We start from the raw sequence: 72,089 nt of genomic DNA, 5'->3' as shown, positions 1-72,089 counted from the left end.
CAACCATTTATCAACAAGATCTATGGCGCTTTCATGCACGCCACGTCAGGAGTCGCACGTTCCAAGCAGGCTACCTAGTGCTCCGAGTGGATCAGCAAAGACCTCACAAGTTGGCTCATGCCTGGGAAGGACCTTTCATCATCTCCAAGGTGCTGAACAATGGAGCATACAGACTCTACAACATCAATAGGGAGACAGACGAGCCGCGAGCATGGAACGGAGATCTCCTGAAGCGCTTCTACACGTGACCGTCGACTGAAGCAGTGTAAAGAACAAGTTTTGATGAAATAATATAAAGCAGATTGAGCTTTTGCAGATTCAGAATTCTTCCGCGGTCGCACACTCCGGTCTCAAAAAAAAACTTTGTTGCGATCCAGAATCGCCTAAGTACTAAATTTCTCCGAGTGTGCACTAAACGTCGCACTCGGGGACTTAGCTGTGATCAAGAATCACCTAAGGAATAACTCTCTCCGAGTGTGCACTAAACGTCGCACTCGGGGACTTAGGTGTGATCAAGAATCGCCTAAGTACTAAATTTCTCCGAGTGTGCACTAAACGTCGCACTCGGGGACTTAGCTGTGATCAAGAATCACCTAAGGAATAACTTTCTCCGAGTGTGCACTAAACGTCGCACTCGGGAACTTAGCTGTGATCAAGAATCACCTAAGGAATAACTTTCTCCGAGTGTGCACTAAATGTCGCACTCGGGGACTTAGTTATGATCAAGAATCGCCTAAGTACTAAATTTCTCCGAGTGTGCACTAAACGTCGCACTTGGGGACTTAGCTGTGATCAAGAATCACCTAAGGAATAACTTTCTCCGAGTGTGCACTAAACGTCGCACTCGGGGACTTAGCTGTGATCAAGAATCACCTAAGGAATAAATTTCTCCAAGCGTGCACTAAACGTCGCACTCGGAGACTTAGCTGTGATCAAGAATCACCTAAGGAATAACTTTCTCCGAGTGTGCACTAAACGTCGCACTCGGAGACTTAGCTGTGATTAAGAATCACCTAAGTATTAACTTCCTCCGAGTGTGCACTAAACGTCACACTCGGAGACTTAGCTGCGATCAAGAATCACCTAAGTATTCACTTTCTTCGAGTGTGCACTTCACGCCACACTCAGGGACTTAGATGCGATCAAGCATCGCCTAAGTATCAACTTTCTCCGAGCGTACACTCGGAGATTTAGCTGCGATACAGAATCGCCTAAATACATGACTAACACTTACATGCTACGCATGTTTGCCATTGGCTTCACCAAGAAACGCCAAACAGAAAACTCGAAGCAACATTGCAACACAAGAGCAAACGATTTGCTTCATATTCACAAGTTCCAACAAAGATAGTTCACTCGGTGCGGATCAAGCTTACCCGCACCGATCCAAGAATGTGACGGCCAACAACAGTGGCCAAAGTTCCTTACAGATCAACACTCGGCATACCAAGGATAAAAGTCTTCTTACGCATCATCTGGATTAGCGCCAGGACTGGAGGGCTCTACGAACGTGTCCAGATCAATACTGCCGACGATGCGGGTAGCACTCTCAAGGAAAGTTTCCATGAAGTCTTCGAATCGAAGTTTCTTCGTGTTGGCGAACTTCAATGTCCTCAGCTTCTCCTCACGCACCTCCTTGCAATGAACTCGGACCAGGGACAGAGCAACATCTGCACCACAACGAGCTACAGATTTCTTCCATGACTGCACTCGGTTCGGAATCTCCTTCAGTCGAGTCATCAAGTTTTCCATCTCCTGCCGCGACTCATCTTCTGGCCAAAGCTCCTTGTCGATTCGGCCGACGACTTCTCTCAGTCGACCGATGAAAGGGCCAACTTTGCCCACAAGGATGTGCGCTCAGAGCAGATCTTGATTAGCGTCCTCGCCGAGTGGAACGTTCTTGCGAATCGACCGCTCCACGTCAGCTGCTTCAACTTCAGCATCAATGCAAAAATCTGCAACAGAAGGACACGCAAACAATAAGCGCCGAGTGTGACGCACATACCACAAGCACTCGGAAAAAGCAGGACTTACCAGCCAGACGTGTCATCATCTGTCGAGCCCAGTCGCTGACGTATTTCTCCTGAGCTATGCATCGTTTGTTCAGCACGTCCATCTGTCCCATCAGAGCAGTCCTCTGTTTCCCCATCTTCTCCACTTCCTCACTCAGCACTTTGTTCGCTTCACGAGCCTGCTCCAATGACTTCTCTCGTCCCGCCAGAGCATCCTTCATGCCAGCCATTGCAAGCAGCGCCGCATCAACCTCACCAGGTAACTGATTCCTCTCCGCCCTGAGAGTCTCATAGGTTGTCCCCATTTCACAAGTTTTCTGCCAGCCAACACCAAGGGACAATCAGAAAATTCAACAATAAAAGTCTAAGTTCTTCAGACCCCTGCCGACGCAAGCAGTCGACAGCGGTCTCGGGGACTACGCCCAGTGGGTTCACTAAGAGTGACCCCACTGGCATGCAACTCAAGCAGGCCCGCCCTATTGAGATACATGTTACCACCTACGCCTACGAGGCTAATATTACCCAACCTGAGTACAAATTACTCTCGGGGACTCTTACAGTAAGTGCACTCCGAGTGCCACAACTGTTCGCAGTCGGACATATTATTTACAGAACTAACCAAAACAAAGACAATATGTATAAAGACAACTGCCGGTGCAAGCATTCGACAGAAGTCTCGGGGACTACACCCACTGGGTTCACTCAGAGTGAACCCATTGCAAACATCATATGCTATGCGAGAACACCTTGTGGGTTACAAGAGAAAAGTAAAGACTTACTAGCCCACTTACTCGGATATCATCCCGCAGCTCCAAGCTCCGCTGGTACAAAGATGCGACGGAGTCGTATGCCTTCTTGGCTTCTCCCGCCATCAGCTCCGCCTGCACCATGGCTCCCTTGGCCGCTCCAACCTGCTCCTCCGGGAGACGCTGGATGTTGAACTCGACATTCGACGAGCCTGGCATCGTTGCAAGTTCCTGGGGCATCCCAAGGCCCGCTCCAGTCGGCTCTTCAGCCACCAGCGTCGGTTCAGTCGGCGGCATCGCCTCAGTCGGCAACACGTCTGCAGCGAGAGCAGTGACAGGCAGAGCAGCCTCAAGAACAGGCTCCGCAGCTTGTTCAGCTCTCCCCTGTTCACCCTCGTCCACGCAAATCGCCCCTGATAGACCGAACGGCGCGGGATCTCAGAAAAAGAAAGAGGCAAGGCCTAAGATAGAATTCACGACACGATAAAGTAAAATTCTCGGGGTCACTACAACGCACCTGGCTGGGACGAGACGACGTTGTCCGTGTCCATGGGGTCATCCTCCTGGCGTGCCGGAGAGGTGGCAGAGGTAGCAACTCTGTCGAGTGAAATCCATTCGACCAATAAACAAGAGTACACTCGGATATCAGAAGAAATTAAAAGATCGATGCACTTACGTGGAGGTGACGGGGACAGCAACCCTCATCCATGGCAAAGCCTTCCGAGGCTTAGTCCCACTCGGTTTGGCCGCCTTGGAAGACTGACCCGCAGGCTCAGCAGCAACATCCGTGGCCCTCTGGGTGCTCCGAGCACTCGGGACCACGGGGGCAGTGGGCGGAGCACTCGAGGATGCCGGAGGGACCGAGGGAACAGCAGGCTCGTGTCGGCGCTTGGTCCGATGCTCCAACTACGGAGGCGGCGAGTCCTGCTCTTCGTCTTCCTCCTCTTCCTCGCTAGTCTCTTCCTCCGATTCCCCGCTGTCGGAGACATACTCAGCGCTCTCCTCGCTGCCTTCCTGGCTGCCTTCCTCCTCCTCCTCGGTCGGGTTCCCGTTCGAGACGGGAGAAAACCAGTTGGTCCACTTCTGCATAAAATTCAGTCGGCGACATCAGACGTCACACAGAGATTCAAGCAAACGATAAGATTAAGACAGTTACACGCACTCGACAAATGTTACTCACCTAATTCGGAGGAGGATTATCCGCGCAGAAAGGCTTCACTCGCCGGGATCCTTTGGGATTCTCGCAGGGGCCTGTGATCTGGAGCACCCACGAGGTCACCTTCTCCTCAGTCACGCCCACAACGATGGTCCGAGTGGAATCCTCGGGGCCCGTATAATGCCACATGGCATGGTCGCGAGCCTGCAGGGGTTGGATACGCCGACCGAGGAAGACCTCCAACAAGTCTATGCCGGTGACCCCCCCCCTTTTGACGACATCTACGAGTGCCCCGACCAGAGGCTGGATGTCGTTCTTCTCCGCCTTCGTGAGCGCGAGCTGCTTAGGCGGAGCGGGCCGATCTAAGCTAAAGGGAGGCAGCCCTGTCGCGGCATTCGGACAGGCAATATCCTGGCAGTAGAACCACGTCGACTGCCAGTTCCTGACCGACTCACTTAGCTGAAGGGCAGGATAACTACTCCGACTCTTTTTCTGGAAACCTAAGCCCCCGCAGAGCTGGAGAAGATGTGTCTTATCATCCAACTGGCTGAGTCGTTTGATGGTTTGGGATCTAGCAGAGAATATGTGCTTGAACAGCCCCCAATGGGGAGGACAGCCAATGAAACACTCACACGGAACTATAAAAGCAGAGAGATGAGCAATAGCGTTCAGGGGAAATTGGTGAGGCTGTGCCCCGAAGTGATTCATAATGCCCTTGAAGAAAGGATGCGGGGGCAAGGAGAAACCTCGATGGACGTGGCTGAGCAACAGGACGCGCTCCCCCTCCCGGGGCGCCGGCTCGACCTCGTTCTCCGCCGGCAGCCTCCGAGACTTGTGCACGATCATCCCGTGCTCCACCAGCTGTAGCAGATCCCCCTCCGTCACCGTGGAGGGGAGGAATTCGCCTTGAATCCACCCCGCCGGCAGAGGCCGCTGCCACCGCTGAGCAGGAGCCGCCGCCTTCCCCTTCTTCTTCCTCGCCTCCATCTTGCTGGTCTGACCCTTGGTCATGGCGGAAGCTGCAAATCCGCGGGAGGAAGGAGGAGGAAGGAGTGTAGAGGCGCTGGAGGTGGCGAGAAGGATGGAGCAAGCGAAGGCAAGACATTCGGCGAGCGTAAGGAAAAACCCTCGCCGCCGAGATTTAAGTAAGGTTCCGACTGGGACGCTGGCAGGTGGCCCCGAAACCTTATCCCCCGACCAACCGCGGCGATATTAGTGGAGAGGTTGAAGGCGCGAGAATTGAGGCATCAGGCGCTACTCGAGCGCGATGGCGTCATCCCCGTTGAAAACGCGGAAACCGAAATTTGACGATCCCGGAAAATTCGCCGCTGTCAATTGACCGGTCACGTCAGAAGATACCGTAGAAGCACTCGGTTTCCGACAGTCTGTTTCACGAGTACTTCCACTCGGACTGCTGATCTAAAAAGATAAAATGGAACGAGGCAAGCAACGGCAAAGTCTTGTCCGTTCCAGTCAGATCCAAACTTCAAGCGTCACTTCGTCGTTCCAACCTCAATCCATTCGGGGACTATATGATGGGGTTATAGTCCTAGGGTAGGGTCATAAGCCGGCCTTATAGGTCCTACCCAAGGACTACCCTTCATAAGGGACAAGGCCCTTAGTCAGTTCCGACCGAAGTAAGGAATTCCCATCATCCAGTCGGTAACAGACCTCCGACCTTCCAGTTAAAGGCGAGCATTCGGAGTGTATCGAACGGACCGACTGGATTCCACTCTATACATCGTAACCCCCCAGGAGAGAAACGGTCGTACGTTTCCTCACGCTTTTATTAGCATTTAGGCCGTACGTTACCTGTAACGTAGGCATTTATTCGCCATTATTCCACCCCTGTGCACCAACCGTTGTGAAGGACAACGCACTCTATATAAGCCACCCTTCCCCACTGGTGCAAGGGTTAGCAACTCATTGTATTCTATATTCCACTCGACAACAAGCTCCCAGAGCACTGAGACATAGGGCTATTACCTCCACCGTAGAGGGGCCTCAACTCATACAACATCGCCGTAGCTAAGGCTCTGCCCATCCTTTCATACCCTACACATCTAGTGTCAGTCTTATACCCACGACAGGTACCGTCCATGCCAACATCAATCCAGGGGGAGTTTTGTTTGCAATTATCTTTTCGATTTGAGCATGGAACTGGGCATTCCAATTACCGGACCCTTTCTCGTGAATGATAGTGAATAAACACATATCGAGGATAACATGCCTAGCATGGAATATATTGATAGCCCCCTGTCACCACATGAGCGGTTCGGGCATGCAAAACAGATTATTTCTTGAAGATTTAGAGAGTGGCACATGCAAATTTACTTGGAACGGCAGGTAGATACCGCATATAGGTAGGTATGATGGACTCATATGGAACAACTTTGGGTTTATGGAAGTGGATTCACAAGCAGTATTCCCGCTTAGTACAAGTGAAGGCTAGCAAAAGACTCGGAAGCGACCAACTAGAAAGCGACAACAGTCATCAAAATGCATTGAGATTAACTAACATTGAGTGCAAGCATGAGTAGGACATAAATCACCATGAACATGAATATCATAGAGGCTATGTTGATTTTGTTTCAACTACATGTGTGAACATGCGCCAAGTCAAGCCACTTGAATCATTCAAAGGAGGATACCATCCTATCATACTACATCATAGTCATCTCAAAATTCATGTAGGCAACCAAGACAAACCATTATATCTAAGTTGTCATTACAAACATGTTTCTCTCACAACAAAGTTGAACTAGCAATAGTGAGCTAGTCATATTTACAAAAACAAAATAGATCGAGTTCATACCAGCGTTTCCAGGCTCAGTCACCTCATCATATATTGTCATTATTGCCTTTCACTTGCATGACCGAATGATGTGAACAATAATAAGAGTGCTCGTGCATTGGACTAAAGCTAGAATCCGCAGGCAAACACAAAGGAGAAGACAAAGTAATATGGCTCTATGACAGCTAAACAGGTATGCATGCGAGAGCCGCTAAACATTGTAACCATGGTCTTCTACCTTGACCCAAAGAAAAAGAAAACTATCTACACGGGAAAGCTCCCAACAAGCAAAAGAAGAACAAGAAAATCTTTTTGGGTTTTCTCAAACTAGACAGACACACGAAAAGAAAACGAGAAAAAGAAAATAAACTATCATGGATGATACAGTGGCAAAGTGTGAACACCAACGAAAAAAGTGAAAGCATAAGCAAGAATGTAAAGTCGGTGAGAAACACGTACTCCCCCAAGCTTAGGCTTTTGGCCTAAGTTGGTCTACTCCCAAGGATGGTTTGGGCGATACCAAAAATCATAATGAGGGTTGTACGGGAGCGCTGCAACCACTGCCTGAATAGCTGCCTCACGGAGACGAGCTGTCGGGACCCCGATCCTAAGCCATAGGAATCCAGCCTGTAACACATCGCATCCCTTTGCGGTCTCACGCACGGTTAACTCCACGGCTGCAGCCTTACCTTAGCCGGGACCGTTTGCGTATTTTGACTCACGTATGAAATAGTGTTGCTAACATTCCAATGTCAAAGAACCCGGATCGACATGTCTAGTCATAAACCAAAGTGGCAGTACCGCACAAGGACACGCATACATGACCCAACAAAGCAGATGTCGGTCATCAGCGATCGTAGATGAGTCGTAGCAAGCTACCAGGGCTCCATTACGTCGCGTGACATTTCCCCAAGGGGACAGACACAGCAGCTAAGAAGGACACATGCCGGTCAACCAATGTGTCCGGAGCAGTAGCGAACTACCAAGGCTCGTTGGATCACAAAGGGGCATTTCCTTGTAAGGAGTGCTACTAAAGTTCACGACTAGGTAATCGAACCCCATACATATCAAGCACGACACACGTACGCATGGCATACCGATATGTATAGATACATCGATGGCATCACAACATAACCATAAACATACAAGCTTTATTTAAGAGGCTCGGAAGAGCCACACACATAATATTACACATTAAGGGTCTCACGACCCATAATAGCAGTCATTCAATTACAAGCCAGCGGAAGAGTTTAAACTGTCTGAGTACAGACAGGGCAACTAGAAGGCACATGGCCTGACTATACTACAGATCCAACGTAGGGCCAGATCGTAGCTGGGACACCAGCTACTCGTCGTCGTCGATGTCTACGAAGAACCCTCCATTAGGGTCGTTAGCAACCTCTGCAACATTTATTAAGCAAACATGAGTACGAAGATACTCAGCAAGACTTTAGGATAACTAACAACTCATGCAAGGTATCAAAAGGTATTATGGGGTTTCATGCGGAAAGCCAGCGTCTGACTCGTGGCTAGACAACTTGCATTTTTAAATAATTTTGACAACTTGATTTCTCGCACACGAGTCCACTAACACCACAACAATACACTATCGTGGAATCATTCCGTCTCCATACGGAAATGCCATCCACGACACTCACGCTTATCTTGGCAATTTTATGAGTAGCCATTGAAGTTATCTATGAACAACATATGTCTCCAAGTAGTCCATATCCGCGGACGCGGCTATTCGAATAGATCATAACCCTGCAGGGGTGTACTTCGTCACACACGCTCTTGCCACTTATCGCCATGTGCACGTCATGCACCTCGGCAACCTTCAAGCGGAAGCCCAGCGAGGGAGTCGTCCACGACCGTTAACCACGCTAGTACCTAGTCCAGGTTTATCGCCTATCTGAGAGTAATCCGTACGGAAGTCCGGCAGAGGTTTCCGCCACGGCCTCAAACAATGTGTGCAGGGTTCCCAAGCCCACCATCCGGGTGCCACTTGGTACACCGTGCCACTGCCTACCGCATCACGGCCCACCTCTCAGGTCAGCACCATGCACGGCCTCCAGCATTACTATAAACACCAGAAACTACTTGCAACTCTTGGACCGAGTACTAAGCGATTAATAAGTCGAGAGGGTCAATTAAGTATCCCAATGTGTGGTAATATCTAGTCTTGGATTACATACACGGAACTCAGTTCCTAAGGACGGTTCCAATGAAACAACCCGCCATGTACTCCTACACAGCCTTTCACCGATACCTTTACCAAATCAGGCTCAACACACAACCTTTTGCTTACCGAACACATTCTCACAATTCTGTTCATCTCCCAGATGACAGACCATACACAACTCTAAGCATAGCATGCATAGCAGGATAAGGCACATCAAGGCTCAAGCAACTACCAGGTATGCTAGGTTGCAAGGTTCGGCTATTTACTGTGACAAGGTTAGGTCATGCAAAGGAAGTGGGTTCAACTAATCGTGGCAAAAGTAGTTGTAGCATTTGATCCTAATGCAATAAATAAGTGCACGAGCAAGAACATGGGATTTATCGGGATGATCAAAAATGGTTGCTTGCCTTGTTGCTCAGAGGAGGGACAATATCCGTCAGACGGATATTCGATGGAATCCGAGGGTGCGGAGCCTACCGAAATGAATGGCAACAATCAATAACAATCATATGCAAACAAGATGATGCATGAGCATGGCATGAGAATGCAAGGTGACAAACTATTAAAATCAACATGTGTTAGGTTTGAAGTTGATTTGAATCACCTTCAAATATCAATTCCAACGAGGTATTCTCGAATACCGATTTAATTGATTCCACCTGATGCTCAGATCAACTTGATGTTAACATGCATGAGATGTCATGTTAGGGTACTGATTTGTAATTAGGACAGTGTGTGATCATGACATTCATGATGAAATTTGAATATTTTCCAAATTCCTTTTATAAAGTATTTATAAGAATTGGCTTGTTCATTAATCTACATGTTTGGGTTCTGTAACTTTTTCAAACATGCATGAAAATAGCATATTCAGATTCCTTGAATTTTTCTGATACTTTTTCATATTTAAATTATTTTCATTGGAGTTACAGATTAATTTCTATGAATTTTTGAAGTTTTAAACATTTCTGGAATAATTTTTATACTGGAAAATACTTTTATTGCATCAGCATGACATCACCAGGTCCATCTGGCCGTTGAAAGTCAAACCTGACCAGTGGGACCCACTGGTCAGTCTCTCTGGTCAATTTTAAATTAAGTTTAAACTTAATTAACTGATTAACCTTACTGGACCCACATACCAGTGACTGATTAACTTATTTGATTTATTTTTATTAACTTTAAACTTGTCAGAGGCTGGCCCCACCAGTCAGTGGCTCAGGCCAGCCGAGATCCACCGGCGGCGAGGTCGTCCTCGCCGGCGGGGAGCCTCCGGCGAGCATCACAACCTCGGGGGGTTCGGAAATGGCGCACAGAGGGCCAATCGCACGGCTGAGACCATGGAAGGAATGGCCACTCGATGGCGCGCACGATGGGACAAGCCCCAGGGGCTGGGGTGGCCGGAATCAACGCCGGCGACGAGCTTGGCGGCGACCAAGTTCGGTCATCGTCGAGGCCATCGAATACGGGGTCAAAACGCTCGGGGTTGGGCACCTATCGCATCTACACAACGTCCTGAGGCTGTTGGTAGCCTCAGACGGACCAACACTTCACCGGAGGGTTACTGGCGACGAGCTGCAGCGGCGGTCCTCGTCGGGCTCCGGTGTAACTAGGGCTAGAAGAGGGGATCGACGTGGAAAACTTAGGGGAAATGACCGCATGCTCACGGGGAGTGCAGAGCAGGGCTTAGACGGCTCGGGGAAGGCCTGGGGGCGACGAATCGAGCAGAGCTCGCCGACGGCCGAAGGTTGAAAACGACGGTGTCGTGGGTGTTGCAGGGCTCGGGGTAGCTTCGGCTTCTGCAGGGAGGACCAGACCGACGAGGCGGAGCTAACGGCGTGCTCAGTAGGAGGATCCTATGGCTAGGGGCACGGGCAGCTCGAGCTTTGCTCGGCTCCAATGGCGGCAGAAGGGGGAGGAGAGATCCGAGAGGAGGGGGGTCTGGCGCTGGGAATGGATAGGGTCGGCCTCGGGGAGCTTATCCCCGGCCTTGCCAGCGCGAGACGCTGGCCACGCAGGCGCACAGGTGCGTGGCCGCGCTGGAGAACGCGGCGGCCACCTCCTGCTGCCTACTGGCGGGAGGAAGACGACAGGGCTTAGATGGGCTGGGCCAGGCTATAGGCGACACGTAACCTCTTTTCTATTTCCTTCTGTTTTATTTCTATTTTAATTTCTGACATTGATTTGCTATTTATTTCAGTTCCCAAACAAACTATAAGAACTATGTTAAGCACCCTAGAATATTAGTTGGAATATTTCCAACTATTTCCAAAGTTTTCAACATTTTTGAAAATTTAAAGTTTCTGATTTCAAATTTAAAATTTGAAACCAGTAGCTTTTTGCACTTATTTAAAATGCTTAAAGTGTCAAGAAAAATGTTTTCTTCATTGCTCATTTACTTTCATGATTTATCAGAAAGTTTGAACTTTTCTTGAGGCCATTTTGGATTCATTGATTTTGACTAGTTTGAGATTTCCTTTATTTAAATAATGGCTAGGGTTTTGAGTTTTTCCTTTGCCACTTTCTTGTTCTTGTTGACAAATTCTTAGATGCAATGCAAGAAGACATGAGCACAAGACTAACTTGCTTAAGGGGTCAGGGATGTGACAACTCACCCCCACTCAAAAGAATCTCATCCCGAGATTTAGAAGTCGTCGGGAATAACGCAGGATATTCAAGTCGGAGACGATCCTCTCTTTCCCAAGTTGCCTCCTTTTCAGAATGATTTGACCATTGAACTTTAAGAAACCTGAGGTTTCGACGTCGAGTGGTACGCTCAGCTTGATCAAGAATATGCACGGGGTATTCTCGGTATGAAAGGTTATCTTGGAGATCAAGCGTTTCGTGGTCCACTTCACGGATAGGATCCGAAAAGCAACGCCTGAGTTGCGAGACGTGGAAAACATCATGAACCTTGGAAAGATGCAGAGGAAGTTCCAACTGGTAGGCAACTTCTCCTTGTTTGGCAAGAATGCGAAAAGGACCAATGTAACGAGGAGCCAATTTGCCCTTGATACCGAAACGATGGGTACCCTTCAAAGGTGTAACCCGAAGGTAAGCCTTCTCGTCAACTTCAAAGGTCATAGCCTTATGATGACGATCATATTGGCTCTTTTGACGAGACTGGGCTGTTTTCAACTTTTCACGAATGATGTGAACCTGCTCTTCTACATCCTGGATCATATCCGGGCCAAAGAGTTGCCTCTCTCCGGTTTCTGACCAATTAAGAGATGTCTGACATCTTCGTCCATAGAGAACTTCAAAAGGAGCTTTGCCCAAGCTTGATTGATAACTATTGTTATAAGCGAATTCGGCGAATGGAAGGCACTTCTCCCAATTCATACCGAACAAAATAACACAAGCTCGGAGCATATCTTCTAGGATTTGATTCACTCTTTCTACTTGACCACTTGATTGGGGATGGAAAGCAGTGCTAAAAGATAAGTGAGTCCCCATGGCATTCTGAAAACTTTCCCAGAAGCGAGAAGTAAAGATACTCCCACGGTCTGAGTTAATCTCCAGGGGAACACCATGAAGAGACACTATTCGGGAGATATATAACTCTGCTAGCTGGCTAGCTGTTATACTCTCACGAACAGGAAGAAAATGAGCCACTTTGGAAAGACGGTCAATGACCACAAAGATAGCATTATTTCCTTTCTTGGTCTTGGGAAATCTGGTAATAAAATCCATGCTAACTTTATCCCATTTCCATTCAGGAATAGCTAGAGGTTGAAGGGTGCCAGCAGGCCTTTGATGTTCTGCCTTAACTCGACAACAAACGTCGCAGTTTGCAACGAACTCAGCAATTTCTCTCTTCATCCTAGTCCACCAGAACCTCTGGCGTAGGTCGTGATACATCTTAGTACTACCGGGATGAATGGTGAGAGGAGAATCATGAGCCTCCTTAAGGATCAATTGCCGCAGACGTTTGCTCTTGGGAACCACTAAACGGTTCTGAAAGAACACAACACCTTTCTCATTGATGGAGAATTCCCTAGCGTTACCGCTAGCAATATTCTCCTTGATCCGGGATATACCTTTATCATAGGCCTGCACGGCTATGATTTGATCCCTAAGAGTAGGCTTCGCCACCAGGGTAGAAAGGAATCCTTGAGGAACAATATGAAGATTCAGCTTCCAAAAGTCCTCATAGAGATGTGGTTGACCTTGTTGTAGCATTAAATTGTTACAATAAGATTTACGACTCAGTGCATCGGCCATAACATTGGCCTTTCCCGGGATGTATGTTATCCCTAAGTCGTAATCCGAGATCAGCTCAACCCACCGTCTTTGCCTGAGATTCAAATCCGGTTAGGTGAAGATATATTTCAGACTTTGGTGGTCAGTGAATATTTCGCAACGATTACCCAAAAGGTAATGTCGCCAGGTTTTTAGAGCATGGACCACAGCTGCAAGCTCAAGGTCATGTGTGGGATAATTATCCTCATGTGGACGCAACTGACGAGATGCGTATGCGATCACATGACGATCTTGCATGAGAATGCAACCTAATCCTTGTCGCGAGGCGTCGCAATAGATAACAAAGTCCTTAGAAAAATCTGGTGGTAGCAACACAGGTGCGGAAGTCAGGCGTCTTTTCAGTTCCTGAAAACTATGCTCACACTGTGGTGTCCACTCGAACTTTTTATCCTTCTTGAGGAGTTCAGTTAGAGGCTTTGCAACCTCAGAGAAATTCTCGACAAAGCGGCGACAATAGCTCGCTAGACCAAGAAAACTCCTAACTTGCTTAACCGATTCAGGTTGAGTCCAATCAAGGACAGCTTGAACTCTCTCGGGATTGACAACAATACCCTTACGAGAGATTACGTGTCCTAGATAGGTCACTTCTGGTAACCAGAATTCACATTTTGAAAACTTGGCATAAAGGCGATGCTCTCGAAGTTTCATCAATACCAGCCTTAGATGCTCGGCATGTTCTTGTTCATTCTTTGAGTAGATGAGGATATCATCGAGGTATACCACGACGAATTTATCCAAATACTCCATGAAGATTGAGTTCATCAGTCGAGAGAAGGTGGTTGGGGTATTGGTTAAACCGAAGGACATGACGGTGTACTCGTATTGGCCATAACGAGTAACAAAAGCCGTTTTTGGAATGTCCCCGTTCTTGATCTTGATTTGATGGTATCCCAACCTCAAATCCATTTTGGAGAAGACTGAGGATCCAGCGAGCTGATCATATAGATCGTTGATCCTGGGGAGCGGATACTTGTTCTTTATGGTGACCAGATTAACTGGTCGATAATCTACAACCATCCGATCCGTTCCGTCTTTCTTCTTGACGAAGAGGACGGGACAAGCCCAAGGATAGGATCTAGGACGAATGAAACCTTTGTTCAAGGCCTCATCTAGTTGCTTCTTAAGTTCGGCTAGCTCCAGGGTAGTCTGGAAATACCCTAACAGTGCAGATGTACTGGCTCTGGTTGAAGTCTCGGTACTGTTCCTCCACTGTGTACTCGGGGTACCAGCGGTAACCGCACACCGACATCACCCTGACCAGCATGGCCGTATAACCCGGTACATCAATGCATCTGGTCAGACGTACCACCTGACGAGAAGGACGGCCAGGCATCTGTAATTAGAGAGTAATGCAAAAGCATTAGAGCTCTGAATGAAAAATTGGGCAGCATAATGGCTGTAAATGCTCAAAAACAAATTTTGAGACAACCCAAAATGGAATAGCGTAACCACTCAACTGTCAAGTTCCACTCTCTGATCATCAAACTTACTTCTTTTTCCCAGGAATGACGGAAACCCAATATCTCTTGACCCGTAGTCCTATAATCTACCGATCAGAAACACGAGCCTAGAAGAAGATGAGTAACCTAGTCCTTAATTCCCGCAGAAAAGACGAGGATGACCAGAATAGAATAACTTGAGAAGAGAACAAGAGTCTTACGTTCCCTCCCACAAACAATTCCCTTATATATAACTAAAGCAATTCTAGACTCAACTTCGACCAGTCTGGCTTAGTAATCCTACAGTCAGTCAGGCTCTGATACCAACGCTGTCGGGACCCCGATCCTAAGCCATAATAATCCAGCCTGTAACACATCGCATCCCTTTGCGGTCTCACGCACGGTTAACTTCACGGCTGCAGCCTTACCTTAGCCGGGACCGTTTGCGTCTTTTGACTCACGTATGCAATAGTATTGCTAACATTCCAATGTCAAAGAACCCGGATCGACATGTCTAGTTATAAACCAAAGTGGCAGTACCGCACAAGGACAGGCATACATGACCCAACAAAGCAGATGTCGGTCATCAGCGATCGTAGACGAGTCGTAGCAGGCTACCAGGACTCCATTACGTCGCATGACATTTCCCCAAGGGGACAGACACAGCAGCTAAGAAGGACACATGCCGGTCAACCAATGTGTCCGGAGCAGTAGCGAACTACCAAGGCTCGTTGGATCACAAAGGGGCATTTCCTTGTAAGGAGTGCTACTAAAGTTCACGACTAGGTAATCGAACCCCATACATATCAAGCACGACACACGTACGCATGGCATACCGATATGTATAGATACATCGATGGCATCACAACATAACCATAAACATACAAGCTTTATTTAAGAGGCTCGGAAGAGCCACACACATAATATTACACATTAAGGGTCTCACGACCCATAATAGCAGTCATTCAATTACAAGCCAGCGGAAGAGTTTAAACTGTCTGAGTACAGACAGGGCAACTAGAAGGCACATGGCCTGACTATACTACAGATCCAACGTAGGGCCAGATCGTAGCTGGGACACCAGCTACTCGTCGTCGTCGATGTCTACGAAGAACCCTCCATTAGGGTCGTTAGCAACCTCTGCAACATTTATTAAGCAAACATGAGTACGAAGGTACTCAGCAAGACTTTAGGATAACTAACTACTCATGCAAGGTATCAAAAGGTATTGTGGGGTTTCATGCGGAAAGCCAGCGTCTGACTCGTGGCTAGACAACTTGCATTTTTAAATAATTTTGACAACTTGATTTCTCGCACACGAGTCCACTAACACCACAACAATACACTCTCGTGGAATCATTCCATCTCCATACGGAAATGCCATCCACGACACTCACGCTTATCTTGGCAATTTTATGAGTAGCCATTGAAGTTATCTATGAACAACATATGTCTCCAAGTAGTCCATATCCGCGGACGCGGCTATTCGAATAGATCATAACCCTGCAGGGGTGTACTTCGTCACACACGCTCTCGCCACTTATCGCCATGTGCACGTCATGCACCTCGGCAACCTTCAAGCGAAAGCCCAGCGAGGGAGTCGGCCACGACCGTTAACCACGCTAGTACCTAGTCCAGGTTTATCGCCTATCTGAGAGTAATCCGTACGGAAGTCCGGCCGAGGTTTCCGCCACGGCCTCAAACGATGTGCGCAGGGTTCCCAAGCCCACCATCCGGGTGCCACTTGGTACACCGTGCCACTGCCTACCGCATCACGGCCCACCTCTCAGGTCAGCACCATGCACGGCCTCCAGCATTACTATAAACACCAGAAACTACTTGCAACTCCTGGACCGAGTACTAAGCGATTAATAAGTCGAGAGGGTCAATTAAGTATCCCAACGTGCGGTAGTATCTAGTCTTGGATTACATACACGGAACTCAGTTCCTAAGGACGGTTCCAATGAAACAACCCGCCATGTACTCCTACACAGCCTTTCACCGGTACCTTTACCAAATCAGGTTCAACACACAACCTTTTGCTTACCGAACACATTCTCACAATTCTGTTCATCTCCCAGATGACAGACCATACACAACTCTAAGCATAGCATGCATAGCAGGATAAGGCACATCAAGGCTCAAGCAACTACAGGTATGCTAGGTTGCAAGGTTCGGCTATTTACTGTGACAAGGTTAGGTCATGCAAAGGAAGTGGGTTCAACTAATCGTGGCAAAAGCAGTTGAAGCATTTGATCCTAATGCAATAAATAAGTGCAGGAGCAAGAACATGGGATTTATCGGGATGATCAAAAATGGTTGCTTGCCTTGTTGCTCAGAGGAGGGACAATATCCGTCAGACGGATATTCGGTGGAATCCGAGGGTACGGAGCCTACCGAAATGAATGGCAACAATCATATGCAAACAAGATGATGCATGAGCATGGCATGAGAATGCAAGGTGACAAACTATTAAAATCAACATGTGTTAGGTTTGAAGTTGATTTGAATCACCTTCAAATATCAATTCAAACGAGGTATTCTCGAATACCGATTTAATTGATTCGACCTGATGCTCAGATCAACTTGATGTTAACATGCATGAGATGTCATGTTAGGGTACCGATTTGTAATTAGGACAGTGTGTGATCATGACATTCATGATGAAATTTGAATATTGTCCAAATTCATTTTATAAAGTATTTATAAGAATTGGCTTATTCATTAATCTACATGTTTGGGTTCTGTAGCTTTTTCAAACATGAACGAAAATAGCATATTCAGATTCCTTGAATTTTTCTGATACTTTTTCATATATAAATTATTTTCATTGGAGTTACAGATTAATTTCTATGAATTTTTGAAGTTTTAAACATTTCTGGAATTATTTTTATACTGGAAAATACTTTCATTGCATCAGCATGACATCAGCAGGTCCATCTGGCCGTTCAAAGTCAAACCTGACCAGTGGGACCCACTGGTCAGTCTCTCTGGTCAATTTTAGATTAAGTTTAAACTTAATTAACTGATTAACCTTACTGGACCCACATGTCAGTGACTGATTAACTTATTTGATTTATTTTTATTAACTTTAAACTTGCCAGAGGCTGGCCCCACTAGTCAATGGCTCAGGCCAGCCGAGATCCACCGGCGGCGAGGTCGTCCTCGCCGGCGGGGAGCCTCCGGCGAGCATCACAACCTCGGGGGGGCTCGGAAATGGCGCACAGAGGGCCAATCGCACGGCTGAGACCATGGAAGGAACGGCCACTCGATGGCGCGCACGATGGGACAAGCCCCAGGGGCTGGGGTGGCCGGAATCAACGCCGGCGACGAGCTTGGCGGCGACCAAGTTCGGTCATCGTCGAGGCCATCGGATACGGGGTCAAAACGCTCGGGGTTGGGCACCTATCGCATCTACACAACGTCCTGAGGCTGTTGGTAGCCTCAGACGGACCAACACTTCACCAGAGGGTTACCCACGACGAGCTGCGGCGGCGGTCCTCGTCGGGCTCCGGTGAAACTAGGGCTAGAAGAGGGGATCGACGGGGAAAACTTAGGGGAAATGACCGCATGCTCACGGGGAGTGCAGAGCAGGGCTTAGACGGCTCGGGGAAGGCCTGGGGGCGACGAATCGAGCAGAGCTCGCCGGCGGCCGAAGGTTGAAGACGACGGTGCCGTGAGCGTTGCAGGGCTCGGGGTAGCTTCGGCTTCTGCAGGGAGGACCAGACCGACGAGGCAGAGCTAACGGCGTGCTCAGCAGGAGGATCCTATGGCTGGGGGCACGGGCAGCTCGAGCTTTGCTCGGCTCCAATGGCGGCAGAAGGGGGAGGAGAGATCTGAGAGGAGGGGGAGGATCTGGCGCTGGGAATGGATAGGGTCGGCCTCGGGGAGCTTATCCCCGGCCTTGCCAGCGCGAGACGGTGGCCAGGCAGGCGCACAGGTGCGTGGCCGCGCTGGAGAACGTGGCGACCACCTCCTGCTGCCTACTGGCGGGAGGAAGACGACGGGGCTTAGATGGGCTGGGCCAGGCTATAGGCGACAGGTAACCTCTTTTCCATTTCCTTCTGTTTTAATTTCTGACATTGATTTGCTATTTATTTCAGTTCCCAAACAAACTGTAAGAACTATGTTAAGCACCCTAGAATATTAGTTGGAATATTTCCAACTATTTCCAAAGTTTTCAACATTTTTGAAAATTTAAAGTTTCTGATTTCAAATTTAAAATTTGAAACCAGTAGCTTTTTGCACTTATTTAAAATGCTTAAAGTGTCAAGAAAATGTTTTCTTCATTGCTCATTTACTTTCATGATTTATCAGAAAGTTTGAACTTTTCTTGAGGCCATTTTGGATTCATTGATTTTGACTAGTTTGAGATTTCCTTTATTTAAAGTAATGGCTAGGGTTTTGAGTTTTTCCTTTGCCACTTTCTTGTTCTTGTTGACAAATTCTTAGATGCAATGCAAGAAGACATGAGCACAAGACTAACTTGCTTAAGGGGTCAGGGATGTGACACGAGCAGCCTTTGCCTCCCTCTCATACTCCTCTGCCTCTCCTCTCGTTATGTAATATCTCCATTTTACCTGAAAGTCAAAGAAGGTAGGAGCAGGAATGGTAATATGGAAAACACGATGCCGGTTAAATATCAAATGGTATAGGAGGGATTCATCATCCCTCTCAAGGAACTGATAGCGTGTCAAAGCGGTGTGATCAAGGAAAACTGTATGAAGCGGGAGATCTCCTTCGCGGATGGGTACTCCAAGAAAATTTGCTATGCGAGTGGCATAGATCCCACCAAAGAAATCCCCTTCATTAGCATTATTATTCAGCCTCCTTGCTATAATAGCTCCCAAGTTGAAACTTTTATCACCCGTTACTGCGCTCTTAAGAATACTAAGGTCAGGTGCGCAGAGGTGAGAATGCTCAATCTTGCCATTAATGCATCTGCCTACGAAGAGGGAAAAATAATGCAAGGCAGGAAAATGAATGCTCCCCATGGTAGCCTCTGTAATATCTCTAGTTTATCCGGCAGTTATACCAGAGAAAAAATCTCTAACGGAAGATTTAGGAGGATCATTGAGACTACCCCAAATAGGTATCTTGCAAATTCTATTGAAATCCTTTAAATCCATGGTATACGATTTGTCATAGAGATCAAACAGTACAGATGTATCACGGCCAACTAAAAATTTGAATCTACGAACAAAAGAGGCACTGAGAGCAACCTACTGTTCACATTTATCGGAGATGAATTCTTCGAGTCCAACGTTGTGAACAAGTGTATCAAACTCGTCTTTGAAACCTGCCTCAATCATGAATTCATCAAAAGGTCATTCACATGGTTGTACATGTGTGTTCCTCGGTTGGTAAGGATCGGGTTCCCGAATGGCAAGACGGGGACCTCTCTTGCTTGAGGAACCACCATGATAGTTTCTCCTGAACATCTTCCTTTTCTGAAATTTTCAGTGACCCAAAGGAAAAGTGAACAAGGCTCAACTAAACTCGTATCAACTACTCCCACAAGTTCCTAGAAGCCATATTACGCATCAAAACTACTTGGGACCAGCTAAAATTAGCATGCAAAGCTCAAGAACATGGTCACCAAGGCAGCAAAAATACGCGAAGTATAAGGCACTAGAGCAAACACTAATTGGACCAATGGAGGAGTCACTTACCAAGGAGAAATTTCCCCAAAACAGTTCGGAGAATGGCGCTTTGAGCAAGGAGATCGAAAATCCCAGCAAGAAGAGCAAGAACACGGGTTTGAGCTGCGAAACAATTTTTTCTGGAGGTAGGAGAAGCATATGGGAGCTACAATGAGTGGATGGGGTGCACATGGGCCCCACAAGCCAGGTAGGCGCGGCCAGGGGGGTTCCCGCGCCTCCAGGGCTTGTGGCCCACTAGTGCAGCCCCCAGACTAGCTCTTCGTCCCGGTATTTTTCAAAAATTCCAGAAAAAATCATACTTGATTTTTAGGACGTTCGGAGAACTTTTATTTTTGGGGTACTTTTCCATGGGACGCTAAAACAAAAAATAGGGAAAACTAAACTAAATCTATCATTTTTATTCTAAGGAATCGAAGGTGAAAGCTTGGAACAGAGGTTTGTGACTCCTCGATTCATCCATCTCATGGTCATCGAAAGAAATCCGTCAATGAGGTTGATCAAGTCTCCTTGACAAACTTTTTCGAATCGCAAAAGAGAACGGAGAATTTTCGAATAGTCACTAGGTCACCTCAATGGGGATGTCTATCTCCCCAACAAGCAAATCATACTTCATCTTAACAGGAGGAATAGGGCATTCAAAGCTCCCAATAAGAATCGATGAAGTTTTTTCAATAGCATTGATGCAATGTACTCGATATTGTTTCTTCAGAAAGTGCACCGTATGCTCATTACCGTTGACATGGAAAGTGACATTGCCTTTGTTGCAATCTATAACAGCCCCTGTAGTGTTTAAAAAGGGTCTTCCAAGGATGACCGCCATGGCATCGTCCTCGGGAATATCCAGAATAACAAAGTCCGTTAAGATAGTAACGTTAGCAACCACAACAGGCACATCCTCACAAATGCCGATAGGTAAAGCAGTTGATTTGTCGGCCATTTACAGAGAGATTTCAGTGGGTGTCAACTTATCCAGTTCAAGTCTACGATAAAGAGAAAGAGGCATACCACTAACACCGGCCCCAAGGTCGCATAAAGCAGTTCTAACGTAGTTGCCTTTAATGGAGCAAGGTATAGTGGGCACTCCGGGATCACCTAGTTTCTTAGGAGTTCCACCCTTGAAGGTATAGTTAGCAAGCATGGTGGAAATCTCAACCTCAGGTATCCTCCTCTTATTAGTCACAATATTCTTCATGTACTTAGCATACGGAGACATTTTGAGCATATCTGTCAAACGCATTTGCAGAAAGACAGGTCTAATCATTTCAACAAATCGTTCAAAATCCTCATCATCCTTTTTCTTGGATGGTTTGGGAGGAAAGGGCATGGGTTTCTGAACCCATGGTTCCCTTTCTTTACCATGCTTCCTAGCAGCAAAATCGTTCTTATCGTATCTTCTATTCTTTGGCTGTGGGTTATCAAGATCAACAGGTTCAATCTCCACATCCTTATCATTGCTAGGTTGAGTATCATCATCAACATCACTATTGATATTATCATTAGGCTCATGTTCATAACCAGATTGTGTTTCGGCATCAGAAGAGAGACATCGTTTGGACTCTCAGGTGTAGCAGCAACAGGGTTGCTAGCGTGCAAATTCCTATCATCATTCTTCTTTTTCCTAGGATGACTAGGTGCATCAGTGCTAACTCCTTGAGAATCTTGTTCAATTCTCTTCGGATGACCCTCAGGATACAAAGGTTCCTCAGTCATTCTACCACCTCTAGTGACGACTCTGACGGAATTGTCATTCAACTCATTGAGCAAGTCATTTTGAGCTTTAAGTACTTGTTCTACCTGAGTAGTAACCATAGAGGCATGTTTACTCAAGAGCTTAAGATCATTGACGTTTCTGTCCACACAAGCACTTAAATGACTAAGCATACGAGCATTCTGTTCCAATTGTCTGCTAACATAATCATCGAAACTCTGTTGTTTGGCAACAAAGTTATCAAATTCATCCAGGCATAAGCTAACAGGTTTATCAAAAGGAATATCACTCTCATCAAACCTACGCAGAGAATTTACTTCTACTACCTGTATCGGGTTATCAAGACCATGGATCTCTTCGATAGGTGGTAGATTTTTGACATCTTCAGATTTAATGCCTTTCTCTCGCATAGATTTCTTAGCTTCTTGCATATCTTCGGGACTGAGGAATAGAATACCTCTTTTCTTCGGAGTTGGCTTAGGAGGTGGTCCGGGAATAGTCCAAGCATTCTCATTGCACAAGATATTATTCAATAGAATCTCAGCTTGTTCTACGGTTTGCTCCCTAAAAACACAACCAGCACAACTATCTAGGTGGTCGTTGGAAGCATCGGTAAGTCCATTGTAGAAGATATCAAGTATTTCATTCTTCTCGAGAGGGTGATAAGGCAAAGCATACAACAGCTGGATGAGCCTCCCCCAAGCTTGTGGGAGACTCTCTTCTTCAGCTTGAGCAAAGTTGTATATTTCCTGCAAGGCGGCTTACTTCTTATGGGCAGGGAAATATTTTTCAGAGAAGTAGTAGACCATATCCTGGGTGCTACGCACACAACCAGGAGCAAGAGAAGTGAACTAGGTCTTAGCATCATCCTTTAGCGAGAAAGGAAACAGCTTGAGGATATAGTAGTGGTGGATCTTTTCCTCACTAGTGAATAGGGTGGCTATATCGTGCAGTTTGGTAAGATGGGCTACAACCGTTTCAGACTCATAACCGTGAAAAGGATCAGATTCGACCAGAGTGATTAACTCAGGGTTGACAGAGAATTCATAATCCTTATCGGTCACAAAGATAGGCAAAGTGGCAAACTTCGGGTTGTATTTCATCCTAGCGTTCAGAGATTTTTCTTGCCACTTGCGCAGTAAGTTCTCAACATCATAGCTATCCTTACACGCAAGAAAATCCTCAGCTATCTCTCCCTCCATAACATAACGCTCAGGCATATCAGGCAATTCAGCCATAATAGCAGGTTCTACTTCAATAGTATCAGCAGTTTCAGAAGTATCATCACATCTAGCAGCAATGCTAGCAATTTGTGCATCAAGGAATGCACCTAGTGGCAAGACAGTATCAAGCATAGCATCATCAGGCAAAGCAGTATCAAGCATAGCATCATCATAAGCATCATGGGCAGCAGAAGTAGCATCATCAAGCAGAGGCGACATATCAAGATTTCTAGCACGAGGTGATGTCGCAAACTTACTCATAACTGAAGGTGAATCAAGTGCAGAGCTAGATGGCAGTTCCTTACCTGTCCTCGTAGTTTAGGGCAAGACTTTAGTTCTTGGATCTATCGGATTCCTCATAGTGACCAGCAGACGTAAATCCCAAGTGACTCAGAGAATATAGCCGTTCCTCCCCGACAACGGCGCTAGAAAATAGTCTTGATAACCCACAAGTATAGGGGATCGCAACAGTTTTCGAGGGTAGAGTATTCAACCCAAATTTATTGATTCGACTCAAGGGGAAGCCAAAGAATATTCTCAAGTATTAGCAGTTGAGTTGTCAATTCAACCACACCTGAAAGATTTAGTATCTATAGCAAAGTAATAGTAGCAAAGTAGGGTGATAGCAGCAGTAGCAACAGTAACCAGTAGCAGCTGAGTAACAGCAGTAGCAGCAGAGTAACAGCAGCAGCAGCAAAGTAACGTAGCAAGGACAAGTAGTAAAAGACTCGTAGGCATTGGATCGGTGATGGATGATTATGCCGGATGTGATTCATCACGCAACAGTTATAACACGGAGAGATATGTAACTAGCTCCAGTTCGTCAATCTAATGTAGGCATGTATTCCGTATGTAGTCATACATGCTTAGGGAAAAGAACTTGCATGACATCTATTGTCCATCCCTCCCATGGCAGCGGGGTCCTAATGGAAACTACAGGATATTAAGGTTCTCCTTTTAATAAAGAACCGGACCAACGCATTAACACTTGGTGAATACATGAACTCCTCATACTATGGTCATCTCTGGGAGTGGTTCCGGCTATTGTCACTCCGGGGTTGCCAGGTCATAACACATAGTAGGTGACTACAACTTGCAAGATAGGATCTAAAAACACATATATTGGCGACAACATAATAGGTTCAGATCTAAAATCATGGCACTCAGGCCCTAGTGACATGCATTAAGCATGGCAAAGTAGTAGCAACATCAATCTCAGAACATAGTGGATACTAGGGATCAATCCCTGTCAAAACTAACTCGATTACATGATAGATCTCATCCAACCCATCACCGTCCAGTAAGCCTACGATGAAATTACTCACGAACGGTGAAGAGCATCATGGAATTGGCGATGAAGGAAGGTTGATGATGACGATGGCGACGATCTCCCCTCTTCGGAGCCTAGAACGGACTCCAGATCTGCCCTCCAGATGAAGAACAGGAGGTGGCGGCGCCTCCGTATCGTAAAACGCGATGAACTCTTCTCCTTGATTTTTTTCCGGGCGAGACGGACTAAATAGAGCTGGATTTGGAGGCGGTGGAGCGTCATGGGCTCCACAAGCCTCCTAGGCGCGGCCTTGGGGGGCCGCGCCTGGTGGGCTTGTGGGCTCACGGCTCCACTTCCTCCGTTGATTCTTGCGCCGGTGTTTTTCATAAATTCCAGAAAAATTCTCCGTAAATTTTCAGGTCATTCCGAGAACTTATATTTTTGCGCAAAAACAACACCATGGCAATTCTGCTGAAAACAGCGTTAGTCCGGGTTAGTTCCATTCAAATTATGCAAATTAGAGTCCAAAACAAGGGCAAAAGAGTTCGGAAAAGTAGATACGACGGAGACGTATCAGGGGTCAACTAACCTTGGGTTTTGTCGTAGAAGACTTCAAGTAGGTGAAGTAGTGGTGAATGCTCAATGTTGATGAAGATCATCTTGAGTTGGGAGCAATCCTTGTTGTTTTCATACTCTTCTCACCTAGATGGGTTAGTCCCAAAGCACGAGGAACATATGCAAGAATATCTATGGACATGGAGTGAAATTCAAATGGGATGATGTCCAAAGGTGCATTACTTACCTTGTTCCTTGCTTACCTTTGAGGGAATGTGTGACTCCTTGAACTAATGCATATGGTTGAGGTTGATTGCAAATAGTTTTTGCCAAAATGAATAAGAGTGAATTTCATTGGCGGAGTCACGCCTCAAGAACTTCCCTAGTTCTTACTCTTGGGAATCCACATCAAATTGAAGGGAATCCTTGGAGTTGTGGTAGCACTTGTGGAGGTAGAGCTAGTAGTGTCCTTGGGAACTCACTTGACCTTGGCTTGGGGTTCTTCTTCAAATAGATCAATGTCATCTCGGAGCTTTCCCTTGCCTTTGTGGTCCTGTGGTAGAAAGCCATCTTGTGAGCTTGTTCCTTTGGAAGGAATCACACTTCTCCTCTTGGGGAACAAACTTAGGAGTGGGATATGGACCTTCTTCCCAAACATCTTCGTTGACATTGAAGTAGCCAACTCCTTGTTTCTTCTGATGTCCTCCTTGCTTGCGCACAATTTCCTCGAATTGTTTACTTCCGGCAAGGCTCTTAAAGACACCTTTCTCTATAATCCCTTTCAATAGACCATTTTCTTGCCCACGTGTAACTTGGCTAAGAGAATCGTTAGTGGAATCAATAGAACTACCAGTAACAACATTATTGAATTTAGCTTTATTATAGTTGTTACTAGATGAAGAAACATTCTTGCCTTTGTTACTAGTGTTCCTATGTTTAACTTGTGGAACAAAGTTGGACAAGAGTAATCGTTTGGCTAGATAAGAAGAACTCTTATTTCGAAGATCATCATCGATCGCTTTTAAGAACTCATGCACTTGCTCCAAATTGAGCTTCTCGAAGCGTAGCTTCTCATGGGTTCTTGCAATCTCTCTATGATCTTCTAGAGTAGTCTAATGAGCTAACTTAAGAGTTTTTAATTCTCGAGCTAGTTGTTCAATTTCTTTCTTATCATCATAATTCGATTTCTCTTGACTATCATGATAAATGGCAAGTTCATTTTCAGTGCAATCACTAGTTTTATCAAGAAGCAAGTCATCTTATCCTAATAAGTCATCGTCATCACTATTAAAATCAAGATACTCGGGATGTGATACCTTGCGGCCTTTAGCCATGAAGCAGTTTCCAACTTCCTCATTTGGTGAATCAAATAAGTTGTAGGAGTTGCTGGAAACAAGTGCAATCCCGGCAACACCTTCATCTTGACTGCAGTCGGAGTGGGAGTGATAGCTTGTCTTGGAGTGGTGATCAGACTCGGAGCCCGACACCCATTCACCAACATGAGCTTGATGTCTTCTTCTTGAATTGCTCTTGGTGTATTTGTCCTTCTTCTCCGATTCCTTGCCTCTCCGTGAGTGTCTTCGTTCATAGTGATCTTCTATACTCCTTCTCTCTCTCCGAGGTGGCTCATCTCTTGAGCTTCGTATTTGAGGTGACTCTTCTCTTCTTTTGTAGGGAGCCGAGCACTCATTTGAGTAGTGTCCGGGCTTCCCACAATTTTAGCAGTTTCGGTCATGATTGGACGAACGCTTCTCTTCATGTCTCGAGCTTGAGCTTTTTTCTTTGCCTCTACTCTTATAGAACTTGTTGAATTTTCTGACCATGAGGCTTATCTCTTCATCAGTGACAAGATTGTCCTTTTAAGTAGAGGGAGCATCACATGAAGCCTTATAAGCACAGCTTGACTTGTTGTGCAGCTCATCTTTGTCCTAGAGTGACATCTCATGAGCAAAAATCCTACCAATGACTTCAGTTCGCTTGAGATCTTTGTAATTTGGCATCATTTGGATCAATGTGCACACTCTGTCATACTTACCACCGAGAGCTCTAAGTATCTTCTTGATGATGAATTTGTCGGTCATCTCTCCGCTTCCTAAGCCGGCAATCTCATTGGTGATGAGAGCTAGCCTAGATTACATTTCAGCGACACCTTCACCATCCTTCATCTTGAACTTGTCAAGCTGACATTGAAGCACATCCAACTTAGATTCTCTGACAGAATTAGTACCTTTGTGCATATCAACCAAAGTATCCCAAATCTCTTTTGCATTCTCAAGACGACTGACTTTGTTGAATTCTTCGGGGCAAAGGCAGTTGAAGATGATATCGCACGCTTGAGCATCAAGTTGAAACATCTTCAGTTCATCAGCTGTAGCATCACGATCCGGCTCATGCCCTTCTCCAAAGAAGTTACCTTGCACACCAACACAAAATACAGCCAAAAACATGAGGATTAAAGCCAAGAATATGCATTTTCATTTTATGCTTCCAACTAGCAAAATTAGTGCCATCAAAGTATGGACCTCTACGACAATTTCCCTCACTAGATGCCATAGTCTACTAGGTTGTTAAACCAATGACATGGAGACCAAAGCTCTCATACAAATTGTAGGATCGAAAGTATGTATAGAGGGGGGTGATTAGACTACTTGACAAGATAAAAAATTAGCATTTTCCCAATTCTACTTGAGAAACGGCTACGACAGTTATAGTAGGTCAAGCACACCCTACACATGCAGGTCTAATAGTATAACAGCGGAAAATAAAACATGCAAGTGTAAAGTAGAGGAATAAGATAGGGAGATCAAACGCATGAGGTTGACACGACGTTTTTTGTCATGGTCTGATAGTTGGCGCTATCGTACATCCATGTTAGTGGAGACTTCAACCCACAGAGGGTAACGGCTGCGAGAGTCCACAGAGGGTCCACAAAGAAGCGGCCTTGTCTATTCCACCATGGCTTCCATCCACGGAGGACTAGCCTTACTCACGGTAGATCTTCATGAAGTAGGCGATCTCCTTGCCCTTACAAACATCTTGGTTCAACTCCACAACATGAAGTAGGAGGCTCCCAAGCGACACCTAACCAATCTAGGAGGCACCACCCTCCAAAAGGTAATAGATGTGGTAGATCAATGAACTCCTTGCTCTTGTGCTTCTAAAGATAGTCTCCTCAACACAAATCACTCTCTCATAGAATATGCATGGGTAGGAGAGGTTGATTTGATGGGAAGCAGTTTGGGGAGGCTAGAGATCAAGTTTCAAATGATAGGATTGGAATATCTTTCTCTCAACACATGAGTAGGTGGTTCTCTCTTAGAAAATGGATCTGGCATTGAAGTGCGTGTTCTGAGTGCTTCTCTCGCGAATGAGAGGTGGGTGAAGGGGTGTATACAGGCAGCAGCCAAAATCCAACCGTTACACACAAAAGGGCAAACTCAGTGACACCGAAGTTGACAACTCGGTGGTAGCGATTAGCACAAAGGTGTGAACTTTTGAATCTCGGTGAGACCGATATATGAAACTCAGTGGCACCAAAAAGGTGACTAACGGTCAGATGGTCAAATTCGGTGGCACCGATAGTCAAACTCATAAATTCCGATTTTGTGTATCTTGGCAACAGAATTTTGGTCACACTAAACTCGGTAGCACCACCTTGGTTTTGGTTGCACCGATTTGGTGGGAATGGCTAGGGTTTCTCTCTGGGGTCAAACTCGGTGGGTCCGGTATGGAAATGTTGATGACACCGAATTTGTGAGTGTGGAACTTGACAGACTGGATATGTGGGAAAAAATGACTGAGTGTTTTGGTGGCTAACTTTGAGCAATCAGTTCATTTTACTACCTCATCCCCTTTTAATAGTATTGGCCTTCCTATGGACTCAAAAGTGATTTCTCACAAATATAAAATGAAGAGTCTTCTAGCTTGAAGCCTGAGCCAATATTGTTCTTCTCTTACATCCAGGGGCATATCCACATAAACCTTAAGCCATAGCATCTTTTGAACTTTTTCTAAAATATACTTGGGAAACATATTACTCCAATGATGCATATGTTGTGATCAATTATCAAAACCACCCTAGGGAGCAATTGTGATTTCAACACGGCAGTGAGAGGCCCTATGTTTTCTCCATCATATATGTTTTAAATCATATTATCTCTTACACTATAAGATACTAATTGTTGATATGAATCTACTCATGTATGTTTTAAATCCTTCAAAAATTCCCGCAACAACGCGCGGGTATTATCTAGTACTAGTAGTAGCATTACCCTGAGTTAAAATATCAAGAAAGCTCGTCGCTAGATGATATGCACTTTTCACCATAGGCATTTTGTTTTTTCTTCGAAAACGATGCAAAGAAGTCTTGCATGTTTCATGGAGAGATCTACATTTTTACTATTGCTCGAACATCCATGTCCAAAATGTTTCCATTTAATTATTGCAGAAAACATGCAACCCAATTATGCTAGTAGTTTTGCTTCGGCGTGACGGGTCATTGATCGTGACCAAGCATCCTGCCGAGTCCTAATGAGAGAACCACATCCAATCTCACAGATTATACCTCTTAAATTTCAGGATTTGAGGTCGCCTGTACTTAATTTTTTAAGCAAGATTCAAATTTGCAATCAAAACATCTCTTTATCGAGTGTCCAAATCACGAATTGTTTGCACCGTTGTGTTTGTCACGTCAGCATCATCAAAGTCAGACCTCACATTAATAAGTTTCCATGTTTTTTCATTCAAAATGCAACTTGTAACGGGCGGCAACGCACTGGTCTCGACATTGCCTCGCTCTGGCAACATGGGGGTGAAAACCCCAGCATCGCCACAGTTTCTCCTCCTCCCCCTTGAGTGTGGTCGCCGCCAGAGGGTGCCCACCGGCAAAGCCCGGTCCAACCCTAAGGAAGGCGGCGTTGGGGCTCTTTCCCCTTCTAGTGAGGGGCATCGTGTAGGGCTGCTTGGCGCGTCGAGGAGATCTCAAGTCCAGCGGTGTGCGCGTCTCGGATCCGCCCATGTGCGCCCATGGGGGCGAGATGGAGCTGCTGGCAGGAACAGGCGACGGAACATACGAAGGACACACGTGCTACGAAGAAATATGAGATTCTCAAAACAGGGAAGGCTACGGATACACATGGGGCTAGGCTAACAAGTATCTTCGTTTGACCCTGGATTCATTGTTTCATGCAGGAGTCAAGCTCTACTGGTCGGCCTGAGACGGAGCATCGGAAGCGAATCGAAGTAATCTGTGGAAATGTCCGATCTTATTCCAAAATATAAGGTCTTCATGAAGGTCTGTCTTGTTTCAGGAATATAGGTACCGAAGTTCAATAGCGGTAGGTACCAAGGAGAAGACGAGTCAGGGCCGATTGACAAGACTAGCTAGGCTGACCTTCCAACCATACTCCATCCAATATCGAACGGAAGTGCTAAAGGTTTCATGTGATGCTGACCTCAATGAACCAGACCTCGAGAATTCGTGCTTTGGCTAAATCGACGGAGGCTTAGCTTATTATGTTTCGGGCGTTTAGCTAGCGCTAATGAATGGTGGGTGCGTGGAGAATGCTATGGATTCGAGCTCTATTTTCCTCTCGGGCCGTTAAGGTCCTCTTTTGATAGATTTCTATACCTTCCCCTCCCTTTCCTCTGTATCCGGGCCTACGCAGACAGTTGCTTGCTTATCGAAGAGAATTTGGAAATAGACCATTTTTTCGTAATTACATTCCCGGAAGGGTTCCTCCTTGAACAAATGTCTCATTTATGGATACATTGGGAGCAAAATTGGAAACCCTAGCTAGTATTTATTTTGGAAAGGATAACTGATCAAAGAGACGTAGCTTTTCTCTCTCTTTCCTTCTTTCCACCAAGCTTCTTTATTGGAGTTTACTTATAGTGGTTGGTTCTTGCCTTGTAGCGAGTTGGGAGGCCTATTGTCTGAATTAGAACTGGCTGCAACGGAACTCGCTAAGGCTCCATTCAAAGAAAAAAGAATGGAATAGGACGAGGCGGTGAGCTTTTGGCAAGTCATCTCAAGCCCCTATCACAAGACCAAGCGGATCTCATCCTGCAGAAGACTCAGAGCGGATCTATCTAATGGCATGGCTGGCTGTCGGATGTGATCTATTCTCGTGTCACATCGCTTTCTTTCTTCTCCCTCCATTTTCTTCACTACTACCGCTTCTACACATAAATCAAAGAAGCATTGTGGAATAGTGGCATTTCGTTAATGGCTAAAATGTTCTTAGTGAAAGGGTTGCCGCAAAACCGGCAAACTCAGAGCGGTCTCTGAAAGTGAATAGGAGCATAGCGGCATCATCCAAGCCAAACACGTCTCCTCAGTCAAGGGTCTTCTCGCGCAAACGGGATTATTAGGACTTGGGTCTCTTTCTTGGGCGGGACACCAAATTCATGTATCTTTACCAATTAACCAATTTCTTGACGCTGGGGTGGATCCTAAAGAGATACCACTTCCTCATGAATTTATCTTGAATCGGGACCTTTTGGCTCAACTTTATCCTAGTTTTGCCGAAGGAGCAACCCCTTTTTTCACTTTAAATTGGTCCAAATACGCAGAATTTCTGACTTTTCGCGGAGGACTAGATCCAGTAACCGGTGGTCTCTGGCTGACCGATATTGCGCACCATCATTTAGCTATTGCTATTCTTTTCCTAATCGCAGGTCATATGTATAGGACCAACTGGGGTATTGGCCATGGACTTAAAGATATTTTGGAGGCTCACAAGGGCCCATTTACAGGACAAGGCCATAAGGGTCTTTATGAAATCTTAACAACGTCATGGCATGCTCAATTATCTCTTAACCTAGCTATGCTAGGCTCGTCGAGCAGTTGGTGCGTGCGCGCCCTCGCTGTGATGTAGAGGTGCTGGTTGCGGTCAGTGCAGTATGTGTTGTCTTTTTGCCCTCAGGATTGAACACACGATCACCCTACAGCTCGACTAGTCGTGTACGTGCAACTCAGCTCAACGTATACGAACTAGCTGTATCACTCGATATCTCGCCGGCGCTCATGCAAACACCAGGACCAGATCACACGCACGCGAACGCAACAACAGAAGATGGCCATAGGCACGTGTCGTGCCTCGTAAATATCTCTTTATTGATTTTCTCATTTTTCTGGTACAAAACTCAAGCACCCTGCCCATGTATATATAGGTGCAAGATCCAACTCACGCCACAACCCAGATTACCTTTTCCTAACCTATACGGACTACTACTTGTAAATAGAAAGCTAACACACGATAACGTATGTGATCAATTCTGATCGGTACTAGTACTCTTACCATACTGCTCTCTATTACCTAGAAAAACAAACCGACTCAAACAAAATTTTCTATTTTTACTTTCACATATTTGGATTACTCACATTCATCCCCTAATCCAAATTTTCGACTTGTTGACTTGGAACCAACACATCCTGGATTACCAGTCCATGTCGTCACATCTTAGCGTGCTACATGTAGACTAAACACATAGTCACTCATGCAAGAACTCAACTTAACTGGTGCGCATCCATCTTCACGCTCGCCTTCGTCTTCTCGCCGAGACACACTAACGACTCAAACACAAACAAAAACTAAAGACACGACTCTTTTTTTGTTTTTTTCCTGCCGCAGCTTCTTCATCAAAGCAACCCTCGGCCGTCATCCATGCCCACTTTCGCTAGTTGCAGAATCTCGTGCTCCTTCTTTGCCTCCTTTCGTGGATTAGGACACTCTCGAGAATAGTGTCATAGTCCTGACAATTGTAGCAACGAACTTTAGATTTGTCGAACTTCCAGTACTTCTGCTTATCTTTCTCCTTATTACGCGAGAACATCAACCGCTCCTCTTCTTGGTCGTGTTCCCGTCCTTTCAATGTCAATTCATAGGTCTTTAGCCACCCGATCACCTCCATCACCGACATCTTCGTCACATCGCTCCACTTCTCGATGGTGCCAACGATCGGTAAAAACTTGTCGGGAACAACTCGTAGTAATTTCTCCACAACCACGATGTTCTCCATCTTTGATCCAAGAGCTCGCATCTCAATAACGAGGGAGGTTAGTTTTAACACAAATTCACCAATCCCTTCTGACGCCTTCATGCTCATCCTCTTGAACTCCCTCCTTAGAGCTTGAACACGTGCCTTCTTGACACGATCATCTCCAGCATGCATCTCCTTGAGCTCTTGCCAAGCTTCCTTTGTCGTCTCTTTATCCGATATAGACATGAAAACGGCATCATACACACCTTGGGCTATGGCGGCGAAAGCCTCTTGGTCCTTTGTCTCTTCGACCGCGCCTTCACCATCCACTGCCGCCTAGACTCCACGTGCACGCATGAAGATCTTCATCTTCGCCCACACCCCACAATTGTCACCATCAAGCATGGGGTACTGGATGGTCACACCACCACCACTCGCCTTCGAAGTCGACATGATACTCTTCTTCGATTTTCCGTCGTCCGTGACACAACTTGACGGCGGCGACAACCCCACCGTGAACTTGATGGTGAAGCTTCCACACCTTGCTCTAGATACCAATTGTTGTCTTTTCGCCCTCACGATCGAACACACGATCACCCTACAGCTCGACTAGTCGCGTACGCGCAACTCGGCTCAACGTATATGAACTAGCTGTAGCACTCGATATCTCACCGGCGCTCACGCAAACACCGGGACCAGATCACACGCATGCGAATGCAACAACACGAAGATGGCCAGAGGCACGTGTCGTGCCTCGTAAATATGTCTTTATTGCTTTTTTCATTTTTCTGGGACAAAACTCAAGCACCCTGCCCATGTATATATAGGTGCAAGATCCAACTCACGCCACAACCCAGATTACCTTTTCCTAACCTATAAGGACTACTACTCGTCAAAAGAAAGCTAAGACACGATAACGTATGTGATCAATCCTGATCGGTACTAGTACTCTTACCATACTACTCTCTATTACATGGAAAAACAAACCGACTCAAACAAAATTTCCTATTTTTACTTTCACATATTTGGATTACTAACAGTGTGGAGGGCAGGGCCGATGCGGACGTGTGTGTCGCTGTCCAAGGTGATGCTGGAGGTACGGGCTCACCCTGGGGGCGTCCTCTGGACTGGAACGGACGGATCTGACAGCCCTTGTTGGCGGGACCTGATGCTATGGGGGCCGGAGGCCCGGAGGTTGTTCATCCAATGATTGTATGCAGCCAGGTTGCATGGTGGCTCCCTAACGGGATGGTGGTCCATGGTGGCGTGGCCTGGGCAGGGCCTTCGGGATGCTCTGGGCTTGCGCGCAAGTGGTGCTTCGGCTAGTTCTTGTGTGGTCTATCAAGTGGCTTGTGCTCATCTAGTTTGATGGTGGTGTGTTGGCGGTGTCGTCCCTGGCATAGGTGCTCGGCTCTCTGACAAAAGTCATGCTCGACTTCGGTCTCGGATGGTGGCGAATGATGCCTTCGGGTGTGATTTTTTCCTTGTTGGAGGTGCAATCGAGGGGATTTGACACCTCTCCCTGCTTCAAGTTCTTGTCTCCGAGTGAAAACCGTGTGTAATGGTGGTGCCTTCGGTGTCATTACTTTGTTGGAAGCATTTCCTTAGAGTCATGTCTCGTGTTGGGGAGCACATACCTGGCCAAATGGGCCGGCCAGGCACGACACGACATGGCCCGTGCTAAACGTGCCTGGCCTGGCACGGCCCATCGAGGCACATTTAGTAATCGGGCCGTTTCGTGCCAGCCCATGGGCTGCGCCTCCGGGCCCAAGCACGGCCCTGTTACTGAACGGGCCGGCCTGTTGGCCCGATTAGCACGCTGGGCTGCACAATTTCAGCCTCATGGGCTTGTTTTTAGGCCTATTGGGGCATATATTATGTATATATATACTAAAAATATTTAAAAATATGTAAAAAAAAATAAACGGGTCGTGTCATGCCGGCCCGCGTGCCCAGCCTCCAGGCCCAGGCACGGCCCGAGGCGTGTCGCGTGCCTGGCAGGGCCCGTTTAAATCGTGCCCGGTCGGGCCCGTGTCGTGTCGTCTTGGCAGGCTAGTGGGCCGGCCTGTTTAGCCCGGTTCATTTGGCCAGGTATAGGGGAGCACTTGGTTAGTGGTGGTGAAGTGGATCCGAAACGGGAAGCGTATTGGTGGTGCATATGTGTGGGGCTGGTCGATTGGTCGACGAGCCTGCAGTAAGAACACCCCTCGGTGTCACGTTCGTTGGGGGCCAATGGTGGTGGGCACTTGGTGCACACACAACTGATGGGGAACGTTGCATGGGAAACAAAAAATTTCCTACGCACACGAAGACCTATCATGGTGATGTCCATCTACGAGTGGAGATTAGGTCTACGTACCCTTGTAGATCGCACAACGGGAAGCATTAAGAAATGTGGTTGATGTAGTGGAACGTCTTCACGTCCCTCGAACCATCCCACAAACCGTCCCGCGATCCATCCCATGAACCGTCCTGCGATCCGTCCCACGATCTGTACCGATCTAGTGCCAAACGGACGGCACCTCCGCGTTCAGCACACGTACAACTCGACGATGATCTTGGCCTTCTTGATCCAACAAGCAAGACGGAGAAGTAGATGAGTTCTCCGACAGCGTGACGGCGCTCCGGTGGTGGTGATGATCTACTCCTGCAGGGCTCCGCCCGAGCTCCGCAGAAATCCGATCTAGAGGTAAAACTATGTGGTTTAGGCTAGAATTGCACGTGGCAAAGTTATGTCTCAAAAAGCCCTAAACCACCACTATATGAGGGGCTAGCCTTGAGGCACAAGGCCTCAAGGTGCGCCAGCCAAGGCGGAGGAGTTGGACTCCAACCCCAATTAGGTTTGGTGGGGAAGGAGTCCACTCCTTCCTTCCCACCTCCCTCTTTCCTTTTTCTTTTTCTTTTCTTTTGGTATTTTATTATGTGGCGCCATATCCCTCTTGGGCTGACTCCACTAGCCCAATAAGGACTTGTGGCGCCACCCTAGGGCCTTGGGCTTAGCCCCGGGTGGGTGGGCCCCTCCTAGTAAACACCCAGAACCCATTCGTCACTCCCGGTACACTGTCGGAATTGCCCGAAAATTTCCACTGACCAAATGAAACCATCCTATATATCAATCTTCATTTTCGGACCATTTCGGAAACCCTCGTGACGTCCTTGATCTCATCCGAGACTTCAAACATCATTTAGTAACCACACATATAACTCAACTATACTAAAACATCATGGAACCTTAAGTGTGCAGACCCTGCGGGTTCGAGAACTATGCAGACATGACCCGAGGCACTCCTCGGTCAATATCCAATAGCGGGACATGGATGCCCTTATTGGATCCTAAATATTATTCGAATATCCAATAGCACTCCTCAGACATTATCCTTAGTCAATTCCTTAGTGTCAAGGATTCATATAATCCCGTATGTCATTCCCTTTGTCCTTCGGTATGTTACTTGCCCGATATTCGATCGTCGGTATCCGCATACCTATTTCAATCTCGTTACCGGCAAGTCTCTTTACTCGTTATGTAATACAAGATCTCATGACTTACACTTAGTCACATTGCTTGCAAGGCTTGTGTGTGATGTTGTATTACCGAGTGGGCCCCGAGATACCTCTCCGTCACACGGACTGACAAATCCCAGTATTGATACATACTAACTCAACGAACACCTTCGGAGATACCTGTAGAACACCTTTATAGTCACCCAGTTATGTTGTGACATTTGATGCACACAAGGTATTCCTCCGGTGCCAGTGAGTTATATGATCTCATGGTCATAGGAACAAATACTTGACACGCAGAAAACAATAGCAATAAAATGACACAATCAATATGCTACGTATATATTTTGGGTCTTGTCCATCACATGATTCTCCTAATGATGTGATCCCATTATCAAGGGACAACACTTGCCTATGGCCAGGAAACCTTGACCATCTTTGATCAACGAACTAGTCAACTGGAGGCTCACTTGGGACAGTGTGTTGTCTATGTATCCACACATGTATCTATGTTTCCAATCAATACAATTCTAGCATGGATAATAAACGATTATCATGAACAAAGAAATATAATAATAACTAATTTATTATTGCCTCTAGGGCATATTTCCAACAGTCTAGTGCTTCCACTAGAGTCAATAATCTAGTTCACATCATCATGTGATTTTAACGAATCTAACATCCATATAGTTCTGGGGTTTGATCACGTCTTGCTTGTGAGAGAGGTTTTAGTCAATGGTTCTGAATCTTTCAGATCCTGTGTGCTTTACAAATCTTTATGTCATCTTATAGATGTTGCTACTACGTGTTATTCGGAAATACTCCAAATATCTACTCTACTATACGAATCCGTTTTACTACTCATAGTTATTCGGATGAGTGTCAAAGCTTGCATCCACATAACCCTATACGATGAACTCTTTAACCACCTCCATAATCGAGAAAAATTCCTTAGTTCATTAATTTACTAAGGATAACTTTGACCGATGTTTAGTGATTCAATCCTGGATCACTCTGTACCTCTTAACAGACTTGTGGCAAGGCAAACACTAGGTGCGGTACACAGCATGACATACTTTAGAGTCTATGGCTAATGCATAGGAGATGACCTTCGTCCTTTCTCTTTCTTCTGTCATGGTCGGGTTTTGAGTCTTTACTCAAATTCACACCTCACAACATAGCCAAGAACTCCTTCCTTGCTGATCTATTTTGAACTCCTTCAAAAACTTGTCAAGGCATGTATTTTATTTGAAAGTTCTATTAAGCGTTTTGATCTATCTCTATATATCTTGATGCTCAATGTTTCAAGTAGCTCTATCCGGGTTATCCTTTGAAAATCTCCTTTCAAACAACCCTTAATGCTTTACAGAAATTCTACATTACTTCTGATCAACAATATGTCAACCATGTATACTTATCAGAAATTCTACAGTGCTCCCACTCACTTCTTTGGAAATACAAGTTTCTCATAAACCTTGTACAAAACCAAAAGCTTTGATCATCTCATCAAAGCGTATATTCCAACTCCGAGATGCTTGCACCAGTCCATAGAAGGATCGCTGGAGCTTGCATACTTGTTAGCATCCTTAGGATTGACAAAGCCTTCTGGTTGTATCACATAGGAAAACAGTGTTTTGACATCCTATGTGCAGTATTTCACAAACAATGCAGCAATCGCTAACATAATTCCAACATATTTTTAGCATCGCTACGAGTGAGAAAGTCTCATCATAGTCAACTCTTTGAACTTGTCGGAAACATCTTTGCGATAAGTCGAGCTTTTTTTAATGGTGACTTTTCACCATCATCGTCTGTCTTCCCTTTAAAGATCCATCTTTACATAACAGTCCTACGACCATCAAGTAGTTCTTCCAAAGTCTACATTTTGTTTTCATACATGGGTCCTCTCTCCGATTTCATGGCCTCCGGCCATTTGTCGGAATCCGGGCCCACCATCGCTTCTCCATAGCTCGTAGGTTCATTGTTGTTCAACAACATGACCTCCAAGACAAGGTTACCGTACCATTCTGTAGTAGTACGCGACCTTGTCGACCTACGAGGTTTGTAGTAACTTGATCCGAAGCTCAATGATCACCATCATCAGTTTCCACTTCAATTGGTGTAGGCACCACAAGAACAACTTCCTACGCCCTGCTACACACTGGTTGAAGTGACGGCTCACTAACCTCATCAAGTTCCACCACCCTCCCACTCAATTTTTTCGAGAGAAACCTTTCCTCGAGAAAGGACCCGTTTCTAGAAACAAACACTTCACTTCCGGATCTGAGATAGGAGATGTACCCAACTGTTTTGGATATCCTATGAAGATGCATTTATCCGCTTTGGTTTCGAGCTTACCAGACTGAAACCTTTTCACATAAGCATCGCAACCCCAAACTTTTAAGAAACGACAACTCAGGTTTCTCCAAACCATAGTCTATATCGTGTCATCTCCATGGAAATACGCGGTGCCCTATTTAAAGTGAATGCGGTTGTCTCTAATGCATAACACATAAACGATGGTGGCAATTTGATAAGAGACATCATAGTATGCACCATATCAAATAGCGTGCGGCTATGACGTTTAGACACATCATCACACTATGGTGTTCTAGGTGGCGTGAATTGTGAAACAATTTCCACATTGTCTTAACTGTGTACCAAAAACTCGCAACTCAGATATTCATCTCTATGACCATATCGTAGACAATTTATCCTCTTGTCACGACGATCTTCACTCTGAAATAGCCTTGAACTTTTCAATATTTCAGACTTGTGATTCATCAAGTAAATACTCCTATATCTACTCAAATCGTTAGTGAAGTAAGAACATAATGATATCCACTACGTGCCTCATCACTCATTGGACTACACACATAAAAATGTATTACTTCCAACAAGTTACTTTCTTGTTTCATGTGGTATGATTTGCATGTCTCAAGTGATTCAAAATCAAGTGAGTCCAAACGATCCATCTGTATGGAGTTTCTTCACGCGTTTATACCAATAGGTATGGTTTGCATGTCTCAAACGTTTCGAAAATGAGTGAGTACAAAGATCCATCACTATGGAGCTTCTTCATGCACTTTATACCGACATGACCCAAGCGGCAGTGCCACAAGTAAGTGGTAATACCATTACTACTTTGTATCTTTTGGCACCAATATTATGAACATGTGTAACACTACGATCGAGATTCAATAAACCATTGAAGGTAATTATTCAAGCAAATAGAATAACTAGTATTCATTTTTAAATGAATATTCGTATTGTAATAAACACGATCCAATTATGTTCATGCTCAACGCAAACACCAAATAACAATTATTTAGGTTTAACACCAATCCCGATGGTAGAGGGAGCGTGCGTTGTTTTGATCACATCAATCTTGGAAACACTTACAACACTTATCATCACCTCGCCTTTAGCTAGTCTCCGTATATTCCGTAGCTTTTATTTCGAGTTACTAATCACTTAGCAATCGAACCGGTATCTAATACCCTCGTGCTACTAAGAGTACTAGTAAAGTACACATCAATATCATGTATATCAAATATACTTCGGTTGACTTCGCCAGCCTTCTCATCTACCAAGTATCTAGGGTAGCTCCTCCACGGTGACCGTTTCCCTCATAACAGAAGCACTTAGTCTCGGGTTTGGGTTCAATCTTGGGTTTGTTCATTAGAGCAGCAACTGGTTTGCCATTTCATGAAGTATCCCTTCTAGCCCTTGCCCTTCTTGAAAATAGTGGTTTTACTAACCATCAACAATTGATGCTCCTTCTTGTTTTCTACTTTCGTAGTGTCAAACATTGTGAATCGCTCAAGGATCATCATATCTATCCTTGATATGTTATAGTTCATCATGAAGCTCTAGCAGCTTAGTGGCAGTGACTTTGAAGAACCATCACTATCTCATCTGGAAGATTAACTCCCACTTGGTTCAAGCGATTGTTATACTCATACAATCTGAGAACATGCTCAACGATTGAGCTTTTATCCTTTACTTTATAGACAAAGAATCTTGTCAGAGGTCTCATACCTCTCAACAAGGGCACGAGCATGAAATCTCAATTTCATCTCTTAGAACATCTCTTATGTTTCGTGACGTTTCAAAACGTCTTTGGCGCCTTGCTTCTAAGCCATTAAGTGTTACGCACTGAACTATCACATAGTCATCAAAAACATGTATGTCAGATGTTCGCAACATCCACAGACGACGCTCGAGGTGCAGCACACCGAGTGGTGCATTAAGGACATAAGCCTTCTGCGCAGCAATGAGGACAATCCTCAGTTTTACGGACTCAGTCCGCAAAGTTGCTACTATCATCTTTCAACTAAATTTTCTCTAGGAACATATAAAAAAAGCAGAGCTATAGCGCAAGCTACATCATAATTCGCAAAGAACTTTTGACTATGTTCATGATATTAGAGTTTAACTAATCAAATTACTTAATAAACTCCCACTCAAAAAGTACATCCCTCTAGTCATTTGAGTGGTACATGATCCAAATCCACTAACTCAAGTCCGATCATCATGTGAGTTGAGTATAGCTTTAGTGGTAAGCATCTCTATGCTAATCATGTCAACTATACGATTCATGCTCGACCTTTCAGTCTCTTGTGTTCCGAGGCCATGTATGCACATGCTAGGCTCGTCAAGTTTAACCCGAGTGTTCCGCATGTGCAACTGTTTTGCACCCGTTGTATGTGAACATTGAGTCTATCACACCCGATCATCATGTGGTGTCTCGAAACGACGAACTGTCGCAACAGTGCACAGTCGGGGAGAACACAATTTCATCTCGAAATTTTAGTGAGAGATCACCTTATAATGCTACCGTCGTTCTAAGCAAAATAAGGTGCATAAAAGGATTAACATCAGATGCAATTCATAAGTGACATGATATGGCCATCATCTTGTGCTTCTTGATCTCCATCACCAAAGCACCGGCATGATCTTCTTGTCACCGGCGCCACACCATGATCTTAATCATCATGATCTCCATCATCGTGCCGCCATCAAGGTTGTCGTGTTATCTATGTTATTACTACTAAAGCTATGACCTAGCAATATAGTAAACGCATCTGCTAACACAAACGTTAGTTTAAAGACAACCCTATGGCTCCTGTCGGTTGCCGTAGCATTGATGTGCAAGTAGATATTAACTATTACAACATTATCATCTCATACATCCAATATATCACATCACGTCATTGGCCATATCATATCCCAAGCATACCCTACAAAAACAAGTTAGACGTCCTCTAATTTGTTGTTGCATGTTTTACGTGGATGCTATGGGTATCTAGTATGATCGCATCTTACTTCCGCAAAAACCACAACGGAGATGTGAAAATTGCTATTTAACCTCTCCAGGGACCGCCTCGGTCAAAACCAATTCAACTAAAGTTGAAGAAACATGCACCCGCCAGTCATCTTTATGCAACGAGGTTGCATGTCAATCGATGAAACCAGTCTCTCGTAAGCGTACGAGTTATGTCGGTCCGGGCCGCTTCAACTCAACAATACCGCTGAATCGAGAAAAGACTAAGGAGGGCAGCAAATCGAACATCACCGTCCACAAAACCTTTTGTGTTCTACTCGAGATAACATCTACGCATGAACCTAGCTCATGATGCCACTGATGGGGAACGTTGCATGGGAAACAAAAAATTTCCTACGCACACGAAGACCTATCATGGTGATGTCCATCTATGAGTGGAGATTAGATCTACGTACCCTTGTAGATCGCACATCGGGAAGTGTTAAGAAACGCGGTTGACGTAGTGGAACCTCTTCATGTCCCTCGAACCATCCCGCGATCCGTCCCACGAACCGTCTCGCAATCCGTCCCATGATCTGTACCGATCTAGTGCCGAACGGACGACACCTCCGTGTTCAGCACACGTACAGCTCGACGATGATCTCGGCCTTCTTGATCCAGCAAGCAAGACGGAGAAGTAGACGAGTTCTCCGGCAGGCGCTCCAATGGTGGTGATGATCTACTCCTGTAGGGCTCCGCCCGAGCTCCGCAGAAATCCGATCTAGAGGTAAAACTATGTGGTTTAGGCTAGTGTTGCACGTGGCAAAGTTGTGTCTCAAAAAGCCCTAAACCACCACTATATATTGGAGGAAGGGGGAGGGGCTAGCCTTGAGGCACAAGGCCTCAAGGTGCACCGGCCAAGGGGGAGGAGTTGGACTCCAACCCCAATTCGGTTTGGTGGGGAAGGAGTCCACTCCTTCCTTCCCACCTCCCTCTTTCCTTTTTATTTTTCACTTCTTTTGGTATTTTATTATGTGGAGCCATATCCCTCTTGGGCTGACTCCACTATTCCAATAAGGACTTGTGGCGCCACCCTAGGGCCTTGGGCTCACTCCCGGGTGGGTGGGCCCCTCCCGGTGAACACCCGGAACCCATTTGTCACTCCCGGTACACTGTCGGAATTGCCCGAAACTTTCCGGTGACCAAATGGAACCATCCTATATATCAATCTTCGTTTCCAGACCATTCCGGAAACCCTCGTGACATCCATGATCTCATCCGGGACTCCAAACATCATTCGGTAACCACACATATAACTCAACTATACTAAAACATCATCGAACCTTAAGTGTGCAGACCCTGCGGGTTCGATAACTATGCAGACATGACCCAAGGTACTCCTCGGTCAATATCCAATAGCGGGACCTGAATGCCCATATTGGATCCTACATATTCTCTGACGATCTTATCGGTTGAACCTCAGTGTCAATGATTCATATAATCCTGTATGTCATTCCCTTTGTCCTTCGGTATGTTACTTGCTCGAGATTCGATCGTTAGTATCCGCATACCTATTTCAATCTCGTTACCGGCAAGTATCTTTACTCGTTCCGTAATACAAGATCACGTGACTTACACGTAGTCACATTGCTTGCAAGGCTTGTGTGTGATTTTGTATTACTGAGTGGGCCCCGAGATTACTCTCCGTCACACGGAGTGACAAATCCCAGTCTTGATCCATACTAACTCAACGGACACCTTCGGATATACCTGTAGAGTACCTTTATAGTCACCCAGTTACGTTCTGACGTTTGATACAAACAAGGTATTCCTCCGATGCCAGTGAGTTATATGAACTCATAGTCATAGGAATAAATACTTGACACGCAGAAAACAATAACAATAAAATGACACTATCAATATGCTACGTACATAATTTGGGTCTAGTCCATCACATGATTCTCCTAATGATGTGATCCCGTTATCAAGCGGCAACACTTGTCTATGGTCAGGAAACCTTGACCATCTTTGATCAACGAGCTAGTCAACTAGAGGCTTACTCAGGACAGTGTTTTGTCTATGTATCCACACATGTATCTATGTTTCCAATCAATATAATTATAGCATGGATAATAAACGATTATCACGAACAAAGAAATATAATCATAACTAATTTATTATTGCCTACAGGGCATATTTCCAACAACAACATGCTTGCAGCGCTGGGTGAGTCATGTTGGGCGCCCTCTTGTGATTAGAGAGGCACATGTTCGCTCCTCTTCCGTCGGACATGTCGTCTTTCTTTGTTGACAGTGATGTCGTCAAAAATGTTTGTGATGGCCTTGTCCGAGACGATTGAGTGTTCTTCTTTGACAAGGTTGAAGCGAAGTTGAAGTCACTAGGCCGTGTGCGCGGTGGATAATGTACGATGATACTATTTTTGTCTTTCAATTCGTGTTGTGTCAGTCTTTAGGCATTCCTGTATGTCTTCTTGTGGTGAAGTCCTAGCTTTGCTAGATGCGGTGTGCTTTTCGTAAAGGTTGTAGCTCGGTTTTTCTTAATTAAACTAGCATCGGTTTCTTTATCGCTTTCTCTTAGTGAATAGTAACAACTCTTCTGCTATCTTTTAAAAATATAAAATATCAAAACGTTTAGAAAAAATATAAGAACATTTAAATAGTGTTCTAAAAAATATAAAAGAGTTTAAAAAGAAATATAAAAGCGTTCTAGGGACGTGTGAAGAGCAAGAAAACCTTTGTTTCTATACTACTATTAAACAAGCAAACAAGAACTTTCTTACGTGCGCCCAATAAGTCGACCCACAACCGACCAACATCACAGGATTAGTCCAATAAATCGAAATCTAACCGTTAGCATCAATCTAATCACAGTCCGGTGTAAGTTTAGCAATTTATCTTGGCTGATTGTACTCCACCAAGAGGAAAATCACGCATCCGCAACTCCTCCCATCGCGCGATAGTTGCAGAAAAAAAGGAATCTGGCCTCCCTTCGACCGCATCCCCAATGTCGGGCAGCCCCATCTACTGCCTATCCTCCATCGCCACCATGTACCGTGACAGGATGGATTTCTCTAGGGGGCCGTCGGGGGGCGGGGGTGAAGCGACGTTCTTAGTGATGTACTGGAGTGCGCGACGTCGGCCCGCGTCAGCGTGGCCTGTGTCAGGCTGGCAGTGACGGCGGTGTTAGGGTTGTCGACGGATGTCAGGCAACGGCGGCGTGCTCCATCTGGCGGGGCTGGGGCCGGGCGGCGTGCACATGTGGCATCGCGGGAGGCGGGCCTGTTATGGGGGTGGTCGAGGCGGAGGCGGTTCACAATGGAGCTAGTGCTCTGCTGGCATGGCCACGACTGCAGCGGGTCCTGGACGCGATGCGACGGGCAGCAGCCAGCAGGTGGGAGTGGGACGGCGGTAACACGTCAATGTGGGGCTAGGAGGCCCGGGCTCGACGCAGGCGCTTGGCAGCGGCAACCGACAGCACAGTCATCCAGAGATTGGCGGCGGCGTACGCGTTGGATTGAGCTCGATCGGAAAGCAGGGTTCCTAACGGTGCGACGTGGAGGCAGCCAGCATGGCCGGGGTGCTGTGCAGCGCGGCGGCTGCATGCCCGACGAGTGGTGGTGGCCAGCGTGCAAGAAGGGCGAGCTTGGCGACAACAAGTGTCATGTGTGTCGTGCGCAGGCCAGCTCGGCGGGAAGCACACGAGCACGAGGTTCGCATCAGACTATGCTGCTAATTTACTGTGCCATAGTGTTTTGTAGTTGTTGCTAGGTCATGAACGCGGCCTCGACGCGATCAAATCACCCCTGAGTGCGGAGCAGTCAATGGTGGAGTGCATTTTTTAGGTACAAACGTGAGGTTCAGTTGCACAACTATAGAACGAAGTTTTGTTAATGGTGAAGTGCATTTGTATTATCTGCACTTTTAGGGCAGTACTTTGTAAAGTTTTTTTGTGCGGATGTACTTTGTAAAGTTTTTCACTGCCCATGTACATATTTTCAACTTTGTCTAACAAAATCAAAGTTCAGATTATATTTGGGCAGCCAAAACTGAGGTTTATAGAGTACCCTGCTCGTGAGGCCAACTACGTCATGCTCTCCAACATATTCACATTGACGTAGAGATGGAAGGAGAACTCAGCGTTGCTCTGCAACCGTGGGAGAGAAATGAGATAATACAGAAAATGGTGTGTTCCAATTGCATGCAACTTGTTTAATTTCTTATTTTCACCTAATTTTCAGTCTTTTTTTCTGTTGCAAGATCTGGCATTTTCCTTCTCACCACTTCCAGTATGAATATATTTGAAAAGAAGAGGTGCTCTGAGATTCATACTTGAAAAGAAGAGGTGCTCTGAGATGTTGATACAATATTGTCATTATTGCATAATAACAAGATATATTATGTTCTCATTTACTTGTATTAGTTTTTTCATACTAATAGAGTTTTTGTCCATTTCGTAATTTAAAATATTGTCCTGGAATATATATGAGGTTTGAGTATGGTAGCAGTTGAATTGAAGTTAATCAACTAGAAATAATAAATTATGGAACAAATTATCATACGTTAATGTGTCACAAGTGAATAACAGAACGATATATTTGACAAAATGAAAATGTTTGGTTTGGATACCAAGCAGGAAAATAGCTAGATTCCTGTTGTGAAATGAAAATGCTCCATTTTTCCACATTTTCTTTGTTATATGTGAATACATGAAAGTTTTCATCTTAGCGTGATGTACATCCATATTATGCATCTGCACTATCTCACACTGAACTGGTAGCTCCACAACGGCACCATATTACAAGTTACCTACTTATGAACAACCATGCCGTGGGTTCATCTTCCATTTTGACTTGCTTTCCCTCATGGTTGCATGTGAGAACTCAATGTTGCAAAAGAAGATTTTTCCTAACAAAAGATATATTTGTTTTTTGTGGGAAAATGCTTTTGTATAGAGAAATTGGAGAAGTGATAACGACCCTTGCCTAAAGGTGCTTTGTCTCAACCTGATGAAGATCTTCTTTTGACAGTTTTTGATATATCACCAACTTTTCACAGTTTTTATAACCAACTTTTGACATCATTATATATATTATTGTACCACTGTATAACCTCTGCACATTCATTCATATTTCGTTATATCCATCACAACATTGCAAAATCTATCTATAAAAATGGGTTAAAATGCGTGTAAGTATGATCCCCTTAAATTAGCAAATGTATTTATTTTAATAATTGTTTTATGACTAGGATGTAAAAAAGTTTACTCTTACGCCCATTTGTGTGCTGCACGTACACGTTTACTAGTTATTGAAAAAAATCAGGAAAGCTGGTTTAAGAGGATAGAATTATTATCATTTTGAGGAAAGAGGGATGAAAAATTATTAGTGATCCAAACGTTTATATATATTCTTTTAAAGAGGGAGTAGTTGCGTTTTCCATGGCAGTGAACTTATACCTTACCGTGCGGCACTCCTTAAACCAATTTTCCATCCCTCTTAAAAATTATTTTTCTTGCTCTCTTTTTGTCAAAAAATAAGGCCGGCTTTCTTGCTCTTCATACTTCCCCATGGTGAGTAAAGTCTATTTTAAACCTTAAAATTATAGGGTTAGTCTGAATTGAACCTTGAACTATCAATCCCTAGAATTCATACCCTAAACTCACTGATCCCGGTCAATCCCGACCTTAGGTCCATGTAGACTTATTTGGGGGGCAGGAAAATAACAATCCAGGTTGGGATCACACTCTGCTCTCGCTGACTATGTGGGTCACGTTTCATATTCATCCTCTCCCGCCAAAGAAAAAGAAAAATCCTCTCCCACGCCGATCTTTCCCTCTCCCAAGTACTGCGACGACCATTTGGCAAGCTCGACGGTTGGCGTACGTCGTGCTAAGCTCAACTAGCGAGCGTACACGGATGTGCCGCTCATCGCGCCCTTGTGTCCAGCATCACAGGCCACTGCTATACCATTCCCGTGGAGCGACTACAATCCGCCCTGTGATGTCCGCTGCGTGGCACCAGGCGTACCCCAGATGGAGGCGGTGGACACGCGGCTAGGGGATTTGGACGGTGTCGAACACGAATTCTTGGTCAGCGCGGTAGAAGCACCTCAGAGGCGACGTGAGCTGCAGTGGAGTGCATGAACACCACCTGTTTGACAGAATGATGGTGGGTACGGGAGGTCCTTGTGCAGAAGTGCAGCTGTACGTCGGAGAGGAGAGAGGTTTTCCAGGTCTCGATTTCGCGCTCTTGGCGGCCGTGTCGACGCCGGCTCCTCGTGGGACAAATGGGTCAACGTGGCCAACATCTGCGACGTCGGTAGCCGTGTGGTGTCGGGGTCGCGTTCTTCGGTCGGGGCAGCTCACTACAGTGCTGAACAACGCGGGCAAGACGTATACCATGTCCGGCTTCTGAGAGCTCAAGCAAGTCTGGGGCCTTCATACCGTTATGGGCGCCGGCGCTCAGCGGTCTCGTGACGTGGCGACGGCGAGCACGGGGGAGGCGGGAGATGACGGAGGACTAGACAGCAGCATGGATGCAAACCAAGTTCGGTGCCTTCCAGTATTCATCAAGTATGGATACTAAACAAGAAGCTCGTGTTAGTCAGTTCGTTGTGTTCCCTCGACCATGTTGATGTGTTCTAGTAATACCCATTCGTAGTGCTAGCAGCAAATGAGATAAGTGAGTGATCCCTGTCGGGATCTTTCCTTTCCAGGTGCGGCAAACAGATCCAAGGTTGAAATTAGGTTGAAATTGACTGGGATCAGTAAATACAAGGTATGAATTTCAGGGATTTAAAATTCAGGGTTTAGTTTTGATCATACGTACAACTTTAAGGTCTAAAATAGACTTCACTCTCTCCATGGCATGGGTCAGTAAACACGTTGCGGTCGGTCTGTCGGTTCCGTTTAGCTCGTCGATCGGCACCGCCGTCCGCCGGCGTGTCGCCTTGACGCAGTTTTTGGGACTAGTCAATGTGAATAATGGAAACTTCACGTGCCTCTGTCAGGCCACAACATGGCCCTTTGTTGCCCCCGCTCTGGATTTGGATCCGCACCGTTGCCGCTGCCCCGACCTCACTGGAACGTGGATCCACCCCGTTCCCGTTCCCGTTCCCGGTAGGTGGTTAGCGCGCCCGTCGAGGAGCAGTGTCTCTCACGAGACTGCTAGCTTTACTTGCCGCTGCCGCGCTGCCCCGGCAAGCAAGCAAAGCAAGCGGAGCCTGCCGAGATTCGATCCCCCGCCTCCCCGCCGCGGCGCAAGTGCAACCACCACCAACCTCCCGAGATCACGAGACCGCACCACACCCCCCCAGCTTAGCCGTGGGAGCTCGAGATCTGAGCTGAGGCGCGCTCCGCTCCTCTCTGCTCTGCTCTGCTCTGCTACGCTTTGCCTTTGCTGGCCCCCAATGCCGCGAGCAGGAGGATCAACGGAGGCGGCGGCGGTGAGTCGGTAATACTACCGTAGTCTCGGGAAATGAGGCCGCGGCGGCACTCGTACGGCAGGGGCGGCAGGAGCGCGGCGGCGGCGGTGCTGCTCGTGCTGTGCCTCTGCGTCACCGGCGTCTTCCTCCTCCTGCTGCACGGCTCCTCCCCGCCGCTGGATGCGGACGAAGCGAAGGACCAGGCGGCCGCGGCAGGAGGGGGGAGGCACGAGGAGCCGGTGGTCCTGGCCGAGGTGGAGGAGGCGCCGCTGCCGCCGGGGAACGCCAGGGTCGCCTTCCTCTTCATCGCCCGCAACCGCCTCCCGCTCGACCTCGTCTGGGACGCCTTCTTCCGCGTACGTCCCCCCGCCCTTCTCGCTTCGTCTCTCGATTGCCGTCTCCATTTTCACAAATGCCGATGTGAATGAATGCCAAATCGAATCGTGATTCTTATACGGATCAGGCTGACAATGAGGGAAGGTTCTCCATCTTCGTGCACTCGCGGCCGGGATTCGTGCTCACCCGCGCCACCACCCGCTCCCGCTTCTTCTACAACCGGCAGGTCAACAACAGCGTCCAGGTTAGTCAGTGCTGACAGTTCCTACCATATCCATGTGATCTCTGCGTTCGAGGCTCAGTTGCTGCTGACGTGCTTTCAACTTTTTTGGCATTCAGGTGGATTGGGGGGAGGCGAGCATGATCGAGGCCGAGCGCATCCTTCTCAGCCATGCACTCAAGGATCCCTTCAATGAGCGCTTCGTTTTTGTGTCCGACAGGTACAGTTCGAGGCTCTTCTTAGAATGGCAACTCCTACTTCTGGCTTGGAATTTGCACAAAAGAATGAACTCAATGAAGCATTAGGTGTAAGGGGGGAACTTGTACTGTTTAACACATCAATTATGTGGTGTTCGAGTTCTTGCTTCATTACACTAATTAGTAAAGTAAAAAGTATGCTTTGTAGTAAAAACAAATTCTGCTGTGTTATGTCCTGAAATCGTGTAATGTTTGTTGTGTTGTTCCATGTAAATTGTTGTAGTTTTTTATTTTGACAAAAGGAATTCCATTCAATAGTTATATTGAACTAATATAACCGCACTGAGTGAATATCCGACCTCTACATAACATGACGCATACAGCCAACATGTCTGAGAGAACCAAAAAGCAGCGTTTACCGAAAAAGGCTTTCGCCCCGCTTTATAAATAAAGCAAACCGCCAGAGCAAAACAAACAGGTCCAACACTCAAAGACGCACAAACGCACGCTCCATACACCTGCGTCCAGCACCCACAAACACGAACACACAGAAGTAGCACAAGACAACACCAAAGGGTTCTGCTGAGGGCACAACTCAACAAGCCCTAAGACACAAAAAAACAGAAAACACACACAGACCCACACCCAGCCGGAGGTGGGAGGGGGTGGGAGCGGGACGCCATAACTCGCTAATCAGGCTCAGGAGGCGGAGGAGGAAGCGGGGGCGCCTAACAATGGACCACATCGCTAAAAATGGTTGTTTACTTATCTGGAGGTCATGAGCTATTCTTCATGATATTTTTTTCTATGCACTTGTAAGCTTGTATAATTTTTTTTGCAATGTGATAGTGCTAACACATGATTGGACATTTTTTCCTTTAGACCAGTCACGAGTTTTCTCCCCTCCGGTGCACCGTCTCCACGCCCTTAAAAAAGGAATTTTCATGTCATTCTCATTTAGGTTCAGTTCAGATCCATTTATTGTTTCCCTTTCCACCTAAACATACTGGTAGGCTCGAATTGTATTATTTCTTGCAGGAAATCCTACTTTTACAATCTGTAGATCACCAGGTCGTTCATAAGCTGTGTTTTCTCTGACTTGAGGAGAACATTTGGTTTGCAGGAAGTGAATCCTGGGTTATATTTTCCAATTGTCCCTGTGTTCTGTTTGTTGTCTCGGATAAGTGCCTATAATGGAAATCCACATGTATAGCTGTACCCATTTACCAAATTTGGGTCTGTTACAAATTTGATATATTTTATATGGCTCTGGTGTTTGACTCAATAGTTACTACTACTACTCAACAATCTGACATTTATTTTTTACAAACTTGTTTTTGCCAAAATGGTTATGTACTGCGCTCATCATTTATGAACGTATTTGGATCTTAATATTAAATTTGTGCTTACTAGGATCTTCTCTCTCTGCCAGCTGTGTACCATTGTACAATTTCAACTACACTTATGACTACATAATGTCTGCATCAACCAGCTTTGTGGACAGGTATAAACATCTCAGTTTTGCATTATGTCTCCCATCCAGTATTTATGAATGACAACATAAGCTCATCATAGCCTTTTCCATTTTACATTATCTTAGTGTTTTCATGCACCTTGGCCTTTTAGATGGATTGCTAGCATAACAGATTGAAGATCTGTGCATATTAAGACATAAGCTTTTCTTTTAGCTTATGCCACAATCTGAGGACTAATAGCATCCAATTGTGTAATGCTTGAGGCAGTTTCGCCGATACAAAACAGGGCAGGTACAATCCACGAATGGACCCAATCATTCCGGTGGAGAATTGGAGAAAAGGCTCACAGGTACCTTTCCGCTTTTACTGACGAAAGACAGAAAATAAAAGTTTAACTTGGATTTTTGTATGTTAACAAACTCATTTCCTGTATCTCTGCCGCCCTAACTCGCCATACAGTGGGCTGTGCTGATTAAAAAGCATGCTGAAGTTGTGGTTTATGATGATGTGGTGTTGCCAGAATTCAAGAAGCATTGCAGGGTATGTGCCTCAATAATTGTATGTGCTATATGCAGAAATATTCAGTATTGTAACATAGTATAGATGACAATTAACTTCAGAAGGTAGTAGTTTCACATCATACGTTTGTTCGAACTGAAATCAAGATAATGGAAGTTAAATAGTTGTACACTTATTATTCTATACTTCATTCTGACAGTTTATACCTCTGCCTTACATATGGTGCTATAGTTTGCTGTATGCATGTACAAATGACAGTTTTTCCATCTGTACATACCTGGTAACTTGATCATTTTTTCTATGCTTGTTCTTATTACAGAAAGTATATCTTTTATTTGTTGCAGAGAAGGCCCTTACCAGAGTTCTGGCGGGACTGGGATAAACCTATTGTAAGTGAGAGCCTTTAACAAATTAACGATCCATCTATTTTTTAGTATCTTGAACCGTGGTTCATGCTGTCTTTTCTTCTTCTGTGAAAATAGTTCATGTTTGTTTTGGACGCAGTTTGTACCTGGAGTATGTCTAGGATACATATGACAGATTAGAGGTTGTGTTCATCATGCCATTTGTTCTCCTGTGGGTTCTGGACGTTACATTTGGCCTTGTTCCTGTGACATGAATTGCAAGCATGAACTTAATCCGTGCCTATATTTGCTTTAATGTTAACAAGTACCAATCCAAGTCAATTAGTTTTTGTTTGTTTTCATCAACAGTATGCATTAGTGAAGGAGGCATTGTTCTCAAACTATTGACAAGTTAAGCTTATACATGAACATTTATTATTATTATTATTATTATTTTTAGAAAAGGAGGATGACCCCCGGCCTCTGCATCTGGGAGATGCATGCGGCCATCTGGGAGGACCTTACAAAGCAGTACAACAATATGCCTAAATCCGCCATCTTGGCAACATCTGCCGCTACTCCTATCCAAATGATGAAGGGGTGCAAGCTGGACCAAATACCCAGACCTCTCACCTAAGCCTAACATCTAAAGCCGGAGACCCTGACCGAGCCGCATACCGGGTCCGGGGCACAAACCGGTCCGACGCACTCACATGTGTCGTCGCCGCCATCTTCCACTGGTCCATCTTCAGATCAGATTGAGGTACCAGCCTTGGCAGGTGCCTCCGCCATCGACGCCATCATGACGCCAAACGACGACCTTCACCTACGCGAGTCCATCTCCAAGCAACGGACGGAGATCCATGCTAGGATAGGGCCGCACCACCGCCATCGCCCACCACCCACAAGCGCCACCCAGCCCCAAGGTTCCCAAAGCGGCGCCTTCAAGAAGGGAACGGCGCCATGAGCGCCGCCGCCGCCCAACAAAGTTAAGGCTTTCGCCCGGGAGACCTAGGGGAAGGGGAAGTGAGGGGATCAGTCCATACCGACGCCTTCAAGGAGGGGAACGGCGCCCTCAGGCGTCGTCGTCGACGTGGCCGGCCATGGCCGACCAGAGATTTCGCCCGAACTAGATCCCCACCACCAGCAGCACCTCCTGTACAAAACCGGCAATCCAAGGAAGCGCGGCCCGACCAGGCTGGCCCGCACGCCGAACAGGGAAGGAGGGGAGGCGCTAGATCGCGCGCACCGGCCACCGCAAAAGCCGTCGCCAGATGCCAGCGACCACCGGATCCCGCCGCCCGCGCGGCCGAGACGCCGGATCCACCTCCCGCACGGCTGCTAGCCTGCCGTGCCTCGCCAATGGAGCCGCCGCTCCAGATCCGGGACTCCGCATGCAGAGGCAGTGCAGCCTAGGCCCCGCCGCCACCATCCTTGACGCCCCGGGCTTGCCAGGCGGCGGCGAGGAAGGGATGGGGAGGGGGAGGCGGCTAGGGTTGGGAGGGAGGGAGGGAGACGTGCGTGAGAGTCAGGAAACCCGCACGACCACTTATACATGAACATAGATAACTCTATGAGTGATATTTTATGCGCTCACAAGGATCACGTATACAGAAGTGGAACCAAAGTTGGATTAATCTGTGTTATTTCTGCAATTATCTTTTCTGCCGCCATATTCCCGTACGTATATGTAGTGAAGCCAAAATTTAAGCACGGTATATATTTTAACTTCTTAAGAGTGCATAGAACCACTACTCATATGTATACTGTATTTCTTATAGTTCCTAAAATATTTTCTTAACCAAATAATTACCTAAGCCTTCATGATTTACTAATGAACTCAATAAGTACATTTGTTTATGGTTGTTTCACTGGAAAAAGTTTAATTGGTAGTCTTACGTGTTACATGTCCTCATTTTACCCAGCCTGCTGAGGCATGGAAGGCACATAACTGCATACCAGATGAGCACTATGTTCAAACATTGCTTGCAGTAAGTCAATAATCATTTCAACATGCCTTGAATTTGTTCTCTACACAAATGCACATGACCTATCTCTGTTACAGCAAAATGGGCTTGAAGAAGAGCTTACGCGGAGATCAGTTACACATAGTGCATGGGATCTATCATCTTCTAAAGATCGTGAAAGGCGTGGATGGCATCCTGTAACATACAAAGTCTCTGATGCTACACCCGCACTTATTAAATCCATTAAGGTATATGTTTCTGTCAAATCTGAACACTGTATCATATGTTTTTTGCATTTCACAGGGAAATCATGTATGCTTCTATTATTATTTTTGGTTTGCTGAGTTTGATAGAAGTTGATATCTAGCAACATCGATGGCAAAATCGGTGATGAGAAATACGTCAGTGTATGTCAGTTTGGAAACCTATTGATCTTTGTGACAGAATTTTCAACTTTGACTTCCATGCTGTAGTTCTGCCATACTAAGATGCATGTCTGTAAAATAAAGTGCATGTAAGAAGTGCCTAGGACATTTACTAACTGTTCATTGAGGGTCTATCTCTTTATATTTTTTGTAGGATATTGATAATATATATTATGAGACCGAATATAGAAAGGAGTGGTGCACAAGTAATGAGAGACCAGCACCTTGCTTCCTCTTTGCAAGGAAGTTTACACGTGGAGCCGGTCTGAAGCTTCTTAACTCTGTGAGTTCGGGACCTTTAACTTTTGTTGTTGATGAGCCTGCGCAAACATAGGCAAACCAGTTGCCAAATTTACCTCCCCGTGAACCGGATTTGGCCTAAGAAATAACATTCTGCTTTGCTTATGTAATTCCTTCCTTTTCCATCTTTTGTGTGCAGTCATTTATAGCAGCAAGATGATGAGTATATATATAGTCCAGGAGACATCTGCCATGAAAAAGGTTTCTCCCTCGCAAGCAGAATACTGCCAGTTTGCATATACCTAAAGGAAAGGGGTGGAGGGGACAGAAAATAGCAGAGATTTTTTGCGTGTGTTAGATATAATTTGTTGCACTCTAGGAAGTACAATAGGTGTTGTGAAGAGATAAACTTATGCTTCATATAGCGCTAGGTTAGTACACATGTTAGCTCACAGCTCAGCTCAGCATTGTAACTGGAACTGTAAGCAACTATCCACAGCTGAATCTGGAAGAACCAATTAAGTTTCATTCTTGAGGAAATCCTTTCTGCAAATTTATGGAAGCAGTTGCATCTTGTGGCATGTTCATTCATTCGGTATTATTTGGTGATTTGAATGCAAATCGAGTGTATGGAACTGCATGGTTCACTGTTTGTTAATGATAATCTAGATGTTCAGAAGTATGTTTCGTCAGAAATACGGGACCTATCTACTTCTGTGGACTTTGATACTCTCAGTTCATAGTTTACAAGTACTCTACAGTATTCAGATACATGTAAATGGCGATCTAACATCACCAGAGTTGTTAACATAGCATGTGACGAATTGACGTGTGACGTGCTGCTTTGGACCCGAGGAGACCATCAAGCCCTCCGCAGGTAACTGATTTCTGTCGCATGACCAATCATGTTCGTCAGTGTGCTCCTCCAGCGCCTTCATATGTTTGTTATTTTCCCTTTTGTTATGTTCGATTCCTAGCCGTTTCGTTCGATAGCATTATTTTCTCCCACTTCATTTTTTTTTGGGTGGATCTAGTGCAAGATTTGTATTATGATGTTTGTGGTACCAAAGAGAAAGGGGAATGAGGGACCATGCGAGTTGCTTACTGGTTACTGCTACCCTGTGTGTCTCTTTCAAGCGCTGTATTGTCACTGTCGATATGATCCATTGTCCGGAATGTCTGTAGCTGACTGCTAAGACAAAAACTGAACCCTTGTGCTAAACTTCTAATACTCCCATGAATTTTACAGTTTGCAGATTTCTCAGACCGCTCTGGCGTGCAATTGTCTGCGGTGAGAAAGGATGGTTTGGCTGACTGTCTGTGTTGTTTGTGGTTTGTGTCTGAGTTCTCGGATTTGCCTTGTTCTGTCATGCACAAAGTGGAGAAGAGCCTTTTGCTTCTTTCCAAGTAGTAGTGTGTTTTCTGAGACAGAAGTGAAAGAAGCTGGATGATCTGTCCCAGTTTTCTACAGCGAGATTGCGCACATCAACTGTAGGAGGAGCTTTATCTGCGCCAAGTCTAAGCTAGCGGACAGCATAGTTTCTGAACAAACTTGGGACCAAGCAATCGATTTTGACTACTCAGGTAAATCATTACAATACCGAGCAATGGGTCCAACACTATGATTTATTTTTATTCAAATCAGTAGACAAAGTGAAACTGGTTGAAAATGGCTTAAAAAAAACTGGTTGAAAACAAACTCGGGCCGACTAAAATCAATCAGAGGTTGGACTAAATTGTCATCGACACAAAAGTTGGGCAGTCTCGACAGGAAAGTTGGGCAGTTACTATGAAGAAGTCTATACTCCTACAGTTTGGATCGTAGAATGGAATCATATGAATTTTGTTGGATGGGGATTTTTTTTCTTTCTTTTTCTTTTTCTTTTTTTTGCTTATGGACGAAATAACATACGAGGACTAACCTAATGGACAAATTCTTTTGAAAGTTCCAAATCATCTTCTCGGTTTGTCTCTTACTTTTCTCACTAGTCAAGTATCCCTTAAGCTCAAATTCCATGCTTATTTGCTTTACACAAATTATTAAAGGCCTCTTCTCAGTAATGCATGTGGTTTTCATTCTCGCATGATCAAAGGAACATTCTACTTCCCTACTTTTTCTGTTTTCGCGTTTTCCAACTCCTGCATTGTTTAGAGCACCTCACGCGTGCTTAAGCTAATGTTTTCTTATTAGAAAAGAAAAGCCTAGGCCTCTAGCACAGGTATGGGGTAATATATATAAACTTGTAGGCAAGGTGCAACATGACATGTAGGTAACACCAACTAGTCATTTTGGGCATCGAAAGGAGCGTGCAGTCAAAAAAAGAAAAGAAAAGAAAGGAGCGTGCAGTCAATTTTAAAGATCAATGATTGAATGTGGAAATGGATGTAGCGAAACACCACCACATTCTATGGTCCCGTTTCAAACGGAGAACTTTCCCTAATTCCTGCAAGGATTGGTTGCTCGCTGTAAATTTCCAGCAAAAGTATTTTGGCTTTATTAGCATGCCATAAAATAAGAGCAACTCCAACGCAATGACCCTGACCCAAACGAACACAGTTTTTGTCCATTTTTTATTCGTTTGGGTCGCCTGTCTTCCTAACGGACATGGACGGATACGACGGACATCCAACGCGCGAACACAAAAGCGGACAACAGTTAGACCAGGCGCCCCGCCTTCTCCGTGCCGCCCGGCACCTCCTCACGCCGCCCCTCCTCCTCCCTCGCGCCGCCTTGCCCTTCCGCTCACTGATATTCGGGACCGAGCGCCGCAAGATCCGCTCTGTCGCGCCTTCGCTAAAGCTGTCTTCTTGCCGGCGTCACTTGCTTTGCAGCAGCCAGCGTTTCGTCCCTGCTCGTCCCTCGCGCGGGGCCGGGAAGAAGGAGGACGTGGGGGCGCCCAGCTGAAGCGGAGAGGAGGGCCTGGAGTGAGCGCGGCGGCGAAGACCTCCCGGCGAGCGCGACGGCGACGGCCTGCGCAGGGGGGGGGGGGCTCGTCGATGACGGAGATCCCCCTGGCGAGCGCAACGGTGGCCTATGTAGGGGGGCTCGCCGGTGAGCGCGGCGGCCGCCTGCGCATGTGGCCTCGCTCCTCCTCGCGGCCGTTGTGGAGGTAGACACCAGCTCGGGCGCAGTCACTGATAAGTGAGACTAGAGACGGACACAAGTAGACGACAACGGTCGACGAGAGCGTCCGCTTCTGTCCGCTTCATACCTATTTATTTTCATATTTGCGTTAGATTTGGATTAAGGCGGACAACGGACAGCAGGCGGACACACGCGTCCGTTTGGGTCATCCTGTTGGACCAACTTTTATGTCGGGATGATCCAAATTGATAAAATGGGTAGCTGCGTTGGGTTGCTCTAATCTTTCATAATTTGCCAATGCACCTCATTGGAAGGCTCGAGCTGAGAAAGGTGGATACGTTCAATGCTCCTCTAGGGGCCAGTTTTTCTCGTCTAATGATTCTCTAGAATCTGATTCTGGAAAACTACTGCTGCCCACAGAATCAGTCGGCCAGTTCTTTTGTAAGATTCCACCATTGTTGTATGAGCTATGTGGTGAAATGTCTAATGCTTTTAGATTGGAATTGTGTGGTAAATTGCTAACACTTAGTTATTTTAAGGGGAGTGATCTGCGTCGGCGCGGCGGTCCGAACATTCGGCTGGCCGCGCGAGGACCGCACGATCCACCAACCCCCGCGCGTCCGTGCCGTTGGATTTGCATGCAACATTTTTTCTCCTATACAGCAAAATTTCGATGCGATGCAGCAATTTTTTCAACGGTTGCAACAAAAAACAAAATTTGTAGCAAAAAAATATCTACGTGATCGTAGCAAAAAACGAAGCTGATGGTGCGTGGTAGCAAAAGTCAAACGCCGGTTGTAACAAATATTTACGTGACGTGTATGCAACTTTTTTAGTGAACGGTTGCAGCAAAAAATAATGTCGGTTGTAGCAAAAATTAACACGGTTGTAGCAAAAGTAAAAACATCGATTGTAACGAAAAATCCGACGAACTGGAGTTGCAACCAAACGTAAATGCAGCTTTTTTACTGGGACAAAATGTAGTAAAAAATGCTTGCAGCAAAAATGACGCTGGTTGCAACAAATTTAGACGAAAAATGTTGCATCCACTGACCAGCGAAACGCGTAGGTGGGAAAAATATTGCATGGGCCCGCGCGCGCAGGGGGCGACCGGCGCGTCGGTTCGACCGACGCGCCGTATGAAAACGATTCCCTTATGTTAAACAATTTCATGTTGAATATGAATACGAAAGCAAGTTGCAAATATCATAAAATGCTTAATAAGTATTAAAATTGATACTACACAACCAATCATACAAAATTTTCACTAGATGCCATCAACCATACAAATTCATTTCATCAATGACTAAATGTTTGCGCCATAGAAATTAGCATACTGTTTGTGCCATAGAAATTAGCATACAATTTACCAAACAGCTAATCATATATTCGACAGACTCCTACACCCACGCCTCCTCGCCCCATTCCAGTGGAAAAATTGACAAAAATGACCCCTGGGAAAAAACTCACAGAGTGATCCCTCGGGGAAAATATTTCACCGGTCTGACCATTTTGTGTGGCGCCCGACACCTAGACGCCACACTACACTGTGTGACGCCTAGCCGTTCGGCGCCACACCCCCCCCTCGACCACCTGGCAGAGAGGGCCCACCCCCCAGGCCGTGTGACGCCTAAGCCTCAGGCGTCACACATTGTAATGTGTGGCGCCGAACGCTTAGGCGCCACACATTGACTTATACAACCACGGCCAGCCCCCTCCCCACCCCCTCCCCATTCCCCTCCCTCATTCAAACCGGCGACGACTGGCTCTCATCCAAGCCCGAATCCCCTCCCCCATCCCCTTCAAATCTGGTGATTTCTTCCTTGGATTGATACCCCAAGGTTGGCTATTAGGTAATCTCTTCCGTTTCCCATCCTTGTATCCAAATGGAATAGATTTTTGTTTGAGTAGATGAGTAGATTGATATGAGTATATTGATATGATTAGATTGATATGAGTAGATTGATATGACTAGATTCATATGAGTAGTTAGGATATGAGTAGATAGGATATGAGTAGATTCATATGAGTAGTTAGTATTAGTAGTTAGGATATGAGTAGATTCATATGAGTAGTTAGGATATGAGTTCTTAGGATTTGAGTAGTTAGGATATGAGTAGATTCATATGAGTTCTTAGGATTTGAGTAGTTAGGATATGAGTAGATTCATATGAGTAGTTAGGATATTAGTAGTTAGGATATGAGTAGATTCATATGAGTAGTTAGGATATGAGTAATATGTTGATGAGTGGATTAGTAGATGAGTATTTTTTTGAATATGAGTATTTTTTTGTGATTTGTAGGATGGTGTGGCTTTTGAATGATGTTTATGACGTTGAACACCGGGCCTATTTGATGTCGGAGAAGAAAATGGTAAGTAGATCATATGATAAAAAATCATGTATTTAATAAGATGAAAATGTAATGATATCACTTACTCCTATCTGTTTGCAGGAGCTTATGCCCTTGAAGATCCGGTCTCACGGGTCATCGTCTGTAATGCAGTACGATGAGCGGTACACACCATACATCGAGATGACAGGACTCCTTCCATTCATTCAGCTTGTGAGTCGGTCAATGTCGTGGGTATAAGTCTGACAGTAGATGTGTAGGGTACGAAAGGATGGGCAGAGCCTTAGCTACGACGAGGTTGTATGAGTTCAGGCCCCTCTACGGTGGAGGTAAAAGCCCTATGTCTCAGTGCTCTTGGGAGCTTGTTGTCGAGTGGAATATGGATTACAGTGAATTGCTAACCCCTGCACCAGTGGGGAAGGGCGGCTTATATAGAGTGCGCTGCCCTTCACAACGGTTCGGTGCACAGGGATGGAGTAGTGGCGAATAAATGCCTACGTTACAGGTAACGTATGCCTTAAATGCTAATAAAGGTACATGAAAACGTATGACCGTTGCCCTCCAGGGGGGTTACGATGTACAGAGGGGAATCCAGTCGGTAAGTTTGATACGCTCCAAATGCTCATCTGCGACTGCATGATGGAGGAATCGTCACCGACTGGATGATGGAAAGTCCTTAATTCAGTCGGAACTGACTAAGGGCCTTGTCCCTTATGAAGGGTAGTCCTTGGGTAGGACCTATAGGGCAGGCCTATGACCCTACCCTAGGACTATAACCCCATCATTAGTCCCCGAATGGATCGGGGTTGGAACGACGAAGCGATGCTTGGAGTACGGATCCGACTGGTATGGATGCGACTTTGGCGTTGTTTGCCTCGATCCATTTTATCCTCTTGACCAGTGATCCGAGTGGAAATATCTGTGAAACGAACCGTCAGAGACCGAGTGCTTGCGTGGAATCTTTTGACGTGACCGGTCAACTGACAGCGGCGGATTTTCTGGGATCCTCAAATTTCGGTTGCCGCGCGCTCAGCAGGGATTACGACATCATCATCGAGTAGTATCTGCCACCTCGATTTCCGTGCCTTCATCTCCTCCACTAATATCGCAGCAACCGGTCGGGGGATAAGATTTCAGGGCCACCTGCTAGTGACCCAGTCGGAACCTTATTTAAACCTCTCCAGCGAGGGTTTCTCGTTGCACTCGCCTGATAACTCGCACTCGCCCCGCTTCTCCCATGGCTTCCTGTGCACCTCAAGCTCCTTCCTTCCTCTCCTCCCCCGCGGATCTGCAGCCTCCACCATGACGAAGGGGCAGACGAGCAAGCTCGAGGCGCGGAAGAAGAAGAAAGCAGCGGCTCCTGCTCAGCGGCGACAGCGGGCACTGCCGGCGGGTTGGATCCAGGGGGATTTCCTCCCCTCCACGGTGACGGTGGCGGACATGCTGGAGCTGGTGGAGCAAGGCATGATCGAGAACAAGACGTGGAGGCTGCCGGCGGAGGGCGAGACGGAGCCGGCGCCCCAGGAGGGGGAGCGCGTCTTGCTGCTCAGTCACGTGTACCGAGGCTTCTCTCTGCCTCCTCATCCCTTCTTCAGAGGTATAATGAACCACTTCGGGGCGCAGCTCCACCATTTTCCTCCCAACGCAATAGCTCATCTCTCTGCCTTCGTCGTGCTTTGCGAGTGTTTTATCAGTTGTCCTCCCCATTGGGGGCTCTTTAAGCACATCTTCTCCGCTAGATCCCAAACCATCAAAAGACTTAGCCAGTCAGACGACAAAACTCATCTCCTCCAGCTCTGCGGAGGCTTAGACTTCCAGAAGAAAAGCAAAAGTAGCTATCCCGCTCTTCAGTTGTCTGAATCCGTTAGGAACTGGCAGTCGACTTGGTTCTACTGCCAGGACGTCGCTTGTCCGAATGCCGCAACCGGACTACCACCTTTTAGCCTAGACCGACCGGCTCCGCCTAGGTAGCTTGCGCTCACGAAGATGGAAAAGATCCAGATCCAGCCTCTAGTCGATGCGCTGGTAGATGTCGTCCGCAAGGGAGTCACCGGCATAGATTTGCTGGAGATTTTTCTGGGTCGGCGTATCCAGCCTTTGCAAGCTCGGCACCATGCTATGTGGCACTACACGGGGCCTGAGGACTCCACTCGGACTCACCCCGAGTGCGTGACCGTGGAGGTTGTGACGGCGTGGGTCCGCAGCATCACAGGCGCCTGCGATAACCCCAGAGGAGCCCGGCGAGTGAAGCCCTTCTGCGTGGACAACCCTCCTCTGAATGAGGTGAGTATAACTTGTCGAGTGCTCACAATTGTCTTAGATTTATCGCTTTTTCTTGTATCGCTGTCTGACGTCTGATGTTGTCGACTGTATCTCGTGCAGGCGTGGACCAACTGGTTTTCTCCCGTCTCGAACGGGAATCCGGCTGAGGAAGAGGAAGGCAGCCAGGAGGGCAGCGTGGAGAGCGTCGAGTACGTCTCCGACAGTGGGGAGACAGAGGAGGAGTCCGAAGAGGAAGAGGGGGAAGATGAGGAACAGAACTCGCCAACCCCGCCACCAGAGCCTCAAACTAAGCGCCGTCACGAACCCGTGACCTCGTCGACTCCTCGAGCGACCTCGAGTGCCCCGCTAGCTCCTCTTGTGGTTCCGAGTGCCTTGCCAGCTACTCCCGTGGTTCCAAGTGCTCGGAGCACAAAGAGGACCAGGGACTCTGCTGCTCAGCCCGCGGGCCAGCCTTCTAAGGTGGCCAAACCGAGTGGATCCAAGCCTCGGAAGGCTTTGCCGCGGATGAGGATCGCCGTTCCCGTTGCCTCAGCGTAAGTGTTGTTGGGGAACGTCGCATGGGAAACAAAAATTTTCCTACGCGCACGAAGACCTATCATGGTGATGTCCATCTACGAGAGGGGATGAGTGATTTACGTACCCTTGTAGATCCTACAGCAGAAGCGTTAGTGAACGCGGTTGATGTAGTGGAACGTCCTCACGTCCCTCGATCCGCCCCGCGAACAATCCCGCGATCAGTCCCACGATCTAGTACCGAACGGACGGCACCTCCGCGTTCAGCACACGTACAGCTCGACGATGATCTCGGCCTTCTTGATCCAGCAAGAGAGACGGAGAGGTAGAAGAGTTCTCCGGCAGCGTGACGGCGCTCCGGAGGTTGGTGATGACCTTATCTCAGCAGGGCTCCACCCGAGCTCCGCAGAAACGCGATCTAGAGGAAAAACCGTGGAGGTATGTGGTCGGGCTGCCGTGGAAAAGTCGTCTCAAATCAGCCCTAAACCTCCGTATATATAGGTGGGAGAGGGGGGACCTTGCCTTGGGGCTCAAGGAGCCCCAAGGGGGTCGGCCGAGTCCAAGGGGGGAGGACTCCCCCCCCAAACCGAGTTGGACTTGGTTTGGTGGGAGGGAGTCCCCCTTCCTTCCCACCTCCTCCTTTTTTTTTCTTTTCTCTCTTGATTTTCTCTCCTTGGCGCATAGAGCCCTTTTGGGCTGTCCCACCAGCCCACTAAGGGCTGGTGTGCCACCCTCAAGGCCTATGGGCTTCCCCGGGGTGGGTTGCCCCCCGGTGAACTCCCGGAACCCATTCGTCATTCCCGGTACATTCCCGGTAACTTCGAAAACCTTCCGGTAATCAAATGAGGTCATCCTATATATCAATCTTCGTTTCCGGACCATTCCGGAAACCCTCGTGACGTCCGTGATCTCATCCGGGACTCCGAACAACATTCGGTAACCAACCATATAACTCAAATACGCATAAAACAACGTCGAACCTTAAGTGTGCAGACCCTGCGGGTTCGAGAACTATGTAGACATGACCCGAGAGACTCCTCGGTCAATATCCAATAGCGGGACCTGGATGCCCATATTGGATCCTACATATTCTACGAAGATCTTATCGTTTGAACCTCAGTGCCAAGGATTCATACAATCCCGTATGTCATTCCCTTTGTCCTTCGGTATGTTACTTGCCCGAGATTCGATCGTTAGTATCCGTATACCTATTTCAATCTCGTTTACCGGCAAGTCTCTTTACTCGCTCCGTAATACAAGATCCCGCAACTTACACTAAGTCACATTGCTTGCAAGGCTTGTGTGTGATGTCGTATTACCGAGTGGGCCCCGAGATACCTCTCTGTCACACGGAGTGACAAATCCCAGTCTTGATCCATACTAACTCAACTAACACCTTCGGAGATACCTGTAGAGCATCTTTATAGTCACCCAGTTACGTTGCGACGTTTGATACACACAAAGCATTCCTCCGGTGTCAGTGAGTTATATGATCTCATGGTCATAGGAATAAATACTTGACACGCAGAAAACAGTAGCAACAAAATGACACGATCAACATGCTACGTCTATTAGTTTGGGTCTAGTCCATCACGTGATTCTCCTAATGACGTGATCCAGTTATCAAGGAACAACACCTTTGTTCATAATCAGAAGACACTGACTATCTTTGATCAACTGGCTAGCCAACTAGAGGCTTGCTAGGGACGGTGTTTTGTCTATGTATTCACACATGTAAATGAGTCTTCATTCAATACAATTATAGCATGGATAATAAACGATTATCTTGATACAAGAATTATAATAATAACTATATTTATTATTGCCTCTAGGGCATTATTCCAACAGTCTCCCACTTGCACTAGAGTCAATAATCTAGCCCTCACATCACCATGTGAATTACATTGTAATAAATCTAACACCCATACAGTTCTGGTGTTGATCATGTTTTGGCCGTGGAAGAGGTTTAGTCAGCGGGTCTGCTACATTCAGATCCGTGTGCACTTTACATATATTCACGTCCTCTCCCTCGACGTAGTCGCGGATGAGGTTGAAGCGTCGTTTGATGTGTCTGGTCTTCTTGTGAAACCGCGGTTCCTTTGCTAAGGCAATGGCACCAGTGTTGTCACAGAACAAGGTTATTGGATTCAGTGCGCTTGGCACCACTCCAAGATCCGTCATGAACTGCTTCATCCAGACACCCTCCTTAGCCGCCTCCGAGGCAGCCATGTACTTAGCTTCACATGTAGAATCTGCTACGACGCTTTGCTTGGAACTGCACCAGCTTACTGCACCCCCATTAAGAATAAATACGTATCCGGTTTGCGACTTAGAGTTGTCCGGATCTGTGTCAAAGCTTGCGACGTAACCTTTTACGGCGAGCTCTTCGTCACCTCCATACACGAGAAACATCTCCTTAGTCCTTTTCAGGTACTTCAGGATATTCTTGACCGTTGTCCAGTGATCCACTCCTGGATTACTCTAGAACCTACCTGCCATACTTATGGCCAGGCTAACATCCGGTCTAGTGCACAACATCGCATACATGATAGAACCTATGGCTGAAGCATAGGGGACAGAGCGCATATGCTCTCTATCTTCATCAGTTGCTGGGCACTGAGTCTTACTCAATCTCGTACCTTGTAGAACTGGCAAGAACCCTTTCTTGGACTGTTCAAAACTTTATCAAGGTATGTGCTTTGTGAAAGTCCTATCAGGCGTTTTGATCTATCCCTATAGATCTTAATGCCTAGAATGTAAGCAGCTTCTCCTAGGTCCTTCATAGAGAAACTTTTATTCAAGTAATCCTTTATGCTCTCTAAAAACTCTACGTTGTTTCCAATCAGTAATATGTCATCCACATATAATATTAGAAACGCCACAGAGCTCCCACTCACTTTCTTGTAAATACAAGATTCTCCAACCACTTGTATAAACCCAAATGCTTTGATCACCTCATCAAAGCGTTTGTTCCAACTCCGAGATGCTTGCACCAGTCCATAAATGGATCGCTGGAGCTTGCACACCTTGTTAGTATTCTTAGGATCGACAAAACCTTCAGGTTGTATCATATACAACTCTTCCTTAAGGAAACCGTTAAGGAACGCCGTTTTGACATCCATCTGCCAGATTTCATAATCGAAAAATGCAGCTATTGCTAACATGATTCTGACGGACTTAAGCATCGCTACGGGTGAGAAAGTCTCATCGTAGTCAACTCCTTGAACTTGTGAAAAACCCTTTGCCACAAGTCGAGCTTTATAAACGGTCACATTGCCGTCAGCGTCCGTCTTCCTCTTAAAGATCCATTTGTTCTGAATGGCCTTGCGGCCCTCAGGCAGTACCTCCAAAGTCCACACTTTGTTCTCATACATGGATCCTATCTCGGACTTCATGGCTTCCAGCCATTTGTTGGAATCTGGGCCCACCATTGCTTCTTCATAATTCGCAGGTTCATTGTTGTCTAACAACATGATTGATAAGACGGGATTACCGTACCACTCTGGAGCAGCACGTGGTCTCGTCGACCTGCGTGGTTCGACAGAAACTTGAACTGGAGTTTCATGATCATCATCATTAACTTCCTCCTCAACCGGCGTCGCAATGACAGAGGTTTCCCCTTGCCCTACGCCACCATCCAGAGGGATGAGAGGTTCGACAACCTCGTCAAGTTCTATCTTCCTCCCACTCAATTCTCTCGAGAGAAACTCCTTTTCAAGAGTTATTTATGTGTCAGTGAGTTATATGATCTCATGGTCATAGGAATAAATACTTGACACGCAGAAAACAGTAGCAACAAAATGACACGATCAACATGCTACGTCTATTAGTTTGGGTCTAGTCCATCACGTGATTCTCCTAATGACGTGATCCAGTTATCAAGCAACAACACCTTTGTTCATAATCAGAAGACACTGACTATCTTTGATCAACTGGCTAGCCAACTAGAGGCTTGCTAGGGACGGTGTTTTGTCTATGTATCCACACATGTAAATGAGTCTTCATTCAATACAATTATAGCATGGATAATAAACGATTATCTTGATACAAGAATTATAATAATAACTATATTTATTATTGCCTCTAGGGCATAATTCCAACAAGTGTATTGTTCTCCTATCTTCTTCCAGTATTCGATTGAACTCATGCTTATTGGTCGAGTGAATTTTACTCGACAGAGCTACCACCTCTGCCACTTATCTGCCACTCCAGGAAGACGATCCCATGGATACGGACAATGTTGCCACATCCCAGCAAGGTACGTCGTGGCGACTCCGAGAGCTTACATTATTGTTTCACGAATTCTGTCTTTGGTCTTGCCCTTTTTCCTGTGGTCTCACGTCGTTCGGTCGGGCTTCCTTCAGAGGTGTTTCATGTGGAGGAGGACGACCAGAAGAGGTCCGAGCAAGCTGCGGTGCCTGTCCTTGAGGCTGTTCCATCTTCTACTACTCTCGCCATGGACGCGCCGCCAACCGAGACGATGCTGTCGACTGAAACGGCTCTCATCGCTGCTGAACTGACTGGAGCAGGACTTGGGATGCCCAAGGAGTCTCTTGTGGTGTCAGGTCCGTCGACCGTCCAGTACGACGCCCAATGCCTCCCGGAAGATCAGGTGGGAGCTGCCAAGGGGGCCATGGTGCAGGCGGAGTTGATGGCGGGTGATGCCAAGAGAGCGTACGACTCCATCAACTCCGGGACGATATCCGAGTAAGTGGGCTAGTAAGTATTTACTTTCATCTTGTAACCCACTGGGTGTTTAAGCAATATACTCGGATACAGTATGATTATTTTGCAGTGGGTTCACTCTTAGTGATCCGAGTGGGTGTAGTCCCCGAGACCTCTGTTGAGTGCTTGCACCGGCAGTTGTCTTTACATACATTTTCTTTAACTTGATCAGATCAAAACTAATCTGTTCGAATGTTACCGGTGGGGGCACTCCGAGTGCACCTACTGGATTAGTCCCCGAGAGTAATTTTACTCAGGTCAGGTAGTAGTAGCCTCATAGGCTTGTTTTTTATTATGTAGCTCAATAGGGCGGACCTGTTTGAGCTTCATGCCAGTGGGGTCACTCTTAGTGAACCCACTGGGTGTAGTCCTCGAGACCGCTGTCGACTGCTTGCGTTGGCAGGGGTCTGAAGAACTTCGAGCTTTTATTGTTTTCCGTGTTGAATTTGTCTGATCTTCTCTTCGCGCTAATTTGCAGAAGACTTGCGAGATGGGATCAACGTACAACACTCTGAAGGCTGAAAAGATTCAGCTTGCTGCAGAACTGGAGGCAGCTGTGCATGACTTGGCTAGTGTGAAGGGCGCTCTGGCTGAACGAGAGAAGTCCTTGGAGGAGTCCCGTGAGGCAAACAAGGCGTTGGTGGCCGAAATGGAGAAGATGGGGAAACAAAGAACTGAGCTGATGGGTCAGATGAGGTCGTTGAACAGTCGGTGCATATCGCAAGAGAAGTACGTCAGTGACTGGGCTAGGAAGATGATTGCGCTGCTCGGTGGTAAGTTTATTCTGAGTGCTTCTTGACTGTGTATTTCATTCTGCGCTTACTTTCTGCTCGTCTTGTCTTTGCAGATTTTTGTATGGACGCTGCGGCTAAAGCAGGTGACGTTGAGCGGTCGGTTATTCCGAACGTTCCACTCGGCGAAGACGCCAATCTAGACATGCTCTGAGCGCAGGCAAAGTGGGACCTTTCATCGGTCGCCTGAGAGAGGTCGTTGGCCGAATCGACAAGGAGCTGTGGCCCGAAGACGAGTCCCGACGGGAGATGGAAGGGTTGATGACTTGGGTGGAGGACATCCCGAACCGAGTGCACGCGTGGAAGAAGTCTGCTGCTCGCTGTGGTGCGGACGTGGCGCTGTCGCTAGTCCGAGTGCACTGCAAGGAGGCTCGCGAAGAGAAGCTGAAGGCGCTGCAGGTCGCCAACACCAAGAAGCTTCGATTCGAAGATTTCATGGAGACCTTCCTTGAGAGCGCCACTCGCATCGCAGACGGGATCGACCTCGACACTTTCGTTGAGCCTGCCAGTCCCAGTGCCAGTCCTGAGGACGCTTGAAAAAACTTTACCTCGGTAAGCCGAGTGGTAGTTGTATCAAACTTTGGCCACTGCTGTTGGCCGTCACATTCGTGGTTCCGTGTGGATAAGCTTGATCTACACCGAACCGACTATCTTTAAACCAACTTCGAATTTGAATCGAATATTTTGTTCTTCCTTTGCCAAAGAATTGTTGACACGATTTTGGCTCGTGGTTTCTGTTTGGCGTTTCTTGGTGAAGCCAGTGGCAAACATGTGGAGCATGTAATTGTCAGTTGTCTTGACATCTGCATGAGCCTCAATGAGGGTCTGCTAAGCCTCCGAGTGGATCTCTAGGATACACTCGAAGGGATTTCTTTACTTAGGCGATTCGTTATCGCAGCTAAGTCTTAAATCGCGACTGTAAGGTCGCACTCGGAGCGAGTTGCTACTCATGTAATTGTCAGTTGTCTTGACATCTACATGAGCCTCAATGAGGGTCTGGTACTCATGTAATTGCCAGTTGTCTTGACAACTACATGAGCCTCAACGAGGGTCTGCTAAGCCTCCGAGTGGATCTCTAAGATACGCTCGAAGGAAGCTTTTCACTTAGGTGATTCTTGATCGCAAACAAGTCTCCGAGTGCGACGTTTAGAGCACACTCGGAGAAAGTTGTGGCTTAGGCGATTCTGGATCGCAGCTAAGTCGCCGAGTGTGACGTTTTAGTGCACACTCGGAAAAAGTTTGTATTTAGGCGATTCTTGATCGCAACTAAGTCCCCGAGTGCAACGTTTAGTGCACACTCGGAGAAAATTAGTACTTAGGCGATTCTTGATCGCAACTAAGTCTCCGAGTGCGACGTTTAGTGTACACTCGGAGAAAATTAGTACTTAGGCGATTCTTGATCGCAGCTAAGTCCCCGAGTGCGACGTTTAGTGCACACTTGGAGAAAGTTAGTACTTAGGCGATTCTTGATCGCAGCTAAGTCCCCGAGTGCGACGTTTAGTGCACACTCGGAGAAAGTTTGTACTTAGGCGATTCTTGATCGCAGCTAAGTCCCCGAGTGCGACGTTTAGTGTACACTCGGAGAAAATTAGTACTTAGGCGATTCTTGATCGCAGCTAAGTCCCCGAGTGCGACGTTTAGTGCACACTCAGAGAAAGTTTGTACTTAGGCGATTCTTGATCGCAGCTAAGTCCCCGAGTGCGACGTTTAGTGCACACTCGGAGAAAGTTAGTACTTAGGCGATTTTGGATCGCAGCAAAGTCCCCGAGTGCGACGTTTAGTGCACACTCGGAGAAAGTTAGTACTTAGGCGATTCTGGATCACAGCTAAGTCCCTGAGTGCGACGTTTAGTGCACACTCGGAGAAAGTTAGTACTTAGGCGATTCTGGATCGCAGCTAAGTCCCCGAGTGCGACGTTTAGTGCACACTCGGAGAAAGTTAGTACTTAGGCGATTCTGGATCGCAGCTAAGTTTTTTTTTGAGACCGGAGTCTGCGAACGCGGAAGAATTTTGAATCTGCAAAAATTCAATCTGCTTTGTATTACTTCAACGATACTTGTTCTTTACATTGCTTCAGTCGACGGTCACGTGTAGAAGCACTTCAGGAGATCTCCGTTCCATGCTCGCGGCTCGTCCGTTTCCCTGTCGAGGTTGTAGAGTCGATATGCTCCGTTGTTCAGCACCTTGGAGATGATGAAGGGTCCTTCCCAGGCGGGCGCCAACTTGTGAGGTCTCTGCTGATCCACTCGGAGCACCAGGTCGCCTGCTTGGAATGTACGACTCCTGACATGTCGCGCGTGAGAACGCCGCAGATCTTGTTGATAAATGGTTGAGCGAGTCAGTGCCATCTCGCGCTCCTCCTCTAGAAGATCCACTCATCTTGCCTTGCTTGCTCTGCTTCGGCTTCGGAGAAGAGTTCAACTCGTGGAGCGTTGTGAAGCAAGTCACTCGAAGGACTGCCTCTGCTCCGTAAACGAGGAAGAACGGGGATCGCCTTGTAGATCTATTTGGGGTTGTGCGGAGACCCCACAACACCGAAGGCAGCTCGGTGACCCATGCGCCGGCAGCATGTCCCACTTCTCGCAGGAGTCGAGGCTTCAAACCTTGCAGAATAAGTCCATTCGCCCGCTCTGCTTTCCCGTTAGTTTGGGGATGCGCCACAAATGCAAAATCCACTCGGATACCTTGGCATGTACAGAAACCTTTGAATCTGTCCGAGTCAAAGTTTGTGCCATTGTCAGTGATCATGCTGTGCGGTACCCCGAACCTAGAGATGATGTCCCGGACAAACTTGATGGCCGTAAGGGCGTCGAGCTTCTTGATGGGCTTGGCTTCAATCCACTTTGTGAATGTGTCGACTGCCACCAACAGATGTGTGAATCCCCCTTGGCCTGTCCTGAATGGACCGACTGTATCTAATCCCCACACTACAAACGGCCAGACAAGAGGGATTGTCTTCAACGTAGATGTTGGCTTGTGGGACTTGTTCGAGTAGAACTGACAGCCTTCGCATCGGTCGACCATATCCTTCACCATTTCATTCGCCTGCAACCAAAAGAAGCCAGCTCTGAATGCTTTGGCGACGATTGCCCTTGAGGAGGCGTGATGACCGCAGGTTCCCAAGTGAATTTCTTCCAGGATTAACTGTCCCTCCTCGGGGGAGATGCATCGTTGAAGGACGCATGAAACGCTTTCCTTGTACAACTGGCCATCAATGACAGTGAACAACTTTGACCTGCGGACGATCTGTCTGGCTTGGACTTCGTCTTCTGGCAATTCTTGCCTCAGGATGTATGCAATGAACGGCATAGTCCAATCGGGGATGATAGCAAGAATCTCCATGATCAAATCAACCACAGCAGGGACTTCGACTTCAGTCGGATCTCTCGAGCTCTTTGGTTGTACTGGTTCCTC

At 46.5% G+C, this 72,089-nt stretch overlaps 1 protein-coding gene across 1 annotated transcript; it reads left to right on the top strand.

Annotated features, from left to right (window-relative positions):
- The first annotated feature begins 48,832 nt into the window (after positions 1–48,832).
- Positions 48,833–55,466, top strand: LOC123426673 (glycosyltransferase BC10-like). The gene is made up of 11 exons (XM_045110544.1): positions 48,833–49,559; positions 49,667–49,783; positions 49,879–49,979; positions 51,389–51,460; positions 51,699–51,780; positions 51,891–51,971; positions 52,295–52,339; positions 54,220–54,285; positions 54,360–54,509; positions 54,841–54,969; positions 55,126–55,466. Exons 1-11 carry the CDS (start codon positions 49,257–49,259, stop codon positions 55,144–55,146), a joined length of 1,167 nt encoding a protein of 388 aa, XP_044966479.1. The 5' UTR covers positions 48,833–49,256; the 3' UTR covers positions 55,147–55,466.
- The last annotated feature ends 16,623 nt before the right edge of the window (positions 55,467–72,089 follow it).

The sequence above is a fragment of the Hordeum vulgare genome, chromosome 1H, assembly GCF_904849725.1.
Source record: "Hordeum vulgare subsp. vulgare chromosome 1H, MorexV3_pseudomolecules_assembly, whole genome shotgun sequence".
NCBI classification, from domain to species: Eukaryota; Viridiplantae; Streptophyta; class Magnoliopsida; order Poales; family Poaceae; genus Hordeum; species Hordeum vulgare.
This window is presented reverse-complemented; position numbering and strand designations above follow the sequence as displayed.

Excerpts from the sequence above, each read along its gene's own strand:
- LOC123426673 (XM_045110544.1), top strand. The coding sequence starts at position 49,257 with ATGAGGCCGCGGCGGCACTCGTACGGCAGGGGCGGCAGGAGCGCGGCG. Across the intron at positions 49,980-51,388 it reads TTCGTTTTTGTGTCCGACAG|CTGTGTACCATTGTACAATT; the intron begins GTACAGTTCGAG and ends TCTCTCTGCCAG. Across the intron at positions 51,972-52,294 it reads AATTCAAGAAGCATTGCAGG|AGAAGGCCCTTACCAGAGTT; the intron begins GTATGTGCCTCA and ends TATTTGTTGCAG.